We start from the raw sequence: 72,089 nt of genomic DNA on the forward strand, positions 1-72,089 counted from the left end.
TGTCACCTCATCTCACATTCTCAGTAAATATTTACTGAAGAGGTGCAGAAAGACATAACCTTTTCTTGACATGTATAATATGCTAGACAATGTGTTACCCACATTATTGCATTTATTTCTCCAAATTAGGGTAACCAATTGTCCCCATTTGCTCAGAATTAAAGGATTTCCTAGGACATGGGACTCTGTTCTAAAATCAGGAAAGTCCCAGGCAAACCGAGATAGTTGGTTACATTACTCCCAATGTGGCATTGTATTATGCATTACCACCTGATTTGGGGAGTTTAGGAATATTAAATAGCCTGGTGATACAGTCTGGTTTCATAATCTGAGTCTTAAGCTCCCAAGGTCTAGTCCAAGCTCTGAGCATTTAATATGTTTGAAACATTGTTGATGATGACACTGGAATTACAAAGACATGAGTAACATGTCTCACCATCAAGGACGTTACATGATGAAATGGCAAGTGTTACAAGATCCCACATAATATAGGTTGAAATGAGGATGCAATCATTTCCCTGTGAAATACTGGAACTACTTCAGAAAAAAATGGTATTTAGACCTGATCCGAATAAATGATGTAATAAGGAGTCTTTTGGAAGGCTCCAGATAAATCCTAAAACCTGTTGGCAATAGTATGTTGTGGAAATAAGTGAAGACCACCCCAATGAGAATAAACAGAGGCTATTTATTCAGAGCGTACAAGGAGGTCAGCCATCATCACTTGCATTTGGCAGAGACTCTAAAGCAGGTAGGAGAGCTGAAAAGCTTTGCATTTTACAAAAAGAAAGGTTACAAATGTGTTCTGATTAGAACTTTTGGCATGAGGAAACTGGAGGCAGGCCAATGGGAAGTGAGACACCTTATGTTCTTGTTTGGGGAGCATATTTAACTTTCTCTGCTTGGCCCCTTTTGTTTCACATGTAAGATAATAATTACATTTGGATTAGCTATTAGCCCATAATCTCTAACCCATGCAAGAAACTGACAATTTTTGAATAAAGTTTCTACTCTTGTAAATAAAAGCTGGCATATAATGTGGGAAATATCTAGATGTTTTTAGGCATTGAAACTAAGAAGAGAATAAAGGACACAGACAAATTATTTTTTTTTTTTACTTGGACTCTTATTTTCCTGAAGAATATATATGTTTGTGATTTTACAAATGGTAGTTCACTCTGAATCAGAATATTAAGACTGCAGAAACTAAAATAAATGAAATTGACATAATCATCCAGTTTGAAGCACATTGTGATATAAATGATAGAGTGTGTCACTCTATTGATGACAATAACCTAAAGCTAGAAAGATATCATGTTGTATATTGCACTGAGAGTATGCATTTTGAGAGATACTCCTATCAGGACAGCATCAGTGCAATTTCAAATTCATAAAAACAAAAGGTGTAGATACATGAAAGGCAGCAGCAGTATCCAAGGAATTTGTGTAGAAAGGAGATAGAGTATAGTATGAGGAGTTACAGAAGGTGAAGATTTCAGTATCATGTAAATAATACTATGTCATAAGGTGGCAATAGAGGCAAAGTATGACTCATGAACAGGTTCTATGTACAGGAGAGCATTACAAATAAGAGATGAAACCAAGTTCAGTAAAATAATAGAAGCAAATATGCAATTGCAAGCAAAAGTGTAGTCAAACAATAAAAGGACATTATTTCACAATTTTTTACGTGATGTTAACCCATTCTTCAACATATATATGGAAATCATATAGTACTTTTAACACAAAAGCATTCATGCTATTATATGTTAAGTTCTCCCCTGACACTGTAGTTATAAGAATTCCCCTGTAATAACTTGAAGACCTCAGGAAATTGGGAGTGGATGTGGATAAGACTTGAAAGCATGACAGAGTAAATAAGCTTATGAACAAAGTATGCTCAATCTTTTGTAAGAAGGTCCTCTGGGGAAATAACTTTTTGGTTAACTAGAAACATAATATGGTCATTATGTTTGTTTCCACATTAGTTTGTTTTGCTTTTAACTTTAGGGTTGAGTGACTCTTCCTTCCACTATATAGAAACATAATGCCTATTGAGCTCTTCTCCCTCCATCATGAGTTTTAAGTACCAACATTGCAGAATGGATAATATTACCCAAAGCTTGGTCATTCTACCACATGCTATTTGGACTGTTGCCAAGTTCCTTATATAGCTTTCTTTAATGAAATTCAGGAAAATTGATGATAAACTTGAGTTAGGCCTTAAAAAACAAAGAAGTTTAAAATGATAATAAAATATATACTGGCTTTGTGCTGGGGAGGGGCAAAAATGTAGTGCTATAAAGGCAAGGGGCAGCTTGGGTCAAGACAAAACTGATAGCAGAAAAGATAAATCCCTTATACCTTGAGGTTAAAAGAGTCATGGAAAAATTTAATCCACAGATAATAGAATATGGGCAGGAATACTAAAAGTACAAAACAGCATAAAAACACCATAAAATTTTAAAATACTAAAAACAGAGTTCTTATTTCAGAATAGTTATATTATATATATATATATACATATATATATATATATATATGTGTGTGTGTGTGTGTGTGTGTATGTATATATATGTGTATATGTGTGTGTGTGTGTATATATATATATATATATATATATATATATATATATAAAACAACAAGTTAAAAATATATGGAACCGGAAACAAGAAATATTCATTAATTTACTGGGGATCCAATATTTTTACTCAAAAGACTCATAAGGACTTGCACTTCTTAACCAACATTTTATACCAATTTTGGACACACTTCCATACTATTGAAATAGCTATTCCAAATAAATTTAAATAAAATTTAACAATTTACTCAAATCACACAGCTAGTAGTGGCAGAAATAAACTTAGATTTAAAATTTTTTTTTTGTTAATCCTCACTTGAGAATATTTTTTCCTTTGATCTTTAGAGAGAGTAGAAGGGAGGGATGAGAGAGAGAGAGAGAGAGAGAGAGAGAGAGAGAGAGAAACATTGATGTGAGAGACATCAATTGGTTGCCTCCCGCACACATCCCAACTGGGGCTGGGGATTGAACCTATAACGCAGGTACATGCCCTTGACCGGAAATCAAACTTGTGACCCTTCGGTGCCAGGGGAAATGCTCTAACCACTGAGAAACACAGGAACACAGGTCAGGGCTAAACTTAGAATTTGATATAATATGTGGCATATCAAAATAACTAAGAAAGACCTTGTAAAAGTATTAACAGAAATATGGCTTTCTTATTATAAACTACCATGTTTCCCGAAAATAAGACCTACTTACAGGTTTCCTTCTGAGTGAAATATAAGGCATCCCCCCAAAATAAGGCCCCAGGCTCTGTCTTAGAATGAAAATTAATTTACAGTAAACTGGTCTCTAGGGCCGCCCCGACTGGCGTCTAGCAACCAGTGATGTTACCTGGAGTCCTGACGTCACTGCTGTGTGGAGGTGGAGCGGAGGTCGGAGTGAGCGGTGAGCGCGGGGTGGGAGAGAGGAGGAGACTTTCACAGATGCGTGTAGAAGAACAGGAGGATTAGAGCGGACGGGATGCGGCGAAGGTGGTGAGTGCTGGTCTGTCTCTGGTGACACTACCTGATGCTCGCGGCCGCCTTCATGATGACTGAAGGTTCTCAGTCAGTGGCAGACCCTGCTCCAGCCCAGATCCAGGCCCCAGCAAGCCCAGTGACAGTCCCCAGGCAGGCCCCAGGGGGTAAATGTCTGATAAAGGGGTAGGGGGGATGTCTGGTGAAGGTGTTCAGTGGCACAGGGGTGGGGGGAGGGGGATCACTTAAAATGACAAAGGAGGATCAGAGGGGGCAATCAAAATGACACAGGAGGATCAAAAGGGGTTAATAAAATGGTAATCCCCCCTCTGATTCTCCTGTGCCATTTTGATTCCCCCCTCTGATCCCCACTGTGTCATTTTGAGTGATCCCCCTCCCCCCACCTTGATACCCCAATTCCTTTTTTTTTTTTACCCCTAGAAATGAGCGCAAAAAGAAAAAGCTACTCCGTGGAGTACAAGAAAGGAATCATGGAAGACTCTTGGGGCCAAAATCTTACTGCTTTCTGCAAAGAGAAGATGTTGAGTATCCAATTGGTCCGAAAATGGCGAGCAGAGTATGGTAACCTCATTGAACAAGTGGACAAGGGAAATGCTAAAAAGCGCAAGTGTGGATCAGGTCGGCAACCATTATTTTCCGAGCTGGAAGACCTGATCTGTGAATGGGTTGTTGACAGGAGAGCAAAGGCTTTGGTTGTGAATAGGGCTCAGATTCAAGAATTTGCCCTTGCAATGGCACCACAGTTTGACATAGCCCCCGAAGACTTCAAAGCATCACAATACTGGCTGGATAATTTCCTTCAGCGAAGTGAACTGTCTTTAAGAAGATCTACGACATTGTTTAGGTTGGAAGATACTCAAGTTATTAAGCGAGCACTTGCATTCAAGTCCTTTATTGATGATGCTGACTTCTCTAAATACAATCTTTCCAACATGATTGCTATGGATGAAACTGCAGTGTTTATGGGCCAATCATCTCAACAATTGAACAGCGGGGTGCCTCCTTAGTGTACATTCCCTCCACTGCTTACGAAAGTGCACGTGTTTCCTGTATTTTGGCAATTCGTCTGGATGGCACTAAAATCCCACCTTTAATCATTTCTAAGGGCAAGAAAAAAAAAGATTGAACTTATTTTAGGCGTTTTTATTCCTGAAACTGAAAAAGCCTGGGCCACACAAGCAGTTATAAGGAAGTGGGTCGATTTAATGCTGCCACTTGTTATGCGAGGGAGCCAAAGAGGTCTGCTAGTCTGGGATGCAGCCAGCACTCACCGCGCTAAAGACATGAAGACATTTCTTCACGAAAGAAAAATAGATCAGATAATGATTCCCGCAGGAATGACGGCCTATCTCCAGACTCTTGATGTTGCAATAAACAAGCCATTCAAAGACAATCTGCGCATGGAAATTAATGACTACATTGAAAATAGAATGGAGAGAAATCAGCGTGGAAACTTTGTGAAACCTAAACTGCAAGAAGTTGTGACTTGGGTGAAGAATTCATGGGAGAAAATCACTGACAGTTGCATTTCAAATGCACTGCGAGCAGGCTACCTTGACAAGAAGTACTCATTTAAAGACAGTGCTATTGCTAAACATGAGAGATTTGGTCCACTGATTCTGAAAGAAATGGAGTCACAAGAAATTCACCAGGAAATTCAGGAATTGGATTGTTATGATGATGTTCCAGAAGATAATGACATGATTGTCATTGAATAAATGAGTAAATTCTTGATACTGTAGGATTCACAGTTTGTCTGGTTTGTGTTGACCACTACCGTACTACCGTACCGTATACAGGTAATAAATTTCCTTTATTTTCATTTAACAATAAATGTGTACCGTATTCTTCTTCATGGAAAAAATAAGACATCCCCTGAAAATAAGACCTAGCGTGTCTTTGGGGGCAAAAATTAATATAAGACACTGTCTTATTTTCCGGGAAACACGGTACTAGGAAACTTAACAAATACATTAAAGAATTATTTCAGACATTAATCTACAGACAGTGCAGGATTGAAATGGTGTAATGACATGACTCCTTAGGATCTTTGAAGCTTTTTGACACTAATTCTATAAAAACATACAAAGATTTTTCACCCTTTCTTACATTCTTTGAAATCTTGATTCAGGGAAGGTTTCTAAAAGAAGCATCTGCACCCTGAAAATACATTTGTCTAATAAAGATATTAATTTATTTTTACTTGGCAAAAGTCTTAAAGTGATTTGTACCTTTCCACCTTAAATAAACCAAATTTTGTCATTGAGGTAGATTTTAAAAACTATACTCATTTTATTAAAATTTATTTTTTGACAGTTTGTCAGAAGCACATTCTTTTTGTACAGCTTTGTTTTCATTTCTGGTAAATCGTGTAAAATTGTCTTTCAAAAGTGATAAAAAGCTTCCCAATTTGTTGAACATAATGCAATTTATTAAACTTACAAGTTTCCTTGATGTGTACTATTTAAGGCATCAAATTCAAGAGCTTGTATCTTAGCAGTTTTACCCTGGGTACCTCATCTCCCCATTCATTTAATAATGCTCTTCTTGATAATGTAGTGATGCTTAACGAGTTGGAGACTATAGGTATTAGGTAGTAGAGTTCTGACACATATCTGACAGAATTATTAGCTTTTCCTATTAAATATTTCTACCTTAAAGTGATTTATAGTGCAAAAAATTAGAATCTAATAGTGAAATGCCTGAGCACCCAAGAGTTATAGCGATCAGTTACTGTATAGAACTGCAATTGAAAATCTGTTCTATTTGAAAATTCTATCAAAGGATCTTTCACTTCCTATAGGAAGAAAGGGACCTGCTTCAAGAGTTCAGCCAACTTGAGTTTATGCATATTAATCATATAGTTTCCTGCCATAATAAAACACTTTCAAATCTCTTGGAAAGATTTATCAAAATTAATCTCAATTAATAAAATTTTCTGACATATTCTTGAATTCTCCCTATGAAAATTTCTGATGATTGATTGCATGTTTAATAAACAATATACATTACAGCTGTCAGCTTCTTGCTAAAACTCGATTTCCCCTCTGGTAATTGTGTGAGGGAAGAGAAGTGTTATTGCATTTCTTGTCAGTATTTCCTTGAAAGTTGTTTTATGCAAAGACAGCCAAGCTCATGAGACTAATTCATTCATAGGCCTGCAGCCAATATAAGTGCTCAGTGTACTGCTGAGTGCCTTTGCACACTCACCTCACTGAAGATGAAAACTCTACATGGTTGTTCACCCTCAATATTCTGTGAGGCTCTTGAAATCAGGTTTTTTTGAAAACTGAGCATATGTGTTTTATCTTCTTTGAGTTGTTCTCACTGTCCCTGTGCTCTAAGGACCTATCTTTCACCTTGGGACAAGGCTCCTTTAATAGTGGAGTTATACAGAAGAGTAGAGACTTTCCTTCCTTCCAAAGACTTCCATTATTCATATTGTAAAAGGGAGAGCACAGAGCAGTGGTGGGGAACATCTGGCCTGTGGGCCACATAAATCATTTGGTCTGGCCCTACCAAGGCATTAGGGGTGAGTTAATTAAATGTTTGACCAAATATAGCAGGCTTATTTTTTTTTAAATATATTTTATTGATATTTTACAGTGGGGAAGGGAGAGGGATAGAGAGTTAGAAACATCGATGAGAGAGAAACATCGATCAGCTGCCTCCTGCACACTTCCCACTGGGGATGTGCCCGCAACCAAGGTACATGCCCTTGACCGGAATCGAACCCGGGACCCTTCAGTCCGCAGGCCGACGCTCTATCCACTGAGCCAAACCAGCTAGGGCAGGCTTATTTTTAAGTTGATAATTTTGTATGCTCCGTGAATGGTGTTATAAATAAGAAAATGGCCCTTGGCAGAAAAAAACGTTCGCTACCCCTGGCATAGAGGTATTTCTACCTTGTTTAACTATGTAGCAATAAAAATTACAATTCAAACTCAGCTCTATCATCTTAAAAAAGAGAATGAATATTAATTAGTAAATTATTTAGAAATTATTTACTCAGTACCAAATGTGTATATTTGATTATTCTAGAAACTAAAACTTCCAGTGATAGTTCAGTCAAGGATGGGATATAACTAAAGGCTCTTGAAAACAAGTGTATGTGTGTGTATGTGTTTAATATGGTATAAATTTATGTGATTTAAGTAACTTATAATGTCCTTTTATGTACTCTCAGTTGGTAAAACTTTTCCAGTCCCAACTCCTCCTGCCTTCCTGGCACTGGCTCTTTTTCTTAATATTGAATCTTGGCAAAGCAGAAAGGTTAAGATCCTTATGGCCAAACCCTGTTCTCTTCTTTGATATGTGGGGCAGTGCCTTCTACTCATCTGACTATAGCTTACCCACTTTAAAGTGGCTCATGTGGCTCAAGTATCCCTTGCCTTGACCAAAGTTTGTTGGTTCTCCCTGGCTTATTTGACCTTATCAGAGACTCTACTAACTATATAACCATAAACATCAGTTATGATACTCATACAGCATCTGTACTGATTTTGGAGTCAGGTCCTAACCTCTGCTTGAGGAATCACCTCTCACTTCATGAACCACACACAAGGCCAAGTGGCACTCAATAAAATGTCCCAAATATACAAGGATTGAAGGTGGCTTGGAAAAGATAAACTTCAGAGCTCCATTCTGGTGATGGTTGATACACAACACCTTTTCTCATTAAATTACCCTGAAATATATCTAGAGCACCAAACTGGCAACAGCATCTTAATATAAAAATCAGAGAGACATTGAAATAAGATCAAAATATAATTTCATTAACTGCATTTCCAAGGCGGATGAAGTGAGAAACAAATATTTTTTTTAATAGAAGAAGAAAGATGACACTAAAATGGAATTAACCTAATTCCAGGGTATCAGGTTACAGTGACCAGTATAATTTATCTCTGTTTCCCTGCCACAGGAAAAGCAAATCTTGGACCAATCATAGTCCTTTCCTCTCCCTCTTCTTTCGTCTGCCACCTATTCTGGGTTTAATCAAAATATTTCAATAAAAAAATTAATTAAGGTGATGTCAGCAAGGTGGAGGCCCAGGAGGTCCCAATGCTTGTCTCCCCCACAAAAAATAAACTGCAAAATGATGAAAATAGCTCTGGGGAAGTTCTGTATTATAACGGAGAAGCAGCAAAAACACTACAAAGCTAAAAACCAAGGATGGCCACATAATAAAGCATAGAAAGCATTTTACCTATATCACCCCATCCCCAGTCCAGAGCAGCTTGGCACTAAGAGAGATCCCTCAGAGTTATTTCACTCCACCTGGAAAAGAAGAGCAGTAGAACCCCAGAGAGCCTCACCACTATGGATATTTGCAGACTTTACTACTATCACCATAGTCTTCACCTAAACCTAGCTGACTGAGATGCCCAGAATCCCTGCTGCTACATTTCCTCCCAAGGCAGCAGTGGTCACTGTAGTGATCCTGCCTCAAGAGGCCCCATTGCTGCTGTGACCCTGCTCTCTGGGATCAGGATTTTACAACACCTCACCATTTATGGAACCAGAGTGCCCACTGCTCTGTGCACCACACCCAGTGATAGTTCAGGTCCCAAGGTCCCAAGTTGTGGATTTGACCTGCCATGACCAGGGCTGGGCTGCTGCTACTCTATCTATGCCCCACCTCTGAGTCCTAAACCATAATTTTGACTTCTATCACTGAAGCAGCACTGCTGCTGTTCCACATCCCATCCTTCAGGTTCTAAATTGTGGCTTTGTCCCAACATCACTGGAACTTAACTGTTGCTATTATGTAAATGTACCCTGAGGCCAGAGGCAAAACTTAGAACCACCATCCACAGGGTGTGCTACTATTGCAACCTGCCACCTAGGCCCAAGCTATTGCTGCACTCTGTTATCTCAGGGCCTGTGATAATGCTGTCACCTCACTCTCACCCTTGGGTCTGAGTCACTGAGGAGATGTCTATAGGAGATTTGCACAGGCTGGCACATCAGACACCAGTGCCACTGCCACAACAAAGTGTGCCTGTGTCCCAGAACTCAGGTGCTGTGGTAGTTTTGCATGTGCCTGAACCTAGGCCCAGCTCCACTACTGCTCTGACTGCCAGCATACCACCATCAACTGCAGGACCTCCACAGTATTGGCCACAAAAGACCCTCACAGTCTTTGCTGACATTGACCTCAGCTGATGTAGATGCATGTAGAATACACCATTGTGCTCTCCCAGAAACCAGTGATACTATACCCCACCAAGCTGGTGGCCTTGCAGCCACCTTCAAGGGTAAGCTTTGCCCAACTGAAGCCAGTCTGAGAAGGCTTAAAGAGGTGACTGCTGCACTGAAATGTGCAGATATTAATAACAAGCCATTAGAGACATGAAAAAACAAGGAAACATGACACCATCAAAAGAACACAAATAATTTTCCAGAAACAAACCCCCAAGAAATGGAGATCTGTGAGTTATCTAAAAATTATTCAAATAATTATTTTAAGGAAATTCAGCAAGACTCAAAAGAACACAAAAACTCAATGAACTCATCAAACAATACATGAATAAAACAGGAGTTCAACAAAGCAATGTAAATCATAAAAAGAACCAAATAGAAATTCTGAAGCTAAAGAATAAAATTTATTAAACAAAAAATGAAATAGAGTAGTTCATCAGTGGCCTCAATCAGCCAGAAGAAAATGTCTGTGAAATTAAAAACAGAACTCTTGATATTATCCAGTTGGAGGAGAAAAAAGAAATAAGAATAAAAAAGAATGAAGAAAGCCTTTGTAAGTCATGAGACCCCATAGAGCAAAACTATATTTGTGTTAAGGAAGTCCCAGAAGGAGAAGGGAGAGAGAAAGGAACAGAAAACTTAGCTACAAAATAATGGCTGTAAACAACCCAAATCTAGGGAGAGATATGGCTAGTCATGACTCAACCCAAAGAAGTCTTCACCAGGACACATTATAATTAAACTCTCAAAAATCAAACAGAAAAAGAATTTTGAGAGCAGCAAGAGAGAAAAGATTTATCACATACAAGGTAACACCTATTAGGCCATCAGCAGGTTTTCAGCAGAAGGCTTGCAGACAAGGAGAAAGTAGGAAGATATATTTAAACTACCAACTAAAAATAATTTTAAATAATTTAAAAATAAAGCAAAGTTGTCCTTTAGAAATGAAGGAGAAATAAAGACTTTCCCAGACAAAAACAAAAAACAAACAAACAAACAAACAAAAAAACCCTGAGGGAATTTATCACCATTAGACATGCCTTATAAGAAATTCTAAAGGGAGTTGCTCAAGCTAAAATGAAAGGATAATAATTAGTACCATGAAAACATATTAAGGTATACAATTCACTGGTAAAGGTAAACACATAGTTAAATTTAAAATAATATAATACTACAATGGTGGTGTTTAAATCACACTAAATTCTAGCATATAAATCAGAAGAAAAAAGTATTAAAAACTGTAGCTGTAACATTTTGTTAATGATTACACAACATAAAAAAGATGTAAATTACAACAACATAAAAGGCCTGTGGGAAAAGTAAATGTGTCATGCCAATAAAGTTGTTCTCAGCTTAAAATAGACTGTTATAAGATATATTATGAAAGCTTCATGGTAATCACAAAGCAAAAACGTATAATAGATACATAAATGATGAAGAGAAAAGAATCGAAGGATAAAATCATCAATTCACAAAGAAAGAGCAAGAGAGGAAGAAACGAACAAAGGAACTACAAAAAAAAAAAAGGCAATTACCAAAATGGCAATAGTAATGCCTTACCTATCAATAATTCATATAAATGTAAACAGTTTAAATTCTCCCTTTAAAAACAGACAATAACTGACTGGATTTTTTTAAAAGAGGGATGCAGTTAAATGCTGCCTATGAGAGATTCATTTAAGTTCTAAAGACACTCATAGGCTGAAAATGAAGGTATGGAAAAATATATTCCATACAAAAGGGGGAAAAAGGAGAGCAGGGGCAGATACACTTATGTCAGGCAAAATAGACTATAGGTCAAAAGCGCTAACAAAAGATAAAGATCATCCAATACAGTTATATGCCACATAGTGACATTTTGGTCAATAATGGACCACATATACAACAGTTGTCCCATAAGTCTGTAATAGATTATAAGCAAAAACTTTGTGATGTTGAAAGAAAAGGCTCAACCCAACTAAGATGTTGAATTTACTGCTATATCTGGGTAATTTAAATAGACTAGGAGACTCAGCATGCTGTCCAACTGCCCTGTGCCCACTCCTGGTTGGGCCCCAGTGTTTGTGAGGGAGCAAGAGGAGCAGGCTAGGGAGGAGGGAACCCAGGAACCCACTGTCCCATCTGCCCACACCTACCTATGCACACACACTTGTGCACACTCATTTCTCTCTGTTTTATTTTCTTTCTCTCCCAGTTCTCTCTCTCCCCCCCCCCTCCACCACTGTCCCTTTAACTATTTCTCATATGAAGCTTTATCTCTCTGGGTTTCTTTCCATTTCAGCTCTCCCTTTCTCTCGCCTTCTTTTCTTTCCCTCTCTCCCATTCTCTTTCCCTTCTCCCGATATCTACTTTCCCTCCAATGCCACCTCCCTCCACAACCCTCCCCCCATGTCCCCTCCATACTGTTTTCCACAGTGGCTGTACCAGTCTGCATTCCCAACAGAAGTGCACTAGGGTTCCCTTTTCTCCACATTCTTGCCAACACTGGCCTTTGTTGATTTGTTGATGATAGTCATTCTGACAGGTGTAAGGTGATACCTCGTTGTCATTTTAATTTGCATCTCTCAGATGACAAGTGACTGAGCATTTTTTCATATGTCTCTGGGACTTCTGTATGTCCATTTTGGAGAAGTGTCTATTTAGACCCCTTGCCAATTTTTAATTGAGGTGTTTGCCTTCCTTCTGTTAAATTCTATGAGTTCTTTATATATATATATATATAATATATCAATTGATGCAGGTTAATATGAAATTAACCCCTTATTGGAATTATCAGTGGTAAATATGTTCTCCCATGCAGTGGGCTCTCTTTTCATTTTGATAATGGTTTCCTTTGCTGTGCAGAAGCTTTTTATTTTGATGTAGTCACATTTGTTTATTTTCTCCTTAGTTTCCTTTGCCCTAGGACAATGGTCGGCAAACTCATTAGTCAACAGAGCCAAATATCAACAGTACAACGATTGAAATTTCTTTTGAGAGCCACATTTTTTAAACTTAAACTTCTTCTAATGCTACTTCTTTAAAATAGACTCGCCCAGGCCTTGGTATTTTGTGGAAGAGCCACACTCAAGGGGCCAAAGAGCCGCATGTGGCTCGCGAGCCGTAGTTTGCCGACCACGGCCCTAGGAAATGTATTGGTAAACATTGCTACAAGAGATGTCTGAGATTTTGAAGCCTATGGCTTCTTCTAAGATTGGTATGGTTTCATTACACATTTGTTTCATTGCTTTTTAGTTTATTCTTATGTATGGTATAAGTTGGTGGTCTAGTTTCATTTTTTTTTTTGCATGTACCTGTCCAATTATCCCAACACCATTTGTTGAAGAGACTGTTTTTACTCCATTGTATGTTCTTGCCTCCTTTGTCAAATATTAATTGATCATAATGGTTTGAGTCAATTTCTGGGTTTTCTGTTCCATTGATCTATATGCCTGTTCTTGTGCCTGTACCAGGCTGTTTTGATCATAGTGACTTTGTAGTATAACTTGATATCTGGTATTGTGATTCCTCCAACTTTGTTCTTCTTTCTCAGGATTGCTGAGACTATTTGGGGTCTTGTTTGGTTCCATATGCATTTTTGGAGTATCTGTTCTAGATATATGAAATATACTGTTGGTATTTTAATAGGGACTGCATTGAATCTATAGATTGTTTTGGATGGCATGGACATTTTATTTATGTTGATTCTACCAATCCATAAACATGGTATATTCTTCCACTATTTTATATCTTCCTCTACCACTTTTTTTCAACATCCTGTAGTTTTCTGAGTACATGACTTTTATCTCATTGTTAAGTTTATTCCTATGTATTTTAATTTTTTTCTTGTAATGGTAAATGGGATTGTTTTTGTTTGTTTTTCTGAGAGTTCATTATTGTTGTATAAAAATGCCATTGATTTCTGGGTGTTAATTTTGTATCTGATTACCTTGCCAAATTCATTTATCAAATGTAGTATTGTTTTGGGGGAGTCTTTAATGTTTTCTATGTATAATATCATGTCATCTATGAATAATGAAAATATTACTTTCTCCGGTCCAATTTGGATGCTTTTTTTTTCTTGTCTGATTGCTATGGTTAGGACTTCCAGTATTACATTGAATAAGAATGGTGAAAGTGGGCATCCCTGGCTTGTTCCTGTTCTTAGGGGAAATGGTTTTAGATTTTGCCATTAGAGTATGATGTTAGCTGTAGGTTTGTTATATATGGCTTTTATTATGTTGAGGTATGATCCCTCTATTCCCACTTTGCTCAGAATTTTTATAAAAAATGGGTTTTGGATTTTGTACAATGCTTTCTCTGCATCAATTAATATAATTATGTGATTTTAGTCTTCCAATCTGTTTATGTGATGTATCACATTTATTTATTTGTAAATATTGTACCAGCCTTGCATCCCTGGGAATAAATCCCAGTTGGTCATGGTGTATGATCTTCTTAATGTATTGCTGGATCCAATTTGCTAATATTTTGTTGAGGATTTTAGCATCTATATTAAATATTGGCATGTATTTTCTTTGTAGTGTTTTATCTGGATTTGGAATTAGGGTAATGCTGGCCTCATAAAAAGAGCTTGGGAGTGTTCCTTCTTCTTGGATTTTTTTGAATAATTTGAATAAAATAGGCGTAATTTCTTATTTGAATTTTTGGTAAAACTCCCCTGTGAAGCCATTTGGACAAGGGCTTTTGTTTGCAGGTAGTATTTTTTTAAAATATATTTTATTGATATTTTACAGAGAGGAAGGGAGAGGGATAGAGAGCTAGAGACATCGATGAGAGAGAAACATCGATCAGCTGCCTCCTGCACACCTCCCACTGGGGATGTGCCTGCAACCAAGGTACATGCCCTTGACCGGAATCAAACCCGGGACTCTTCAGTCCACAGGCCGACGCTCTATCCACTGAGCCAAACTGGTTTTGGCCCAGGTAGTATTTTTTATTATTGCTTCAATTTCTTCAGTAGTTATTGGCATATTCATGTTTTCTGATTCTTCCTTATTGAGTTTTGGAATATTGTATTTTTCTAGGAATACAGTAGATCCTCAGGTTACATAGGAGATCTGTTCCTATAGTGTGATATAATGAGATTTTCGCTGTAAGTCGGAACCCACCTACATAAGCACCTACGTCACTCACAGGGAGCACATACACAGCAGTAATGAAGTGAAACAGTAAAAAATAAATAAATAAATAAAAGAAAGAACAATTCCTGACCTTTACTTGTGGTAAGTAAATAACAAAATACATAAAGCACATATGTACATATGTCGAAATGATGGAACTTTTTTTTTTATAAAAATAAATGGGAGAAGGCGATGTAACCACAAAACAACGTGCATCGAGTCCAACATAACCTAAGGACTGTCTGTATGTCCATTTTGTCCATGTTGTCCTGAACTTGAATGACTTTTAACTTCACCAGGTTAGGGAAATTTTCTGTCATTGTTTCTTCAAACAGGTTCTCTATTCCTATTTGGATTCCTCTCCATCTGGTACCCTTATGATATGATTGTTGTTACATTTCTTGTTGTCTCAAAGCTCCTTTAGGCTCTCAGCCTACTTTTTAATTTTTTTTTCCATTTGATGCTCTGAATGGGTGGTTTTCTTCCTACCTTGTCTTCTAATTAACTGATTCGGTCCTCAGCTTTTTCTAGTTTACTGTTGAATCCTTCCAGGGTATTCTTTATTTCATCTATGTCATTCCTCCTTTTAAATTGATGCTTATTTAATGTTTCAAGTCTCTTTTCAAGTTGGTCTAGCTCTATTTAAATCCCTTATAATTCTCAATTTGTTCCTTATAATTCTCATTAAGTTTCTTATCATGGTCACTGAATTGTTTTAGCACCCTTATTACCATTACTTTGAATTCTTTATTTGACAAATTGCTTGCTTCCATTTCATTTATTTCCTTATCAGGCAAATTCTACTTTTCTTTCGTTTGGGGATTGTTTCTTTGTTTTCCCATTTTTGCTGTCCCTTTGTATTTATTCTATGTATTAGATCAAACTGCTATGCCTTCCAGACTTTGTGAGGTGGTGTTTTGTGGGACCCAGTTGTGCAGTCTCTTAGATCTCCTGAGCTGGGTGCTCTATGAAAGTCCCTTACTTGATGCATTTGTGTTCTCCTGCTGTAGTTGGATCTTGAATGTTATGTCCTATTCATGGATGGAGTCTCCTCTCAGGCTGGGTGAATATGTGACTCACGCCTGATCATGTTGTGCAAGCTGTTGTGGTGGTTATGACGAAAATACAACACAAGAAAACACAAAATGAAAGGAACAAAACAAAAACATACAGAAGACTCCTACAGCACCAACAAAAGCAAATACCAGAGAAGATAAAATTAGGAAAGAAAAAAGAGACCAAAAATGATAGAAAAAGAGAAGAAAAAATAAAAGGAGAAAATAAAACAAACAAAAAAAAAATCACAAACAAAAAATTAGGTGTGTGTGTGGGGGGGGGATGTGTAGATGCAGAGCTGAAATAAAGAAAATAACAATAAAGAATTAGGGAAATGGAGAACAAAGATGGTGGCATAGGTAAATGCCTGTACTCGATGCCTCCCACAACCACATCAAACTTACAACTAAAATACAGAACAACTATCATCCAGAACTGCCGGAAAGCTGGCTGAATGGAAGTACTACAACTAGAGAAGTAAAGAAGAAAGCACACTGAGACTGGTAGAAGGTGCAGAGACGCAAAAGGTGTGCTGCTTTTTTTAATCAGGAGGGAGATCGCCTATGCGGAGGCCATGGGGAGGAGCAAGGGGTCCCAACTCCACACAAGATGCCCAGCCCAGGGTTCCAGAGCTGGGGAAAGAAGTCCCTACAGGAAGTAAGAACTATGGACTGTAAAAACCAGTGCGGATTGGGGCTGAATGACACACAACTGCTAGAGACCCAGCTCTTCCTCTTAAAAGTCCAGCATGACAAACTGAATTTACAAGCTCCCACTTCCTCTGAGCTCCAGTGCCAGGTGAGGCTCTGGAGGACTCAGACACACATGGGGAGAAACTGGACTGTCTGGCATCAGGGCAGGAACTCAGGGTGGCTTTCTTCAAGATGGAGGTGCCTTGCAGCAGTCATTGTTCCTATAAGGGGACCTCCCAGTTGCAGGGCCGACTGGCAGCCATTTCTGTTTGCTCTGCCATGGTGATTCCCTGAGACCCCACCCCACACAATTTACAACCCCACCCAAGCTGTGCACAGCAACTTTTGCATATGAATGGTCGGTTCTTTCTCAGGCTAAACATCTGTCAAACAAGCTGCAGCTGGGTCAGGGAGCCCCAAATCCTATATAATGAAAGCCTAGATAGTGTCACGCCCTCATGTGTGCCCTCACATGATGTCATCACAAGATGGCCACCACAAGATGGCCATCACAAGATGGCCAGCAGGGAATGGCAGTTGTGAGTGAGATCAGGCTGGCAGGGGAGGGCAGTTGGGGGCAAACAGGCCAGCAGGGGAGGGCAGTTAGGGGCGACCAGGCCAGCGGGGGGGAGTTGGGGGCAACCAGGCCAGCAAGGAAGGGCAGCTGGGGGTCATCAGGCCGGCAGGGGAGGGCAGTTGGGGGCAATTGGGCTGGCAGGGGAGGGAAGTTGGGGGCGATCGGGCCAGCAGGGGAGCAGTTAGGCATTAATCAGGCTGGCAGGGGAGTGGTTAGGGGCTGATCAGGCAGGCAGGCAGAAGTAGTTAGGGGTAATCAGGCAGGCAGGCAAGCAGTTAGGAGCCAGCAGTCCTGGATTGTGAGAGGGTTCAGGCCAGGCTGAGGGACACCCCCCACATGCATGAATTTCATGCACCGGACCTCTAGTCTATCAATAAAAGGCCCAAGACCCAGCACCAGCACTAGCCTACATTGCTTTACAACTGGACCTCGTTTGGGCACTTCCAAACATGATACAAAGAGGAGGAATCTGCAAATCTCTATGTAGCTCCTGATCAATGGTCCCAGGCAGTAGCTGACTTTGCACCTCCCTGGGGACCCAAGAGCCAGTGTAGCCAGTGGTCACTATCAGACCATACCAGATTACAACTCTTCACATCCATAAGTGACACACTCAAGGAGCAGACTCAGTGAGCACCAAAGCCCCACTGAAGCAAATCCTTCCCCATAAGGGTGTCTCCTGCACAGCAGCTCTCCCACTGTAGTCACAGTGGGTCCCCACAGCCAATTGGCCTGGAGGTCAATTCCTCCCAGTGATACCAACAGCAATTAAGGCTCAACTACAACAAGACTGTGCTCACAGCCCACAAATGGGTGTACCAAGAGTGTCTACCTCAGGTGATTGGGGAGGCTGAGCCACTGGGCCCTAGAGGACACCTACCACACAAGGCCACTCTATCAACTCAAGGAGACTTTGCAGCTACCCAATGCATGGAAAACAAACACAGGGAAGCAACCAAAATGCAGAGACAAAGAACATGTCACAAATGAAAGAAATGGAAGAAAGCAAACTACAGGATATAGAATTCAAAACCTCAGTTATAAGGTTACTCAAGAAACTTCTAGAGCTGAAACCGGTTTGGCTCAGTGGATAGAGCGTCGGCCTGTGGACTGAAGGGTCCCGGGTTCGATTCCGGTCAAGGGCATGTACCTTGGTTGCGGGCACATCCCCAGTAGGGGGTGTGCAGGAGGCAGCTGATCGATGTTTCTCTCTCATCGATGTCTCTAACTCTCTATCCCCCTCCCTTCCTCTCTGTAAAAAATCAATAAAATATATTAAAAAAAAAAAAAGAAACTTCTAGAAACCTCTGAGGAACTTAGTGAGACTTTCAAGGATCTTAGTGAGAATGTAAAAAAAAAAAAAAGAAAAGAAAAAGAACCAGTCAGAAATTAAGCATACACTGACTGAAATAAAGAATAATATACAGAGATTTAACAGTAGACTAGAGGATCCTGAGAATCAAATCAATGATTTGAAATATGAAGAAACAAAAAACACCCAACCAGAAGAGCAAAAAGAAAAAAGAATCCAAAAATATGAAGATAGTATAAGGAGCTCTGGGACAACTTCAAGCATACCAACATCCAAATTACGGGGGTGCCAGAAGAGAGAGAGCAAGATATTGAAAACCTATTTGAAGAAATAATGACAGAAAACTGTCCCTACCTGGTGAAAGAAATAGACTTACAAGTCCAGGAAACGCAGAGAGTCCCAAACAAGAGGAATCCAAAGAGGACCACACCAAGACACATCATAATTAAAATGCCAAGGGCAAAAGACAAAGAGAAAATATTAAAAGCAGCAAGAGAAAAACAGTTAGTTACCTACAAGAGAGTGCCCGTATGACTGCCAGCTGATTTCTCAGCAGAAACTATGCAGGCCAGAAGGGAGTGGCAAGAAATATTCAAAGTGATGAATAGCAAGAACCTACAACCAAGATTACTCTACCCAGAAAAGCTATCATTTAGAATTGAAGGTCAGATAAAGAGCTTCCCACACAAGAAAAAGCTAAAGGAGTTCATCACCACCAAACTAGCATTATATGAAATGCTGAAGGTTATTCTTTAAGAAGAGGAAGAAGAAGAAAAAGATAAAGATAAAAATTTTGAAAAATATGAACAACAAAGTGACAACAAATACATATCTATCAACAAGTGAATCTAAAAATCAAATGAATAAAAAATCTGATGAACAGAATAAACTGGTGAATGGAATAGAATCAGGGGCATGGAAATGGAACAGACTGACGAGTCTCAGAGAGAAGAGGGTATGTGGGGGGGTGCGGGAAGAGATTAGACAAAGATCTTATATGCATGTATGCATTACCTATGGACACAGACAATAGAGTGGTGAGGGCCTAGGGTGGGGTGGGAACCAGGTGGAGGGGAGCTATGGGGAGAAAAAAAGAGGGACACCTGTAATAATCTCAACAATAAAGATTTAAAAATAAATAATTTTTCTCTAGAAAAAAAAGAATTAGGAAAATAGGGAAAGGAAAAATGGTTTAAAATAAAGGATGTTAAAAGAAAAGAGAAAAGAATTTAAAAGTACAATAAAGGAGAAAGCAGGTAGAGCTAAATTTAAAAAAGGAAAAAAGATGAGAAAACAGAAGAAAAAGAAGACAATGAAAAGGGAAAATAAAAATGGTCTGACTGGTGTTGCTCAGTGGTTGAGCATTCACCTATGAGCCAGGAGGTCACAGTTAGATTCCTGGTCAGGGTACATGTTCAGGTTGCGGGCTTGATCCCCAATAGGGGGCAGGCAGGAGGCAGCCAATCAATGATTCTCATCATTGATGTTTCTATCTCTCTCTTTCCCTCTCCCTTCCTCTATGAAATCAATAAAAATATTTTTAAAAATTGAGTAGTGAAAAAAAGCAAAAATAAAAACAATGAATCAGAAAAGGGAAGAGGCAAATTATATATATGTGCAAAACAAGAGACTAGAATAAAAAATCAATAAACCATATAGTTAAAGAAGATAAATTTAAGAAGGGGCAAAAAGAAAGGAAAGAGAAAAAATTAAAAAAAAAAAAAGATAACAGAAGAAAAAAGGGGGAAAAAAGAGAGAAAAAAGTGAAGTGGCATTCCTTTCAGCAGTGTTTAGTATGTCATGGAAGTTCCCTTTCACTCTGACTCTTCTGTTCTGTCTGCCACTTCTGGGCTTCCTGTGAGGTACTTAGGTGCTGAACATTGTCAGGAACTCTCCTCCTTTGGCTCTCAGCAACCTGCTTGAAGCTCCAAGCAATCCACTGATACACCATTTGTGTTTGTCTCCATAGGCCTTGACTGCCAGCAGGAAATGCCAATCTGCCCTCTAACATTTGTTTGTTAGCAGCATGGGGCCTAGGGCTGGGTCAGTAAATTTCCCCTGGTTCCTCAAGCTCCACCTCTGCCCCCTTTTGCCTGCTAGCCAGCTGTCAATCTTAGTCACTCAACAGTGTGTTTCTGAAAGGGCTTTAGGCAGGGGAGGTGCTGTTTAGTTTTCAGGGAATTTGGTGGGTGTTTTCCTGTCCCATATGTACTCCTCTGGGAGTGGCCCAAAATATTACTCTGCCTTCAGCTGAGTCACCAGTGAGGTGGGCTGGAGACCTGGAGTTTTTATCAGCTTTCCTGTGTGGGGAAAGTACCAGTACTAGTCTTGTTCCCAGGATAGTGGAGCAGATGGTCCCTCCCCCAATCCAGTTACTTATGCCCCTGTGACTTTTCAAACCTGTAGGCTTGGTCTCTCCTTTTGTTTCCTCTGGAAAGATAAAAATGCAGGGTGTGGCATGCAGGGCTCCTGAAGATGGGATAAGCAGCTAGCTCTCAGGAAAAAATGGCCATTTCATTTTGGGGCCTAAGACCAAATACTCCTGGCTACTGCTTTTCCACATCTCCCCAAAGTACTTCCTACCCCAGCCTCTCCTTAGTCACTTCAAGTCCTCATCTTCCTCCCTGCACCAAAGCCTCAGGTGAGAAGCTGCAAATGAAAACTCCTGTGCTCTGGGTTTAAAACAAACAAACAAACAACAAAAAACAAACAAACAAACAAAAAACAACAAAAAATGAGACTTCTGCTTTCTCTATGACAAGCTCTGGTCTACCGGCTTCAAACTCCACTGCAGCCAGCAGCCCTGCCACCTATCACAGCTGGTTGTTACATGGGCCACTGACCTTGGCTCTGGTGCTCAGGGCTGTGGAGCTAAATCCTTGTTCTTCTGAGGGAACAGAACCTCTTGTAGCCAGAAGCTCCCTCCTCATTCTCAGCTTGCTGACCTGCCATCCCTGGAAACTGGGTGAGCTCCTCTCTTGATGGCACCCTTCCTACCTGTCTCCAGGTGTTTTCTGTCCTTCCTTGATGTAAGTCTCCTCATCAGCTGGACATCAGTTGGTAATTCCAGGTGATTGTTCTCCAATTTAATTGTATTTCCAGTTTGGCCCTGGGACAAGGTGCACGACACGTCTGCCTATTCATTTGCCATTTTCTTGAACTCCCAATGTTAATTTCTTATTGACTGTCACATTATGGTTGCATGGCTTGTTATAATTGGGGAAAACTAGGTGAAGAGGTATCATATTTTCTGTACTATTTTGCAACTGCCTAAAATTATTTCAAAATTAAAAAAGTAACGTTCAATTTATGAGATTTCAAAAAGAAACCAAACCTGAGAATTCTGATTTCAGCCTTGCTCCTTTAGAGTAAATCATTATAATTTCTTTAAGCTTTTTTCACCTTAGACATATTATTCATCTATTTTTTCTGGTCTGTGTTCTTTCCAGATATTTTTATCTCTTAATCTTTGGGGAGGTAATATTCTGATTGACACAGGGCAAAGCATGCAATACTAGCATCAATATTCACTTCACTCCGACCCAGGCTGCCACTCTGGGAGCCTGTCTTGAAATACTAATGAGATGAATGTTGAAGGAAGAAACCTCAGCGTCCTAAAGTTCATATAAATGTAGACTACAGTAGAAAGGTTATAAGAAAAATAAAAGATAAGCCTGGAAAGAGCAGACCAAAGTGTTAAAAGTATGAATTATATAACTGTAGCTTATAAATTATTTATTTAATCATTTATTTATTATAATTTGTTTTTTCACAATTTAATAGCATATTTTTAAATTTAAAGTATAAAATAAACTTTCTAAAACATCTAAAATTTTCATTTAATCCTCAACTACTTGAAAAATATATCAACATACTATTCTTTTTAAATAAAGTGAATTTACATAATCTATACTGAAAGAATCACTTTACCTTAAGCAACCGAAAAAATTAAACTGTAAGAAAATTTCATACTAGAATGTATTATAGTAGAAAGAGTTCTAGTTTCTAGTTGGTGCCATCTGTCCCTGAAAAATTCCTGCAGGAGCTCTTCACATATTCACTTCATAGTCTATTGAAAGCATCTTTGGATTTGTACAAAAGTGTGGCCCTCCTGTAATGCAATTAGCTGAATATTTCAAGTTCCTGAGAGCCTCAAAATAAATGGAACAATGATAAGATGGCAGCCTGTAATTTAAAATTTATTTGAAAAGGAGAATTTATAGGCAAGAATCAGAGTTCTGAATAAGTAGGATAATTCCTGGTATGCCATGCATATGCTGATTTTCTTGATATCTTTCTTATGGCTAGTTGTTTTTTAATTGGAGTAGAATATATATACACAGCAAAATGTGAAATGTACAGCTAAATATAAAGTTTTTGAGATTTACCCTATGTTACATATAGTAACACTTTTAGGTTGCTTAATAAAATTTCATTGAAGATATATACCCCCTTTATTTATCCATTCCACTTATGATTAGGTTTTAACTCAATCTTCTTTTGTAAATACATTTTTATTGATTTCAGACAGAAAAGGGGAGGGAGAGAGATAGAAACATCAATAATGAGAGAGAACCATTGATCGGCTGCCTCCTGCACACTCCCTACTGGGGATCAAGCTCTCAACCCAGGCATGTGCCCCAACCAGCAATTGAACCGTGACCTCCTTGTTCATAGGTTGGTGCTCAACCACTGAGCCACACCAACCGGGCCAACTCAATCTTTTTAAGAAGCAATTATAACTGAGATAAGGCAATTTGGATATACTCAATTATTAGGTTGTCTTGGTGGATATTGGTAATCTACAACAGTTAGTGACAGAAAAATGTCTCTATGTCTCTGCTCCCAGGACCTCACCACCAATATTATGCTATAATTCAGGGGTGGGGAACCTTTTTTTCTGCCAAGGGCCATTTGGATATTTATAACATCATTCCTAGGCCATACAAAATTATCAACTTAAAAGTTAGCTGCTATATTTGGTCAAACATTTAATTAACTCAGACCTAATGCCTTAGTGGGGCCAGACCAAATGATTTTGCAGATCATATACAGCCCATGGGCCAGATGTTCCCCACCCCTATTCTGGATTAACAGACATTTGATCTTGTCCAAAGCAGCCATGTAGACATTTGATCTATGCCTAATGGTCCTTAATATTTGGTCCTCTCCAAAAAGTCCATAGAGATACTTGGTCCATAATTCTTTAAATAATACAAACATTTACCTTTGTTATGTTATTTTTATTGTAATTCATGATGAAGTGTTGGCAGAACCAAATTATCAAGGGCCTTTGATCTGAACTAAACCACTCATTGAGATTATGTACAGGACCAAATGTCCTACAAGTGCAGTCTTCTACAGATAACATAGTTATGAGAAAGTAGTTATACTATTGTTCTTTTAGGCATTTCAGTAAACATTTTGTGAGACTGACTTGAGACTATTCAGAATCCTCCAAAAGTGGCTATATATAAGAACCAGAGCTAATCATAGATCTGGGAACCAGTTTAAAAGGTACAGGACCCTAGCTTCTCAGGATGTCTTATCCAATTCCTGCAAAGGCAGAAACATAGACAATATTTATAGCCAATCCAAATATGTTGACTTCACAATTAAAATCATTCTTTACATTATTCTAATTAATAAAACACCTGGTGCTGATCAGAGATAAAGATAATGCAAGGGCACTAACAGAGCTGAGTTTATGAATACAGACTCTGAAATAATAAATAAACTAGACCCAGTAGTGTATACTATTGATTAGGGGCTTTAAATGTTCACTAGTGAGCTCTAGGGTAGATAGTGAAATATAACACATGCATAACACAAACAACATTTTAAATATTTTAAAGTGAATTGCAGATAATATTAGACATTTTCTAATCGTGATTATGAATACCCAAGTCTAACTTGCTAAAAAAGGATATAATCTCTACATTAAGGAGTTATCTCAGGGAGGCTGCTCTTCTTGAAAGACTTGGGAATGTCTCTGACTGTTTAATAGGTTAACTGTCCTAGCTTCCCAATCCTGGGCCATCTCTAAAATATTAAAGTGTGGGGTCGGAACAAGGATGGCGACTGGCAGGAAGGTAGGGAGGGAGAGAGTGTGAGAGAGTGAGGGAACCATAGAGGAGAGAGTAGACGTGTGTGGTGTGTGTGTGTATGAGCTAGGGACAGTTAGATTCTGCAGGTCCTCCAAGAGGCTGCCAAACCAGGCAGTCTTAGACGGCGGAGCCCTGTGCACAAAGCGGACACTTCTGGGCGGCCAGTGCGGGCACAGAGACCATGCCATCTTGAGAAACAGAGCTGCTTGAGACTAGGATCCTGGCCTCAGCACCACCCAGTCATGTCTCAGATGCAAACCAGGACCCTGCAGCCACTGGGGACAGAGAACTGTGACCACAGCTTCAGACCAACAGACAACAAGAATCCAGACTTCCTGGCCGCAGATTTCTGTGAGTCAACGAGCCTATCCCCCTCCCTGCAGGATTGTGGATGGCGCCATAGTAACTGATAGACCTGCCCCTCACTTGGCTGCAGTGCCCCTACGGGAATTTGAGTTTGGGAGCGCGTGCACATGGACCGCAGCTCTGCTATGAGAATTTGAGCCTGCGCACACACAGAGACTGGAATCTGCTCCCTGCCACCCAAATGGGTGACCAAACCTAAAGCCCACGCAGGGCGGCAGTGCCACCTGACTTCGATTCTGGGCAAGCGCACACGGAAGTCTGTTTTCTGCAGTGCACACGTAAGTCTGTCTTCCGCAGCACAGGCACACCACAGTGCTACTGTGCAACCCAGTCCCCCATGGTGACTGGGACCCAGATTCTCCTGGCAAGAAGCAGCACTGAGCACCACTAACTTGTCTCTGTTTCTTGCCATGTGCGCCTGGGATCCCTGACTCACAGCGCATTCACACTAAGAGCCAGTGACTCCAATTCTTGGTGCATGTGCACACGGGGATTCTGATTCTCAGCAAGAAGCTGAGAATCAAACTCAAATTCCTGAAGCAACAGAGACTCTGATACTCAAATTATCGAGGCAACAGAGACTCTGATACTTGATTCTTGGTGCAGACACAGGGAAACTCTGACTCCTGGCACATGCTAGGGGACTCATTTTCGGCACACGCAAACAGTGCAGTGCAGGTGGGGTCCATGATTCTAGGTGTGCACATGAGACCAAACTGAACACTGGTAACACTCACCCTGGTTGAGCCTGGTTCCCACCAACCCACGGCAGCCACATGTCCTAGTGTTGGAGCACTTCAGTGACACTCGGGTGGTGCGAAGCTCCCACAGCACATGGCCCAGGTCCACGCAACTCGATGTTTGAACCTTCTAGTGATAGTCAGAATAGGGAGATGACACAATCCCCAGAGGAAAGAAAATGAGGAGTCGCAAAGAAAGGAAATTAGTGAAATTGAAGCATGCAACATGACCAAAAAAGAGTTCATAGTAATAGTCGTGGAATTTATACATCGGATGGATGAAAAAATTAACAACCTATGCAAGAATCAGGAAGAAATGAAAAGTGATAGAGCTACAATCAAAAACACCATGGAAAGTTTCAACAGTAGACTAGAAGAAGCAGAGGACTGAATTAGTGAGTTAGAAGATCAGGTACAGAAACAAGCTCAATCTGAACAGCAATTGGATAAAAAAATTAAAAAGCAGGAGGAAAACCTAAGGGAGCTTTGGGACAACATGAAACAAAGTAACATATGTATAATAGGGCTGCCAGAAGAACAAGAAGAGCAGCAAGGATTAGAAAATCTATTTGAAGAAATAATGACAGAAAACTTCCCAGATATGGGAAAGAAAAAAGTTACACAAGTACAGAGAGTCCCAAGCAGAATCAACCCCAAAAGACCCACACCAAGATACATCATAATTTCAATGGCAAATATCAACGACAAAGAGAGAATCTTAAAGGCGGCAAGAGAGAGACAGAGAGTTACCTACAAAGGAACCCCCATCAGATTATCAAATGATTTCTTAACAGAAACACATCAAGCTACAAGGGAATGGAAGGAGGTATACAAAGTGTTGCAAAGCAAAGGACTGAATCCAAGAATACTGTATCCAGCAAGACTACCAATCAAAATTGAAGGGGAAATCAGGAGCTTCGCAGACAAAAAAAAGGCTAAGGGAGTTTATCACCACCAAACCAGCAATGCAAGAAATGCTAAAGGGAATGCTGTAAAAAGAAAAAAATAAACAGGTAAGAAGGAACACAGACACAAAAATAGATATGACTACAAACAAATACCTTTCAGTAATAACTTTAAACATAAATGGACTAAATGCTCCAATCAAAAGACATCGAGTGGCTGAATGGATAAAAAAACATGACCCATATATATGCTTTCTACAAGAGACCCACCTCAGAACAAGAGACTCACACAGATTGAAAGTGAAGGGATGGAAAAATATCTTTCAGGCAAATGGAAATAAAAAAAAGCTGGGGTAGCAATACTTATATCTGACAAAATAGACCTCAAAGTAAATGCCATAACAAGAGATAAGGAAGGCCACTTAATAATGCTAAAGGGATCAATACAACAAGAGGATATAACCCTGATAAACATATATGCACCCAATGCAGGAGCACCCAAATACATAACAAAACTCCTTGAAGATATCAGGAAAGAGATCGACAACAATACAATCATAGTAGGGGACTTTAATACACCACTGACATCACTGGATAAATCCTCTAGACAAAAAATCAGCAAAGACACAGCAATCCTAAATGACTCACTAGATCAGATGGACTTAACTGACATCTTCAGAACATTTCCCCGCAAAGCCACGGAATATACGTTCTTCTCAAGTGCACATGGGACATTTTCAAAAATATACCACATATTGGGTCACAAGCAAAGTCTCCCCAATTCAAGAAGATTGAAATCATACCAAGCATCTTCTCAGACCACAATGCCATAAAATTAGAAATAAACTAAAATAAAAACAATCCAAAAATCTCAAACACTTAGAAGCTGAATAGCAGGCTATTAAATTATGACTGAGTTACCAAAGAGATCAAAGAAGAAATTAAAAGCATTCTGGAAACTAATGACAACAAAAACACAACAATACAAAATCTATGGGACACAATGAAAGCAGTCCTGAGAGGGAAGTTTATAGCTCTACAAGCCTAACTCCAAAAACAAGAAAAAATGGTAGTAAATCATCTAACTCTACAACTCAAAGAATTAGAAAAAGTGCAACAAGAAAAGCCCAGAGTGAGCAGAAGGAAGGAGATAATAAAGATCAGAACAGAAATAAATGACATAGAGACCAAAAATACAATACAAAAGATCAATGAAACCAAGAGCAGGTTCTTTGAAAGGATAAACAAGATTGATGAACCTCTAGCCAGGCTCACCAAGAAACAAAGAGAGAGGACTCAAACAAAATCAGAAATGAGAGAGGCGAAATAACAACAGACCCCACAGAAATACAAAGGATTGTTAAAAAATACTATGAACAACTCTCCTCCAACAAACTAGACAACCTAGAGGAAATGGACATATTCCTAGAAAAATACAACCTTCCAAAACTCAATCAGGAAGATTCTAAAAATCTCAATAGGCCGATAACTATGGCAGAAATTGAAGCAGTCATCAAAAAGCTCCCAGCAAACAAAAGCCTGGGGCCAGATGGCGTTACAGGCGAATTTTACCAAACATTCAAGGAAGAAATAAAGCCTATCCTACTCAGACTATTCCAAAAAATTCAAGAGGAAGGAACACTTCCGAGCTCATTCTATAAAGCCAGCATCACCCTAATACCAAAACCAGATAAAGACAACACAATGAAAGGGAATTATAGACCAATATTTCTCATGAACATAGATGCCAAAATCCTCAACAAAATTCTAGCAAACCAGATCCAGCACTACATCAGAAAGATAATACACCATGACCAAGTAGGATTTATCCCAGGGACGCAAGGATGGTACAATATTCGCAAATCAATAAACGTGATACATCACATAAACAAATTGAGAGATAAAAATCACATAATCATATCAATTGATGCAGAAAAAGCATTTGACAAAATTCAACACCCCTTCTTGATCAAATACTCAGCAAGGTGGGAATAGAAGGATCATACCTCAACATAATAAAAGCCATATATGACAAACCCACAGCCAACATCATACTCAATGGGCAAAAACTAAAACCATTTCCCCTAAGAACAAGAACAAGACAGGGATGCCCAATCTCACCACTCCTGTTCAACATAGTACTGGAAGTACGAGCCATTGTAATCAGACAACAAGAAGAAATAAAAGGCATCCAAATTGGAAAAGAAGGAGTAAAACTGTCCTTATTCACAGATGACATGATATTGTACATAGAAAACCCTAAAGACTCCATCAGAAAACTAATAGACTTAATACATGAATTTGGCAATGTAGCAGGATACAAAATTAATGCGAAGAAATCTATGGCATTTCTTTATACCAATAGTGAACTTATAGAAAGAGAGACTGAAAAAGCAATCCCATTTACCATCACACCAAAAAAATTAATATCCTTAGGAATAAACTTAACTAAGGAGGTAAAAGACCTCTATGCGAAAAACTACAGGACACTGAAAAAAGATATAGAGGAAGTCATAAACAGATAGAAGAACATACTGTGTTCATGGATTGGTAGAATAAACATCATCAAAATGTCCATACTACCCAAAGCAATCTACAGTTTCAATGCAATCCCCACTAAAATACCAATGGCATATTACACAGACCTACAACAAACTTTCCAAAAATTCATCTGGAATAAAAAAAGACCCTAAATAGCTGTAGCAATCCTGAGAAAGAAGAACAAAGTAGGTGGAATCTCAATAACAGATATCAAGCTGTAGTACAAAGCCACTGTTCTTAAAACAGCCTGGTACTGGCACAAGAACAGACATATAGATCAATGTAATAGAATAGAGATCCCAGCAATCGACCCAAACCACTATGCAAAATTAATATTTGACAAAGGATGCATGAACATAAAATGGAGTCAAGACAGTCTCTTCAACAAATGGTGTTGGGAAAATTGGACAGATACATGCAAAAAAATGAAACTAGACCACCAACTTACACCATACACAAAAATAAACTCAAATGGATAAAGGACTTAAACATAAGATGGGAAACCATAAAAATACTAGAGGAATCCACAGGCAGCGAAATCTTAGACATATGTCAAAGGAACTTCTTCACCGATACTGCTCCTAGGGCAATGGAAACTAAAGAGAAAATAAACAAATGGGACTACATCAAAATAAAAAGCTTTTGCACAGCAAAAGAAACCATCAACAAAACAATAAGAAAGCCCACTGCATGGGAGAAGATATTTGCTAATGTCATCACCGATAAGGGTTTAATCTCCAACATTTACAGGTAACTCATACAACTTAACAAAAGGAAGATAAACAATCCAATCAAAAAATGGGCAAAGGACCTAAATAGACACTTTTCAAAGGAGGACAGAAGGGAGGCCAAGAGACATATGAAAACATGCTCAGTCACTAATTATCCGAGAAATGCAAATCAAAACAACACTGCAGTGTCATCTCACACCTGTCAGAATGGCTATCATCAACAAATCAACAAACGACAAGTGTTGGTGAGGATGCGGAGAAAAAGGAACCTTATTGCACTGCTGGTGGGAATGCAAACTGGTGCAGTCACTGTGGAGAACAGTATGGAGTTTCCTCAAAAAACTAAAAATAGAACTCCCATTTGACCCAGTAATCCCACTTCTAGGAATATATCCCAAGAAACTAGAAACACCAATCAGAAAGGATATATGCACCCCTATGTTCATAGCAGCACAATTTACCATAGCTAAGATTTGGAAACAGCCTAAGTGCCCATCAGCAGATGAATGGATTAAAAATGGTGGTACATCTACACAATGGAGTACTATGCTGCAGTAAAAAGGAAGGAGTTCTTACCATTTGCAGCAGCATGGATGGAACTGGAGAGCATTAAGCTAAGCGAAATAAGCCAGTTAGAGAAAGATAAATACCACATGATCTCACTCATATGTGGAATATAATGAACAACATAAACTGATGAACAGGGACAGATCCAGAGACAGAGAAGCATCGATCAGACTACCAAACCTCAGAGGGAAGGTAGGGGAGGGTGCGAGAAAGGAGGAGAGATCAACCAAAGGACTTGTATGCTTGAATATAAGCCTATCCAATGGACACGAACACCAGGGGTGTGAGGGCATGAGTGGGGGGGTCGGTTTGGGGGGTTAAAGGAGGGATGAGGACACATATGTAATACCTTAATCAATAAAGAAATTTAAAAAAATAAAGTGTGGAAGCTAGTGAGCAAATCATTATCTGTTGTTATACAGCTCATTGTTCAATTAGGGACCCTGGAAATTAACTCTGAAAACAATAGGAACATATGCTATATTCAATGGCTTTAACATAAATTTTTATTTCACTGGATCTGCAATTGGATGGGGTGAATCAAACAACTAAGAGTCAGATAATCTAGGCTGGGCTGACTCAGATCTACTCTATGTGTCTCATTGGGGACCCAGGTTGAAAGTGCACCACCTGGGGGGATCCAAGATGGCTGCCGATGGGACAGCAGGCTGCAAGATAATGTGTGAGTGAGATAGTGAAAGGAAAGTGTGTGGACATGCGGAGAGTGTCTGTATTTGTGAATGAGGGACAGCTATATTCCACAGGACAGTTGGGGACTGGTGGATCAGGCTCCCCTGGCCGGACAGCCTCTACTACTGCTGAAATCTCTCCTGGAGCAGCCAGCTCTGCAGCAGAGACTGCACCATCTTGAAGGGGAGACCAGCTGTGATCGGAAGCCCAGCCTTACCTTCAATCAGGGAGACCTTGGATACCTCCCAGGACCCTGCAACCACAATGCCCAGGAACCAGTTGCCTCAGCTGCGAACCCACAAATACCAAGACTACAACCTCACCAACTATGGGTGCCTAAAAATTCTGATCAGGGGGAGACAAAGCAGTGCCTTCTCACAGAGCAGATAGAAGGAATAGCTGAATCAAACAACATGCACCCAGAATTGGCAAATTAAACACAGCTGGCAAGGCAATCCATGGATGGAAAGGGCAGATATCGCCTAGAGAAAGTAGAGATCTGGGATCCAGGCTAGAGGGAGAGATGCACGCAGCGGGGACTATAGTCTCAGAGGAAGAGTGTGCCCCACAGAATCCGCAGCCATTGGGGTCACTGTAGCCCTCGAATGTGGAAGGGGGTCCACAGGGCTGCTGGCAGAAGAAGACTCTAGATATTAGCCCACAGCTGGGCTGGGCCCAGAAAGGCAGCCTGAAGTTCTATACCAGCTGCACAGTGCCAGGAGAAAAGATGTGAGTCGGCGTGGTTACATTGTCTTTTTTCCTTTTTACCTCCTTGCTTTTGCTTACTAAGTCCAGTACATAAGATTTTCCAATTAAAAACACTCACTGAGACTGCAGGGGAAAGTTGTTTTTGTGGAAACTGGGGATCGGAATAAGGAGAGAGGAGCAGGAAACCAGCTCTGGGCAGTCTGTTCTTCCAACCCAGTATTAAGAGTGGCAGGGAAAGAAGAATCTAAACACTGGGTAGAGAGGCAATTTAGTCCTGGATAGTAATGCAGAAACACTGCCACCCAGGGGTTGTGTCAGAAATTGACTCTTGTATAAATACAACTGAAAGCAGGCTGAGAAACAAAGTGAGCAGAGACATCCCGCCTGCTTGAAAACAAGGTTGTGGCTTATGACACAGAGGAGCAGTGGATCGCAGGGAACTTCAATACTGTGCTGACTACCTGACAGGAAACAGATGTGCCAAGCAGAACAGTAGAGGAAGTGAACGACCTTCATTACTTCACTTTTTTATTTTATATCTTTTACTTAAGAAACTACATTTTTTCCTCACTTGATTTTACTATTTTTATTGTTATATTTTAATTATTATTACTACTATTATTTTACCTTTTTAAAAGTTTTATTTTATTTTTTATTTATTTTATTTTATTTTGGGATTAGTGTTCTACATTCTATTTTTACTTTTCTTATAGCATTATTTTACTCAATCTAAATTTTTTCTTTATGCCAACACTCTCTTCCCCACTTTGCCCCTTTTTTGTCCTGTTTCTCTTAGCCTGTTCCTGCTCTAGTTTTTCTCTATCTTTTCTTTTTACTCCCAGTTAAAAATTGATCTTACTTATATATATCACTTCTTCTCCACTGCTCCAAGTCCATACATACTTCTCTCTTCTCTTTCTTCATTATCCAATTTTTTTCCTTTTTCTTTCTGTCTTATTTTTGTTGTTTGTTTGTTTGTTTGTTTTTCTTTTTTCTTTTCTTCTGTTTTTCCTCTCCTAGCTTGTTCTCTTCTTCTACTATTAGCTTAATAAATTCCAATCACCAGCTCAGACCTATCTACTCTCTATTCTCCTTTTCCAATAATAGACAAATACATAGACATGTAGATTAAAGAGGAAAAAATACACACACACACACACACACACACACACACACACACACACACAATGAGTGGCCAGATTATTATGATATCTGAATGCATAATAATCTGGCCACTCAGTATATATCCTATATAATAAAAGGCTAATATGCAAATTGTCCTCTCGACCAGGAGTTTGACCAGCAGGCCACTCAGTGTATATATTCTTTTATATATATATTTTCTTTTTTTTGTATTTTGTCTTTTATTTTTCTTCTTATACTTCCTCTATACTGAATGGTGGCTATTTCCCCATTAATTCAATTCCTTCACCTTACTGTCTGGAAATAAGCTATGCCTCCTTAGATTCATCTGGGTGTTTGTTGTTTGGGTGTTTGTTACTGCATTTCTTGGATTAGTTGTTGTTTTCTTGGGTTTTCTCCCCATATACATATATTTCTCCCCCTTCCTTTTACTCTTCTTTCTTTTCTCTCTTACATTTTTTTCCTTTTCCCAATATCATTTTTGCACTCTTTCTATACTCTAATTCTCAACTTTATTTGGGGTTAATAGTATCATGAATAAATTTGTATTTGTTGCCCTGTGCATTGTGTCTTGCAGTGTTGTATTTTGTGCCTTTAAATCAATGCAGGAGAGAGAGAGCTACATAACACACTGAGAGGAGCAATCAGGGGAAGGCAACGAAACACCCCACATACGAAAGAAAAGGAGGATTCACCTGGAAAAGGAAGTAAACAAAATGGAGACAAGCAATATTTCAGAGATAGAATTCAGAGCAATGGTAATAAGGACGCTGAAAAGGATGGAAGGCAAGTTCAACAATATGTATAAGAAACAAGAGGAAATGAAGAAGAAGCAAGAAAAAATGAAAAATGACATCGCTGCATTAAAGAACTCAATAGAAAGCATCAACAGTAGAGTAGAAGAAGCAGAGGACTGCATCAGTGAGCTAGAAGAGAAGTTAGGAAAAAATACCCAAGCAGAGCAACATCTAGGAAAAAGCAAACTTAAAAAAATAGGAGGAGAGCCTAAGGGAATTTTGCAACAACATGAAAGGAAACAACATCCACATAATAGGATACCAGAAGGAGAGGAAACTGAGCAAGGAATAGAAAACCTGTTTGAAGAAATAATGACAGAAAACATTCCTGACATTGGGAAGAAAAAACTCATACAAATACAAGAAGATCACAGAGTCCCAAACAAGATGAACCCCAAAAGACTGATACCAAGACACATTATAATTAAATTGGCAAACACCAATGACAAAGTAAGAATCTTAAAGGCTGCCAGGTAGAGACAGAAAGTTACCTACAAAGGATATCCCATAAGACTATTGACTGATTTGTCAACAGAAACACATCAAGCCAGAAGGGAATGGAAAGAAATATACAAAGTCACGCTAAGCAAGGGTCTGAATCTAAGAATACTGTACCCAGCAAGGCTATCAATCAAAGGTGATGGGGAAATCAGGAGCTTCAAAGATAAGAAAGGACTAAGGGAGTTTATTACCACCAAACCAGTAATGTAAGAAATGCTAGAGGGACTGCTGTAAAAAGAAGAAATAGGAAGGGAAGAAGGAACACAAGCATAAAGAAAAAAATGATGAAAAACAGGTACCTATCAATAATAACTTTATTTTTTTAATATATTTTATTGATTTTTTACAGAGAGGAAGGGAGAGAGATAGAGAGTCAGAAACATCGATGAGAGAGAAACATCGATCAGCTGCCTCCTGCACACCCCCTACTGGGGATGTGCCCGCAACCAAGGTACATGCTGTTGACCGGAATCAAACCCGGGACCCCTCAGTCCGCAGGCCGATGCTCTATCCACCGAGCCAAACCGGTTTCGGCAATAATAACTTTAAATGTAAATGGATTAAATGTCCCAATCAAAATACATAGGATAGCTGAGTGGATTAGAAAACATGACCCATATATCTGCTGTCTACAGGAGACCCACCTCAGAACAAAGGATTCATTCTTATATCTGACAAATTAGACCTCAAAGTGAAGGCCATAACAAGAGATAAGGAAGGCCACTTCATAATACTAAAGGGAGCAATTCAACAAGAAGATATAACTCTGGTAAACATATATGCATCCAATACAGGAACACTCAAATACATAAAAGAACTTCCGGAAGATATCAAGGGAGAGATTGACAGCAATACAGTCATAGTAGGGGACTTGAATACCCCACTAACACCACCAGATAAATCCTCTAAACAAAAAATCAACAAAAAACCATCAATCCTAAATGACTCACTAGATCAGATGGAATTAATTGACATCTTCAGAACATTTCACCCCAAAGCTACAGAATATACATTCTTCTCATGTGCACATGGGTCATTTTCAAAGATAGAACACATATTGGGTCACAGGTAAAGTCTCTTCAAATTCAAGAAGATAGAAATCATATCAAGTATTTTCTCAGATCACAAAGGCATAAAATTAGAAATCAACTACAATAAAAACAATTAAAAAAACACCTGGAGGCTAAACAGCATGATAAACAATGATTGGGTTACCAAAGAGATCAAAGAAGAAATAAAAAGCATCATGGCAACAAATGACAATGAAAATACAACAATCCAAAATCTATGGGACACAGTGAAAGCAGTCTTGAGAGGGAAGTTCATAGCTCTACAGGCCTACCTCAAAAACACAAGAAAAAATGGTAATAAATTATCTAACCCTACAGCTCAAAGAGTTAGAATGAGAACAACAAGAAAAGCCCAGCATAAGCAGAAGGTAGGAAATAATAAAGATCAGAGTGTAGATAAACAACATAGAGACCAGAAAAAAAAAATACAACAGATCAAGAAAACAAAGAGCTGGTTTTTTGAAAAGATAAACAAGGTTCATAAACCTCTAGCCAGGCTCAACAAGAAGCAAAGAGAGAGGACCCAAATAAACAAAATCAGAAATGAAAGAGTTGAAGTAACAACAAATCCAACAGAAATACAAATGATTATGAAAAAATTAGAGGCCCGGTGCACGAAATTTGTGCACAGGGGCTGTCCCTCAGCCCAGCCTGCACCCTCTCCAATCTGGGAGCCCTCAAGGGATGTCCGACTGCCAGTGCGATCAGGCCTAAACGGGCAGTCGGATATCCCTCTCTCAATCCAGGACTGCTGGCTCCCAACTGCTCGCCTGCCTGCCTTCCTGATTGCCGCTAACCACTTCTGCCTGCCAGCCTGATCACCCCCTAACCACTCCCCTGCCAGCCTGATTGATGCCTAACTGATCCCCTGCCAGCCTGTTTTCCCTAACTGCCCTCCCCTGCAGGCCTGGTCCCCCCCAACTGCTCTCCTGTGCAGGCCTGGGTCCCTCCCAACTGCCCTCCCCTGCAGGCCTGGTCCCCCCCAACTGCTCTCCTGTGCAGGCCTGGGTCCCTCCCAACTGCCTTTTTCTGAAGGCCTGGTCGCCCCCAACTTCCCTCCTCTGCCAACTTGGTCACCCCTAACTGCCCTCCCTGAAGACATGATCGCCCCCATCTGCCCTCCCTTGAGGCCTGGTCCCTCCCAACTGCCCTCTCCTGCTGGCCTGATCACCCATAACTGCCCACCCTTGCAGGCCTGGTCCCTCTCAACTGCCCTCCCTTGCTGGCCATCTTGTGGTGGCCATCTTGTGTCCACATGGGGGCAGGATCTTTGACCACATGGGGGTAGCCATCTTGTGTGTTGGAGTGATGGTCAATCTGCATATTACTCTTTTATTAGATAGGATAGAGGCCTGGTGCACGGGTGGGGGTCAGCTGGTTTGTCCTGAAGGGTGTCCCAGATCAAGGTGGGGGTTCCCTTGGGGCATGGGGAGGCCTGCATGAGGGGCCTGTGGTGGTTTGCAGGCTGGCCACACCCCCTGGCGACCCAAGTGGATGCCCTGGTATCTGGGGTTTATTTATCTTCTACAATTGAAACTTTGTAGCCTAGAGTGGAGCCAAGCCTTCTGCTCGCTCTGTGGCAGCAGCCATTTCTGTTGGGATTTATGTATCTTCTATCATTGAAACTTTGTAGCCTTGAGTGGAGGCCTAGGCTGGCAAGGGCAGGCGGAAAGCTTGGCTTCCTCCATTGCCGAGGAAACCCAAGCCTCCCTCCTGCTCTCTGTGGCCTTAGCCATCTTGGTTGGGTTTATTTGCATAGTCGCTCCTGATTGGCTTGTGGGCATGGCTTGTGGGCGTGGCTTGTGGGTATAGCAGAGTGATGGTTAATTTGCATATTACTCTTTTATTAGATAGGATACTATGAAGAACTCTATTCCAACAAAATGGACAACCTAGGCCAGTGGTTCAGCAAACTCATAAGTCAACAGAGTGGCAAACCGCCGCTCGCGAGCCGCATGTGGCTCGTGTGCTGCAGATTGCCGACCACTGACCTAGGCAAAAAGAACATATTCTTAGAAAAATATAATCTCCCAAAACTCAATAAGGAAGAATCAAAAAACTTGGATATGCCAATAACTACCGAAGAAATTGAAGAAACGATCAAAAGTCTTCCAGCAAACAGCCTGAGCCGATTTGGCTCAGTGGATAGAGAGTCGGCCTGTGGACTGAAGGGTCCAAGGTTCGATTCCAGCCAAGGCCACATGCCTGGATTTCGGGTTGGGGGCCTGCAGGAGGCAGCTGATCAATGATTCTCTCTCATCATTGATGTTTCTATCTCTCTCTCCCTCTCCCTTCCTCTCTGAAATCAATAAAGAAATATATAAAAATCTTCCAGCAAACAAAAGCCCTGGTCTGGACAGCATTACAGGAGAGTCCCACCAAGCATTCAAAGAAGAACCAAAACCTATCCTCCTTAGACTATTCCAAAAAAATTCAAGAGGAAGGCTTCCAGCATTACCCTAATCCCAAAACCAGATAAAGACACCACATAAAAAGAGACCTACAGGCCACTGTCCTTGATGAATGTAGATGCTAAAATCCTCAACAAAATTCTAGCAAATCGGATTTAGCACTACATTAGAAAGATCATACACCATGACCAAGTGGGATTTATTCCAACGATGCAATATCCACAAATAAATAAATGTGATACATCACATAAAAACCTTGAGAGACAAAAATCACATAATCATATCAATCGATGAAGAAAAAGCATTTGACAAAATCCAATACCCTTTCTTGATAAAAACTCTCAGCAAAGTGGGAATAGAAGGATCATACTTCAACGTAATAAAAGCTTTATATGACAAATCTACAGCCAGCATCATACTCAATGGGCAAAAACTAAACTCATTTTCCCTAAGAATAGGAACAAGACAGGAATGCTCACTTTCACCACTCCTGTTCAATATAGTACTGGAAGTGCTAGCCATAGCGATCAGATGAGAAGAAGAAATAAAAGGCATTCAAATTGGAAAACAAGAAGTAAAACTGTCCTTATTCGCAGATAACATGATACTGTAAATAGAAAACCACAAAGACTCCATCAAAAAACTACTAAACCTAATAAATGAATTTGGCAATGTAGTAGGATACAAAATTAACACCCAAAATCTATGGCCTTTTTATACACCAATAATGAACTCACAGAAAGAGAAATGAAGAAAAAAAAATCCCATTTACCATTGCAACAAAAATATTAAGATACCTAGGAATAAACTAAGGACATAAAAGTCCTGTACTGAGAAAACTACAGGACATTGAATAAAGAGATATAGGAAGACATAACGAATGGAAGAACATACCATGTTCATGGATTGGTAGAATCATCATCATTAAAATGTCCATACTACCCAAAGCAATCTACAGATTTATGCAATCCCCATTAAAATACCAACAGCATATTTCAAAGATCTAGAACAAACTCTGCAAAAATTCATCAGGAATAAAAAAAGACCCCGAATGGCCACAGCAATCCTGAGAAAGGAGAACAAAGTTGGAGGGAATCACAATACCAGATATCAAGCTATTTTACCAAGCCACGGTTCTCAAAACTGCCTGGTACTGGCACAAGAACAGACATATAGACCAATGGAACAGAACAGAGAACCCAGAAATCGACCCAAACCATTATACTCAATTAATATTTGACAAAGGAGGCAAGAGCATACAATGGAGTCAAGACAGGCTCTTCAATAAATAGTGCTGGGAAATTTGGTCAGATACATGTAAAAAAATGAAACTAGACCACCAACTTACACCATACACAAAAACAAACTCAAAATGGCTGAAGGACTTAAATGTAAGACTGGAAATCATAAAAATCCTACAAGACTTCATAGGCAGCAAAATAGCAGACATATGTCGTAGCAACATCTTTACATATACAGCTCCTAGGGCAATGGAGACTAAGGAGAAAATAAACAAATGGGACTACATCAATATAAAAAGCTTCTGCACAGCAAAAGAAACCATGAACAAAACAACAAGAAAGCCCACATCATGGGGGAACATATTTTCCAATGTTATTTCCGATAAGGGCCTAATCTCCAAAATTTACAGGGAACTTATACATCTTAACAAAAGGAAGATAAACAATACAATCAAAAAAATGGGCAAAGGGCTTAAATAGACACTTTTCAAACGTGAACATACAGAGGGCCAAGAGACATATGAAAACATGCTCAAAGTCACTTATCATCTGAGAGATGCAAATCAAAACAACAATGAGGTTCCATCTCACACTTGTCAGAATGGCTATCATCGACAAATCAACAAATGACAAGTGCTGGAGAGGATGCAGAGAAAAAGGAACTCTCATGCACTGCTGTTGGGAATGCAGACTGGTGCAGACACTGTGGAAGACAGTATGAAGTTTCCTCAAAAAGTTAAAAATGGAACTCCCATATGACCCAGTAATCCCACTTCTAAGACTATATCCCAAGAACCAGAAACACCAATCAGAAAGGATATATGCACTCCTATGTTCATAGCAGCACAATTTACAATAGCTAAGATTTGGAAACAGCCTAAGTGCCCATCAGCAGATGAGTGAATTAAAAAACTGTGGTACATCTACACAATGGAATACTATGCCACTATAAAAAAGAATGAACTTTTACCATTTGCAATAGCATGGATGGAACTGGAAAGCATTATGCTAAGCAAAATAAGCCAGTCAGAGAAAGATAAATATGACATGATCTCACTCATATGTGGGATATAATGATCAACATAATTTAATGAACAAGAATAGATCCAGAGACAAATGGCAGGGGAGGGGGGGGGGTTAGGGAGCAACCAAGGGACTTGTATGCATGCATATTAGCATAACCAATGGACACAGACACTGGGGCGGTGGGGGCTTGCCCTGGGTGGGAATGGCTGTGGGAGGGGGGTCAATGGGGAAAAAGGAGACATATATAAAACTTTAGACAATAATTAAAAAAAGAAATAATAAAAAAAAGAAAGAAAAGAAAAGAAAGTGCAACACCTGGCCAAAGCTCTCCTCATGCTATTGTACAAGAGGGGAGAAGAAATGTGTGAAGCCTTGTAAGGTCTAGATTTAAAACTGATTCTCAGTCACTTCACCCACATATCATAGGGTAGACAAGTCGGCAGGTCAAGCTGAAAGTCAAGGGCAGGAAGGTGCCTCTGCCCATGATGAGGTCGCTGTACAGCTGTGAAGGCAGGGAGGGCTGCAGCACTTGAGCCTGTCACTCAGCTGTCACATTCTCCCCACAAACCAAACAAACTGTTACCTCTCTCTGAATTAAATATTTATCTTTTCATTGTACCTATTAAAAAATTATTGACCAAGAGGGAAAGAGACTTTATTTTTGATACAGATTTTTTTCATTTTGTGCACAAGCCTCCTGCAAATATTAGGACCTAATGCAGATATGTTTTATAAAGTTGTATTCATTTTACAGTCAAATATTGAGCACCTACTATATACACACCAAGTGAAGCAATGCGAGAAACACAAAGATGGATCAGATGTAGATAATTTCTCAATTATCTTGAAGGTTTGGGAGTTGAGGAAGGAAGTGGGGCCGGGGTAGCAGAAATTGAGCAGGGTGGTTAAAACCATCAGTTTGGGGCTTAAGCATTCCTACATTAGAGTTTCAGCCCCACCATTTCAGGCAAGCTATTTACTCTCTCTCTGCCACAGTTTTGACCACTGACACCAAGACAAAACAAGACCTCATACCTTGTAGGCACAGAATTAAAAATATGTAAGTATGCCCTACACTTACAAGTGTTCAGTTAGTAGCTAGCATAAAACTTTAGGTTACGTTCTGATTGATGTTTCTCTGTCTCTAGATCTGTTTTTTGTTCATCATTTTATGTTGTTCATTGTATTCCACAAATGAGTGAGATCATGTGATATTTATTTTTCTCTGCCTGGCTTATTTCACTTAGCATAATGCTCTCCATCTCCATTCATGTTGTTGCAAATGGTAAGAACTCCTTTTTTTACCACAGCGTAGTATTCCATTGTGTAGATGTACCACAGTTTTTTAATCCACTCATCTGCTGATGGGCACTCAGAGAAGGTAGGGGACGGTGGGGTAAGGGGGAGAGATCAACCAAAGGACTTATATGCATGCATATAATTCTAATTAATGGACACAGACAATAGGGGGGTGGGGGCATGAATGGGGGGTGGGGAGTAATGGGGGAATAAGGACATATATGTAATACCTTAAGCAATAAAGAAATTAAAACAAACAAACAAAAAAACTTTAGGTTACTTTGACCAGATTGGACACAACCTTTCACCTTCATTTCCTCCTCCATTCTGTTGTCTCAATAGTACTGTACTAATTGCTGTCCAGCAGCTGGCTTCGGAGACAACCTTCACAATAAGAGGCTGTAAAAACCAACTACAGGGAGTTAAATCATTTTCAGGGATCTGTTCTGTCACAAAACCCATGTAAACAATTTTCAATCACTTTCCCTACAGAAACAATGAGCTTGAACAGAATAAAAAAAAACCTGGATAGAACACATGTCACCAACCTGACCCCATGCTCTATGAGACAGCACAGTCCAGCTGGTTGTAGGACCACGGAACAAGGTGGCCCACTGGTGGGTACCAGAGTTGGTTTTCTGACATGCAGTTGATTTTCTAGAATCTTATTGACAGAGGAAACACATCCTCGATATTAATTAATTATGGGCCATGACAGCTTCAAGATGATAAAGACAAATAAGCAAACACCTCAGGTAATTTTAGGCTGCATTTATATAAGCATTCTTTCCTCTCTACACTGGAGTTTGGTCCCTAGTGACCCCTAGGAGTATTAGTCACTGACTTCCCATCCTGTAAAGGCAATAGGAGGCTGGAGCAAGGGAGCCTGGAGACATTTACTTATAAGGATGTTTGCATCATCAAGAATGATGGAGGAGTTAGGATAGAAAACAGGATCCAGGTGGAAAAATCTTGGTGATTGGACAGGATGAGGAGGAGAGTGGATGATGGGAGTCCTAGATAATGTCATAGATGATTGGTATGAGGTTCAAAGGAGCAGAGGTTTTATTGTTGTTGCTCAATTAAACCTAAGATTTTTTTTCCTCCAAGATTCTATACCCAAATAATTTTAAAAATATGTGATTGAGAAATAGTTTGATAACTTGTCTTGTTCTAGAGATCTAATGTACAGCAATGGTGGTGTCCGTTAACAATACTGTTTTGTATACTTGTAATCTGCTGATATGATAGCCCTTAAATCTTCTTAACACACACACACACACACTCACAATCGTGACAGTGTAGAGGTAATGGATATGTTAACTAGCTTGACTGTGGTGATCATTTCACAATGTGTATGTATATCAAAACATCAAGGCTACATTTCACATATGCACAATTTTTATGTCAACAATATCTCGATAAAACTGTTAAAAATAAGTCTGGCCTATAGGAAAATGACTTTCAGAGAAACATCAAACAATGAATCTGAAAAGATGGACTGGACACTGGAGGGCTTCCTGTGAAGTGCATGGTCACAAATACATCCTGTGGCCAAGATTAAAAGGGGGAAGGCGGAAATGACAACAGCATCAGTTAGGCTCTCCTGCTCTAGAGAGGAGTGGAGCCTGCTCCTCAAACTAAGGGCATTTGACTTGAGGGAAATTACTCTCCAAATGTTTGTGCACGTATCTGCAAGAAATGAATAACACTTATATAGCAAGGGCTTCCCATTCTGTACTATCAGGTAAAATGTGCATCCATTTAGCATCAGAGAGTCAAAGGGTCTAGCAAGGCACACACCGATTCTTCCTAAAGTTCAAGAATGGGGCTACTGCCTGTCATTGTGACAAGTTCCACGGAAGTTACTCTCCTAGCCTGGCCCAAATGTGGACAAAAGTAAACAACAGGAAAGGGAGTTTCACTACTATGCAGGAACACGCCATCTCTCTTTCGGCTTTTTTAAGTGGACAAAGAAAGCATCCTTGTGATTTCTGCCTGGTAAACCTGTTGGTTGTAACTATTAACGTGTGCAGCAAATACTCATGAAACAAAGTTGGGCTTTGTGAGGAGCAATAAACGCTTGCCATTACTTTGTATTCTGTAACCAGTTCCTCCAAACCCATGGAGTGCCCTGAGGGCTACATTTGTAGGTGTCTTAGAGCTGATCCAGGCACATTCCATCAGACAAATACATATTACTCTGCATTATCCAGATCCTTTCCAGCCATAAAGCAGGGATGCCCTGTTCCTTGATTTCCACTGAGAGTTACTTACCATGCTTGCTTTCATTTTTAAACTTAGTAGATGGTATCAATTGATTAGTTGAACCAATGGGCTGGAATTACCAATATTAAATGACAATAGCATTTCAGGAAAAGTAACTGATTGTGCTAGAACTAGTCTTACTCATAATTGGAAAGTGTCCATTTAGAGAGTGTAAATTCAGCCCTTTCTTCATTTTCTTTCTTGCTTTCTCTTCTCTACTCTGAAGTCCCAAGTCCTGAGACTCCTAACAGCCTTCCAGAATAACGCTATGATCTCAACTAGCAACATTTTCCTTCACCTCCTCACTCTTCCAAGCTCTCACAGCATTTGTGGCTGTTTCTCACTCACTGTTATAGAGAAAACCATCCTGATGCAGGAAATGACAAGGATGCTTATTATGCATCAGAAAAAGCTTTCAAACTAAAGGTTGGAATGTGGGATAAGGGCATGGGAGGGGACATTTGTGAGATTGTACCTTTAAATCAGTGTTTCTCAAACAGCAGCAGGCATCAGGATCACCTGCAGGACTGGTTCACAACACAGATTTCTGGGCTCCTCCCCAGAGTTTCTGATCCAGTAGGTCTGAGTTGGGGCCTGAGAGTCTGTTTCTTACAAGCTCCCAGGTGATGCTGATGGGGCTGCTGGCCCAGGGAGCGCACCTTGAGAACCAATACTTTAAGCCAAACAACGAAAGTGATGGCCTGGTTTGTCTTGGCATCCAAATGCCAGCATAAGCAAGACAGGCACATTCTACCCAAACCTCTTGCTCTAAATTTGGGGTTTTATTCTGCATTCATTGTCAGAGTCACAAGCTGCTATTGGGAGAAAAGTATATGATTTAGAAGAAGATTTGTATTTGTTTTCTGTTTTGCCACTCTCTGGAAATTTCTTTGAAGTCTGTGGGCCTCACGTTTGTATTATAAAAAGTAGAATAATAAATCCTTGCTGGGGCTGAAAACACATGTGAAGATGTAAATGATCGAGTGCTCTACAGACAGTATAATTGTTCTACAGTAAGTGGTTTCTCCACGGTAGCTATTAAAAAGGAAATTGTGGAAGACCAAATTCCGTTTTCAGAAAAGTTGAGCTGCCTGTGTTCCCTGGGTTACCGACAAAGCTAGTTTCCTAAAACTCTTCTGTCATAGGTAAAAAAAGAAATCCTGTACTAAGCTTTGACATAAGACCTGTTTATGCCCTGGAGAGCCACCCACACCATGCAGATCTGTGGCATCCTACATATTCCAAGAGCAACCCTAGTCTCTGTTGTGGAAAATCCATAAGAATAACAACCTGTGGAATTTTTCTTAGCACCAATCCATTCAGAAAGCATCAGAATAGAGCTGCATGGACATGATTCATTGACTACATCCCATTCCATTGTTTACCCTTCGCCTTTCACATGACAGCTAATAATTAGAGAAAAATCTATCTCCTGTGATTACAACACACAGTGCAATGCATTCCATTTGTTAGACCCAAATCTCATCGTTAAAACCTCAATACCTGCAGCCCCAGAAATGTGCCCCTCTCAATGGACATCATGCAAGATCCAGAAACAGCTGGGAGGAGCCAGTGTAGTGTCCCCCTAACATTCTCACCTCCTGAGCTAAGGCAGGAACAGGTGTGTCTCTGCAGGGGACCATTCTAACCCTTGGAGTCATTCCTTGCTGGCAGCAGCCCTCACAGAAGGCATAGGAGCTGCACACCACAGGCTGGCCTTTTCTCAGTTCATGAGGTCACTAACACTCAGGGTTTCCCTCTCCCTAACATAAGAGAAAGTGATCACTCAGGAGCTGAATAAAGGGACGCAATTCCATAGGGGGCCGTCAACAGCTGAGGTGATGTCATGGTCCCTCCACCTGTTGACACCAAATGAGGTTATACAATTCAACTTGCACAGGGGAAGCTCAGAAAATGAGGAAGGACAGGAAGGAGAGAGCTACATGTACAGTTCCTACAGGTCCCTGCAAGTGTACTTCCTACAGCGCCGCAGCCCGCCCCCTGGATTTCCACGCCGCAGCTCTCAGGCTCATCTCTCATCAGAGTGGGCAACGCAAAGCGTCTGGGGCCAACAGCGGGTGTCCAAGACAGCAGTCCCCCGAGACAGCTCTATGGGGTCAGCGGAATTGCAGGGTTTGGGCCCCATCCTGTCTGGCTTTTTAAAAAGCCTAGCAGCATCTATTTATGGGACAATTGCAGGTCCTCTCCTAATAGATGAAGCCCCGATGCTTTCTTCGGGTATTCCTACACCCCAGCCAGGTAGGAGGTGGGGAGAAGTGTACAATGAAAGACAGAGCTACTGGGGAGGAATGCACGATAAACCATTTATTAGTTAACGAAAAAAAAGATCATAAACAAGATCCCACTTCCAGGTTGAAGTGGGAATAAAATTTTGATGGCTGTTCATCTGCATGGACGCGCATCTTCTCACCTCCTGTGCGAGGATACTTGGGGGGGGGGGCGGGGGGGGACGGGGAGGGTGAAACAGCATTTGGAAGGAACACGTGTTAACAGGCGGCGCCCCTGCGGGCGGGCGGGAGGCCTGGGCATCAGTAGCAGCAGACGGTGTGCAGGAAGTGCTGGCCGCTCTGCTCCTCGAAGTCCAGCAGCAGCTCGGCAATGTCGCTGTCCACGTCGTCCATGAGGCAGATGCACTGGCAGAGCTCGGAGAAGAGGAGGACCCCCAGGCGGCCTCGCGGTAGTTGTCCTGGATGTCCATGTTGATCACGTGCACCAGCTGCAGGGTCTCCTGCTCCCGTGAGCTCAGCTCCCGCACCACCTGGTCGTACACCCTCTCCTCGCAGGTGAGAATCAGGTCGAAGGCCTCCTTGCAGCTCGCGAACCGCTTGGGCCGCCTCTTGATGCTCCTGTTTCTCCAGAGCGTGCGCTGGACGCCGTTCCGGGTGTACAGCTCCCGGTCTTTCCGGAGGAGGTCCCTGTACGTGGCATCGTAGGTGCTGCTGTAATCGTGCAAGTTGGGCTTGTGCGATGCTGGCCCCAGGAGCTTCACGCGAGACCCTGTGCCGAAGGACCTGACCGCGAACCCCTTTTTGCTGAGGAGGTCATGGGCCTCCATGCTGCGGTTCTGGTTGCTGGAGCAGACCACCGCCACCCGCAGCTGCGCAGATGCCATGGCCGTTGGCCTTTGGTCGCACTGGCCCCGCCCCGCAGAGGAGCTCTCAGGCCGGCAAGATGGCAGCAGTGGGAGGCTCCCCTAGGGCGTGGCGTGCAAGCCATTGGAGGGAGGTAAGGCTTGGGGCCGGGTGCACAGTGTCCTGTGCACAGTGTGGGGCCGGGTGCACAGTGTCCTGTGCACAGTGGAGGGTCGTGTGCACAGTGGGGGGCCATGTGCACAGCGTCCTGAGGCCTCTTCTCACTGGACCAGATCCCCAGCCATGGACTCAGGGAGGCCTTCCCGCTTGGGCATCGGGCCCCTGCATGCACGCTGCTACTCTGGGTGTGTGAAACCTAGGCCAATATTCTTCACAGGGACTGCCCTCTGGCGCTCTGGCTTTTCTTTATTGACTCTTTCTTCTCCCTCCTGAAGTGCTCATGTATTTTAGAGTTTTCTTCTCTACTCCTGTTGCTACCACCCCGCTCTCTGTTTGCAAATTCATTTGAGAATTTCTTCTGGTTATGACAAGCTTTTAAAAAGATGTGGGAGGAATGCAAGAGTAAGGGACATGAGGTATTTATACCTTGAGTTCACTCATTAAGTTGATCATAGAAAAACAAAATGAAATAAACATCACTAAGAGGGCCACTTAAAACAGAGTTGGGAGGCCACTGAGGAAGTGAGACCCATGCACATTTCCTCTTAGATCTTGAACTAATGCTAAATTAGTGTTAAGCTGACCTGTTCCTAAACTCAGTGCAAGGCCAAAACCAAACATCCTGGATCAAGGATTGCTACATGGATATACATGGACCTTACTTCCTCCTCGTCATGGTGACCAGACCATCTGCAGTCTTCATCCAGTCAGTTTCAAAACCAGCATCCTCCATGTACAGGATGTATCTAATCAATCCCTGCTGACCTAGCCCAAGTCCTTCATTCACCTGGAGGACCAAAATGAGAACAGCCCTTTTGGTTTGGGCCTTTATAAACCCTGTCTTTCTTTGTTCCCTCTGGAGCACATTTTACCTCTTTACCTGAATCTATGTCCTAGATTGCAATCCCTCCTTTGCTCAAATAAACACTTTTTATTCTTTACCAGTGTCCCAGTGCACAAATTTGTGCACATTGAAAGGAAATTAATTAGAAGAAATATTTTAATATCTCTATTTGTCCTTTCTCTATAATATAAGTGTCAACCAATTTCACGATTGACAATGACAGACCAAAACACACGCATGCGATTGGCTCCAGCAAGAGCTTTATATGCATCGTGCATGTGAGAGTCAATGTTTATTTTTAAATTGTCAGTGTGTGTCATATGTACCGGCTGGTAGGTTGGACAGTCGGTCTGACAGATGGTCAGTCACTTAGCCTTTTATATATATATATAGATTGTAACCTAAACCTTGTTATTACTATTATTTATTTTTATTAGTTTTTTAAAGGTCAACAAATAGTTTGTGTGCATCTACTGTGTAAAGGCCACTCTTCTAGGTGCTGTGCATGCATCACTAAACAAAAGACTAAAAACAACAATGCAGCCCCTCTCTCTCAAAAAAAACAAAAACAAAAACAAACAAACAAAAAACTGGCCTCTTTCAGAGTTTATAGCCTAATGTATTTATAATTTGGAATTAAACCCAATTTTCAAATCCTTCTTTTACTTCAAAGTATAAGAGTGAAATGTGTTTATTTTCAAGAGGAATACATTCTAATTGAATCAGTATTTCTCCAAGTGCCTTCCAAGGATCACCTTCATCAGAATCCCTTAACGTGCTAATCAAAACAAACACTAATGGGCTCCAGAGAAGGCCCACTCAATTAAGCTCTATGAGGGTGGGTGCAGGAACCTTAACATTCTTACCATGAATATTTCCCAACCTTGAGAAGATCTGTCAAACTGAAAGGATTCCAGGGGTGGGCAAACTTTTTGACTCGAGGGCCACAATGGGTTCTTAAACTGGACCGGAGGGCCGGAACAAAAGCATGGATGGAGTGTTTGTGTGAACTAATATAAATTCAAAGTAAAGGAGCGGAGGGGAGAGCAAGAGAACCCTCTGCTCTTTCGGCTCCGCGGGCCGGATAGAACAGCCGAACTGGCCGGATCCGGCCCACGGGCCGTAGTTTGCCCACGGCTGGATTAGGCTCAACTAGTGAAGAATCAGGTTATTTTGTGCAAAAGAAAGTTTGAGACCTGCTGCCCAACCAAAGGGATAAACTTAAATGGTGGAGTTTCAGACACTAGCTGTAGCCCTGTTTCCTAAACTTCCCAATAAGATTCCTCAGGAGCACTTGCTAATATTGAAGATTCTTAGGTCCATTTCACACAGATTCTGATCCAGTGGGTCTGGGATGGGGTCACAGGTATTGATTAGTAGCACAATTTAGAAAATACAGAGTTTTAGGATAAAATTACAGATCAGGGACATCAGACTGATTCCACACTCAGGGAAAACTACCCAGGAGTGATATATTAGTCAGTTTATTTTTACCCAATTTAGTGAATTTTTTTCTAGCTTGGATTTGCCTTTTTGCTGCTCCATTTTCTTTCTCTGCTGGATTAGTCTTTAAATCTCAGCTATGTGAGCCCTGGGCATGAAGGAGCAAGCTTTCATCACAAGACTCTTAAATATTTATACTTATTACCCTGGCTAATTCCCCACTAAAACATTAGATCTTCAAGGGGAGAGACTACTCTTGTCAACCCACTACCCACCTAGGGCCTTTCCCAGCAGGTGTACAATACATATTTATTCAGCACTAGTCTGTTTAATAGTATTCTGAAGAATTGGAATGTGTTTGGATCTAATTTAAACCACATTTTGCAATCCTCCTCTATTCCTGCAGTCAATTTTTCTTCCTTCAGTAAATGAGGCAGTACGTGGAAGTTTCTTTGCAGAACACACTGTAACAACTATTGATTCTCCTGAATGTCTCTGTTCTCTCCACTCCAAGGACAATAGCAGAATACAGCAATGTGGGCTGATTAATGGAGATCAGAGCTGCACTTGAAAGAGATTGCACTGATTTTTCTTTTATTGTTGGCTTCAAGCTGGGTAACTTCACCATTGCTGTATTATTTTTAATATTAAATAAAAGTGCACTATGTAAAGCAAATGTATTTACTTAGAAATTTTTGACATTTGAATAAAATCAAATAACCTTTTTCATTTTTATCAGTTGGGACATTGAGGTTTAAAATTTAAAAACATAATTTGTGGACAAGGTTTAGCATTAAAATGTTAAAAATTTTAAAGGAAACACAAAAGAAATGTGGTTTGAAGATATCCTTTTTGAGAATCTCTCTGTATGTCTTTTCTGAGCAGAAAATCCTGGCTGAGCATAGTGAGCCAAGAGGCAGCTCAGATAATAAGATAGGAGCAAAGACAGCTTGGAAAATGAGGAAAGTGGAAAGAGAACAAGCTTTTAGAGACCACTAAACCCAGGAGAGAATCCAAATTATTACACAGAAAGGCTATGTGATCCTGGACAATTCACCAACCTCTTGAAAAATAGAAAAATGTCCCTAAAGGGTTTTTCTAAAAGGATTCATTAGGATAAATATGCACATGACTTGGCACTCCAAGTTTCTTCCCCCTTAATTAAGGTGATGTCAGATAAATTTTTAGAAAAGGAATAGTAAAGGATAGATATAATGAATTGTAAACTTGTCAATTGGCAAAGAAAATCTAGCTAATATGGGCTATTAGCACTGATTTCAGCTAAACAAAGTAAACAAATGCTTACCTCAGTTGAAACTAATTAATCTATTAAAGTTTTGTGTTAAATAAAAAAAAAAACAGAAGAAATGAAACTAACAAAATCACTTTCACACAAGAGATTTTTAAATATGTTCTTTGCTATTTCATTTTGAAACTTAATTTGCATCTATCATACTATTATGTCATTTTAAAAGTAGATCGACAGTGAGTAGTTACAAATTTTGAGTAGATATAAAGCAAAATTGCTTACATAGACTTTGAGGAGTCCATTAATCACTCTGTGCCTTTGGGATATAGACTTCCCTACCTTTTTTTATGCAAAACTTCATCAATATTCCCAACTACACAGTGTATTTAGATCTAGGATTGGCAACAAAATATGGCTAAATCCCAGCCTTGTGCCCCAAACCCAATTTGATAACTTGGTTTATGCTGGTAGATGGGGGCAAAAAACACTTGAGGAGTTTCACAAAACCACACAGAAAATCTGTTTCAGTCTAATAATCTATTCCTGAATTTGTTATTTGGCAAAAAAAAAAAATTGAGAACATAATTCTACCCAGTTTTCTCCATTTTTGTTTCAAAATGAGATGAGTACTTATTTGCAAAGATGAATACTTTCAGGTGCTATGGGATGCAGGCTTCTAAAAATTTAGATAAATCCAGGGTGCTCATATCTTGAAATTCAATAAATGTTTAGCTCTAGTTTTTATTTGGTAACTGAGATATATATTCTATCTTCATGTGTAAAATAGATTTTAAGCAAGATTAACTGAATGATTATGAAGATCATCTTCTGAAAAGAGGTCTTGTCCTTCTGAAAGCAGCATGTACCAATATAAAGTCAAGACATCAGTCAAGAAAACAACAACTTAGAACACCCTACTTGTCATTTAAAAGTAAATCTTCCAGTAATTGGCCACATTAGAAATTACCTAGCTTGGATCTAACACATAAGAGCGAATTTAGCCAAAACCGGTTTGGCTCAGTGGATAGAGCGTCAGCCTGTGGACTGAAGGGTCCCAGGTTCGATTCCGGTCAAGGGCATGTACCTTGGTTGCGGGCACATCCCCAGTGGGGGGTGTGCAGGAGGCGGCTTTTCGATGTTTCTCTCTCATCGATGTTTCTAACTCTCTATCCCTCTCCCTTCCTCTCTGTAAAAACTCAATAAAATATATTTTTTAAAAAAGAGCTAATTTATATGAAAGACTGACACAAACAGATGCAAAAGTATCTCTTTATTCCAAATGTGATTTTTTTTGGCATTTACAGATTTCTTGTTTTTTAAAAAATCATTATTGTTGAGAGTATTACATATGTCTCACTTTTTCTCCCAATTGCCCCTCAACCCAGTTCCAACCCTGCCTCAAGACTTCACCACCCTATTGTTTGTGTCCAAAGGTAACGCATATCCTATATAATAAGAGACTAATATGCAAATTTACCAAGTGACAGAACTACCTGTCGCTATGATGCACACTGACTAACAGGGGGCAGACGCTCAATGCAGGAGCTGCCCTCTGGTGGTCAGTGCACTCCCATAGGGGGAGCGCTGCTCAGCCAGAAGCCAGCAAGCTCAGTGGCAGTGGTAAGAGCCTCTCCCACCACCATGGCAGTGTGCTAAGGATGTCCAACTGCCGGCAGCCATCAGTCGGACATCCCCTGAGGGCTCCCGGGCTGCAAGAGGGCACAGGCTTGTCTGAAGGGACTCCCCCCCCCCCCCAGTGCACAAATTTCATGCACTGGCCCTCTAAGCATGCATATAAGATCTTTGGTTAATCTCTTCCTGCCCTCCTCCCCACTTCCCTCTGAGATTCATCAGCATGTTCCTTGTTTCTATGCCTCTGGTTCTATTTTATTCATCAGTTAATTTTGTTCATTCGATTCCCTGTTCATTTATTTTTATTTTTAGATATAATTTTGATATGTATTTATTGCCATTTTATTGTTCATATGTTTTCTTTTTTTCCTTCTCCTTTTCCTTCTCCTTCTTCTCCTTCCTCCTGCTCCTCCTCTTTCCCTCCTCCTCCTCCTCCTCCTCCTCCTCCTCCTCCTCCTCCTCCTCCTCCTCCTCCTCCTTCTTCTTCTTCTTCTTCTTCTTCTTCTCCTTCTTCTTTTCTTCTCCTCCATCTCCTTCTCCTTCTCCTTCTTCTTCCTCTTTGTAAAGAATACCCTTCAACATTTCATGTAATACCAGTTTGGTGATGATGAACTCCTTTGGCTTTCTCTTGTCTGGGAAGCTCTTTATCTGACCTTAAATTCTAAATGATAGCTTTGCTCGGTAGATTAATCTTGGTTTTAGGTCCTTGCTGTTTATCACTGTGAATATTTCTTGCCACTCTCTTTTGGCCTGCAAAGTTTCTGTTGAGAAATCAGCTAACAGTCATATGGGTGCTCCCTTTTATGTAATTAACTTCTTTTCTCTTTCTGCTTTTAAGATTCTCTCTTTGTCTTTAACTCTTGGCATTTTTAAAAAATATGTATTTTATTGATTTTTTTATAGAGAGGAAGGGAGAGGGATAGAGAGTTAGAAACATTGATGAGAGAGAAACATCAATCAGCTGCCTCCTCCACGTCCCCTACTGGGGATGTGCCCGCAACCAAGTACATGACCTTGACTGGAATTGAACCTGGGACCCTTCAGTCTGCAGGCAGGCCGACGCTCTATTCACTGAGCCAAATCGGTTAGGGCAACACTTGGCATTTTAATTATGATGTGTCTTGGTGTAGGCCTCTTTGGGTTCCTCTTGTTTGGGACTCTCTGGGTTTCCTGGATTGGAAGTCTATTTCATTCACCAGGTAGGGGACATTTTCTGTCATTATTTCTTCAAATTGGTTTTCAATATCTTGCTTTCTCTCTTCTCCTCTGGCATCCCCATAATGCAAATGTTGGTAAGCTTGAAGTTGTCCCAGAGGCACCTTACACTATATTAATATTTTTGGATACTTTTTTCTTTTTGCTGTTCTGATTGGGTGTTTTTTGATTTCTCATATTCCAAATGGTTTATTTGATTCTTGGCATCCTCTACTATATTGTTGATTCCCTGTAAATTATTCTTCATTTCAGTTAATGTATTCTTCATTTCTGACTTGTCGTTTTTCATGTCTTTGAAATTCTTACTAAGATCCTTGAAAGTCTCACTAATTCCCTTGAAGCTCTCATTAAGTTCCTTGAGAATTTTTATAACCATTGTTTTGAATTCTTTATCTCTAGTAGTTTGCTTGCTTCCATTTCATGAAGTTATTTTTCTGGAGATTTCTTCTGTTTTTACATTTGTGACATGTTCCTTTGTCTTACATTTTGGATGCTTCCCTGTGTTTGTTTCTATGTATTAATTAGAGCTGCTATGTCTCCTGGAATTGGTAGAGTGGCCTTGTGTAGTAGGTGTCCTGTAGGGTCCAGTGGCTCAGCCTCCCCAATCACCTGAGCTGGGCACTCTTGGTGCACCCCTGTGTGGGCTGTGTGCACAGTCTTGTTGTAGTTGAGCCATGATTACTGTTGGTATCACTGGGAGGAATTGACCTCCAGGCCAATTGGCTGTGAGGACCAGCTGTGACTACAGTGGAAGAGCTGCTATTCAGGAGACACCCCTATGGAGCAGGGCTTGCTTCAGTGGGGCTTTGGTGCTCAATGAGAGTGCTCCTTTAGTGTGTCACTTGTGGTTGTGTAGAGCTGTAATCTGGCATGTTCTGAAGCTGTCCACTGGGTGCACTGGCCCTGTGGCCCCCCTGAAGGTGCAAAGTCAGCCACTGCCTGTGCCCTGTATGGGGCCACCTGGCACAAGCTACAGAGTGATTTACAGATGGCTGCTCTGGGACCCCTTGCTCCTCATGGGAGGCCTACTCAGTCTAGATATCCCTCCCAATTAAAAACAATGCTATACGTGGGTGTCAGATCAGCCTGTTCTGTGCCTCCGGCCCTCCTACCAGTCTTAATGTGTTTTCTTCTTTACTTCTCTAGTTATAAGATTTTCATTCAACCATTTTTCAGATTGTTCTGCATAATGGTTCTTCCGTATTTTAGCTGTAACTCCATCTTATAAGCCCTCTTTTCTTTTTATTGAATTTATTGGGGTGACACTGTTAATAAAATTATACAATTTTTAGATGTCCAATCCTTCTTTAAATATGTTTTTATCAATTTTTAAAATTTTATTATTTTGTTGTTGTTGTTAACCCTTTTTTTGTTGTTGTTGATATTTAGAGATTGGAAGGAAGAGGGAGGGAAACAGAGAGAGAAACATCCATGTGAGAGAGACACATAAATAGGTTTCCTCCCATACTCGCCCTGAAAAGGGACAGGGATCAAGCCTGCAACTAAGGTACATGCCCTTGACTGGATTCAAACCCAGGACTGTTTAGTTCACAGGCCAACACTCTATCCACTGAGCCAAAATTGCTAGGGCATATGTTTTTATTGATTTTTAGGGAGAGGGACAGAGAGATAGAAACATCAATGATGAGAGAGAAACATCATCAATCGACTTCCCCTGCATGCTCCACATTGGGGATCAAGCACGCAACAGAGGCATGTGCCCTGACCAGGAATCAAACCAGTGACCTGTTGGTTCACGGGTCAACACTCAACTACTGAGCAACACCGGCTGAGCTCAGGTGTATAATTCTATAATGCATCATCTGTACATTGTATTGTGTGTTCACCACCCCCAGTCATATCTCTTTCAATCACCAATAATCCCCCTTTACACTCTCCTACTTTCCCCACCCCCATTTCCCATTTTCCTCTGGTAATGACAATTTGAAATTGTCACCTCATATGTGATTTATGACTTAGTAATGAAGCAGTATCCCTATCTGCCCCTTAAGTTATAAGGATAATGTTAAGCATGTACTCACTGAGAAGAGTAACAAATGAAATAAGGCAGGGAACTTTCAACTTAATCCTTCCTTGATGTTATATTCTGCTAAAGTTAAAAATAAAAATTTTTCTTGCTTGTTAATACTCTATAATGATAAGCACAGAGTTTTTAAGATTTGAAAATACTATCAGGAGCCAAGTGGCCTTTTTTGCCACTTTTTTGTATATGAATCCTCTCCTCTATAATTAAGTTGGAAAGTAAACTAATTGCTCCTATGGCAGAGGAAAATAATTAAGAATTCTAACCCTTGAACCAGAAATCTGAAAATAGGTAGGAGACTTTTAATAAACCACTGTTTCAAGGATGGAATACTTATTTTCAACTCTGAATGCCCTCTAACTCAAATTTTGTTGTATGTAATACCAAGGCAGATCTGGTTGTTGATGATTATAGTGGGGGTTGATTCCCTGGCTAGTTTGGAAAAGCTCTTCCCTCATTATGCCGCTGCCTCTAATACCTCCCTACACAGAAAATAAACAAGGAAAAAAGTTCTGAGTAAACCCATGTTGCAATCAAGTTAAAAGTATCCCAGATCCTTCACACATTAAAGCAGGTTAAGTTCCCTCCCTCCTCCAGAAAGTTTCCATATAAGTGACTCCATGTGACCTACCCCAGCTCCATCTTTGCTGTCAGAAAAAGTTCTGTAAAAAAAAAAAAAAAAAAAAAGTCCAGCCCTAGCCGGTTTGGCTCAATGGATAGAATGTCAGCCTGCGAACTGAAGGGTCCTGGTTTTGATTCCGGTCTAGGGCACATGCCTGGGTTGCAGGCTGAATCCCCAGTAGGGGGCATGCAGGAGTTAGCCAATCAATGATCCTCTCTCATCATTGATGTTTCTATCTTTCTCTCCCTCTACCTTTCTCTCTGAAATCAATAAAAATATATTTTAAAAAATCCATACAACCACTGGTCAATAAAATGATTATGAAGTAACATTATTTCTTTTTTCCTCCTTTTCTTGTTCTTATCAGTGCAGAATGAGGAATTTGTAAAAATGATGGGCATGGGCATTTAAAGTTTTGTGAGGGATTTTGTGAGGGCTTGTGAAGTAATATGCAGGATTTAAGGTTTATTGTTTTTAGACAAGTGTTCCTGAAAGCAGGTACCAGCTGTCATATCCCATTCTATGGCCTAGCAAAGTTTAAAAGGTATCTAATTAGTGGAAGTTCATTTGGAGCTATCTATGCTCATTCATGAATGACTGATGGCAGAGCCACTTGTTGCAAAACAATTTTCCATGGAACTCTTACATTTCTGCATGTCATTTGAACAGAAGCACTGAGATATTTTGCCCTGGACTCTCATTTCAAGGATGTTTGTATAAGCAAACAGCCTTGGATGACAGACATAGTGTCTCATCTCTTGGTCTGTAGCCAGATTTGTTAGTTATCTACAACTGTAAAGATAATGTCTCTCTTGGAGCAAAGATTAGGCAAGTTTGTTAGCAGTTTTATAGGAATCCTTTTTAAAGGATTCTATAAAGGTTCTTTACCTGTGGAACAGACCTATTGTGTGTGAAGCATCCCCTGTAGCCATTCCACATCAATCCAATGGGACTTGGGGAAGAAAGGGAACCAATGTAATCATAAGGATCATGCTGGTTACTGTGCTGTGGATAGTAAGTCCTTTGTCTCTGGTCCAGAACTAGTTTATCTTCTGCCAGCATTTATGCCAATGTGGCATACTAACTTGTCAGCTTATAAGTAGGGTAAAATTTCATGCTATTCACTATCATTGACACTACTGTGCCCAAATATGTTCCCTGTGGCTTGATCTTTACCCACTCTGCAATCTGTCTTTTTAATACCATTTCAAGGGTATCTAGCACTGGTGAATGCTCCAGGGTGAACATTTCTCAATCTTGCTGCTCAATCAGTCTTAAGGTTAACTGGATGTGTTGTTCTTCCTGCCAGCATATTTTCCACATTGTCCATGAAATAATGAAATTTCATCAGGATTTTTGAAAAAATTAAGGTATACTATGTCTATACATTCACCCTGATCTGTCCAGTCTTTAACACTAACCACACAGTTTGGAGAACAAATATATCTTATTAGAGGCCTGGTGCACGAAAAATTGTGCACTGGAGGGGCGTTTCCCTCAGCCTGGCCTGCCCCCTCTCACATTCTGGGAGCCCTCAGAAGTTGTCCTACTGATGTCCTAAGCCGCAGTCTGGCCTCCCTCTGTGGGAGGCGACCGGGAGGATCAGGGGAAGGCGCTGCCCCATCATCCCGCTGCTGCTGCCAAAGCCACCACCATGGCTGTGGACCCTCAGCCCTCACTTCTTAGCGCTGGCCCTGCCCCCCTGCCCACTTGTGTTGGGGGGCTATCTGGGGCCAGGCCGGATGGGGGAGGGGCTGTGGGAGGTTAAGGCACCGCAGTCACACCTGTCCAGCCTCTGCAGAGGCTCTGGACTGCGGCACCGCTGCCTCTCCCAGAGCCGCCTCTGCAGGTGGGACTGGCCCGGGTCTACTGGCGTGCTGCACACAGCACTGCCTCTGCGGAAGGGGGGGTCTGCTGCTGCTCCCAGTGCCACCTCTGCAGAAGGAGGGGCAGCGCGGTGTGGGTGGGACCAGCCTGGGCCCACCAGTGCTGCTGCCACTCCCAATGCCACCTCTGAGTGGCATGGGTGTGGCATGGGTGGGACCAGCCCAGCCCGTGGTGCTGCTGCCTCTCCTGTGCCACCAGCCCTTGGCCCTCACAGCCACCACAGCTGCCAGTCCTTGGCTCTTGCAGCTGCCAGCCCTTGGCCTTTGCAGCTGCTGCGGCTTTGTCCGGAAGGACGTCCAGGAGGACATCCGGAAGACGTCCAGTCTAATTAGCATATTACCCTTTTATTAGTATAGATCTTCTGTTAGCACTGTCTTCCTTTATAGCAATATGTATACTCAATGTACTTATGAACATGTACACACACACAAATGGAGACTTGTAACTATGTTATATTATTTAATTTTTTTACTAATATAATTTATTTTTTATATTTTTTGAAATCTTTATTGTTGAGAGTATTACAGATGTCTCACTTGCCCCCCCATTGCCCTACTCAACCCAAATCCGACCCTAACACATACCTTTACCACCCTATTGTCTGTGTTGATAGGTAAATATATGCATATAAAATCCTTGGATAATCTTTTTCCACCATCTCTCTCCTTCCCTCTGAGATTCATCAGTCTGTTCCATGTTTCCAGGACTCTGGTTCTATTTTATTCATCAGTTTATTTTGTTCATTAGATTTCTTGTTCATTTATTTCGATTTTTAGATACAACTGTTGATAGAAAAGTATTTATTGCCATTTTATTTTCATATTTTTGATGTTTTGTTTCCTTCTTCTTCCTCTTCTTAAAGAATACCCTTCAACATTTCATGTAATACTGGTTTGGTGGTAATGAACTCCTTTAGCTTTTTCCAGTCTTGGAAACTCTTTATCTGACCTTCTATTCTAAATGACAGCTTTGCTGGGTAGAGTAATCTTGGTTGTAGGTCCTTCTTTATCATTACTTTAAATATTTCATGCCACTCCCTTCTGGCCTGAAGTGTTTCTATTGAGAGGTCAGCTGATATTCTAATGGGTAGTCCTTTGTAGATAATTTTCTGTCTTTCTCTTGCTGCCTTTAAGATTGCTTATTTGTCTTTAATGTTTGCCATTTTAATTATTATGTCTCTAGGTGTGTGTCTTTTTGGTTTCATCTTGATTGGGACTCTCTGTGCCTCCTGAACTTGTATCATTTTCCTTCACCAGGTTGTGGAACTTTTCTCTCATTATTTCTTTAAACAGGTTCTCTGTTCCTTGCTCATCTTCTTTCCCTGCTGGTATTCCTATGATACAGGTATTGTTACGTTTCTTGTTGTCCCAGAGATCCCTTAAGCTATTTTCCTGTGTTTTTTTAATTCTTTTTTATATTTGCTGCTCTATTTGAGCATTTATTTCTACCTTGTATTCCAAATTGCTGATTTGACCCTCTGTTTCATCCAATCTACTTTTAATTTCTTCTAGTGTGTTCTTGATGTCAGATATGTTATTTTTCATTTCTGTGTGGTTCTGGTTCATGGTTTCTATGCTTTTTTTCATGCTATAGTTCCCACTGAGTTCCTTGTAATTTTCACTAAGCTCCTTAAGTACCTTTATAAAAATTATTTTGAACTCTTTGTGTCATAGGTTGCTTACCTCCATTTCATTTAGTTCTTTTTCTGGAGATTCCCTCTTTATTTTCATTTGTGGCTGTTTCTTTGTCTCCCCATTTTAGCCATCTCTTTGTATTTGCTTCTATATATTAGATAGTATGTTATGTCTCCCAGTCTTTCTGGGATGGCCTTATGTGGAAAATGTCTTGAGGGATCCAGTGGTGCAGTATCTTTGACCTCCTGGTCTAGATGTTCTAGGAATGCCCTTTATGTGTGTTATTTGAGCTCCCCTGTTGTAGTTGGGACTTGGTTGTAATGTCCTGTTCATGGGACGGATCTCTCCTCTGACTTGCTGACAGTGAGGTTCAACCCCAATGTCATTGTGCCAGCCCTTATACAGGTACTAAGAGAACAAAACAAGACACAACAAGACCAAATAAAAAACACCACGAAAATCAAGCTATGCAATGCGACAATATGAAAGACTTCTAAGGAAAAAGTAGTGAAAGAAAAAATAAGAATACTGAAAGACATGTGACCAAAGACTTAGAGGGAATATAAGAAAAAGGGAGAAAGAATGAAGAAAATAAAGTGGCTATATTGAAGCAAGGAGTAAGCTAAAAGAATTAGTATAGGAAGAAAAAAGAAAAGGAAACAGAAAAGAAATGAATAATAATAATGAATTTAAAACATAGAAATAATGGATATATTAAGATATAGATGGAAAGTAAAATGGAAAAAAAGGAAAAAATAAAAAATAAAAATTAATAATAACAATAAGAAGAGACAAAAGGAGAATAGAATAAAAGGAGAGAAATTAGAGATATGCAAGAAAAAAGAAGAAATAAAAAGGGGATAAACAGACAACAAAAAACAAAATCAAAAATAGCCACTCACACACACACACACACACACAAAACCACATGCACTCACACACTCAAAAACCTTTGGGTCCACTATTTGTTGAGGTCACTGGATTTTGCTCTGATGTTGTTGAATCTGGTCTCTTGGTGTGTCTATCCTGGGCTTCCTGGGAGCTTCTCTGGTGCAGGACAATGTGAGTCACTGTATTTTTAGGACCCTGGGCAACCTGATTAAGGTCTGAAAGTTTCAGGCCCCTAGTAGTCCAGTGGATGGGGCCTCCTTAGCCCAGATACTGGTTCTGCTTTGGGTCTTATGACTCCATTGTCCCTGTTCTGAGCTGTACTCTCTTCCCCCATGGAGCTGGGCTATATGATGGTATCCTGGTCTTGGCTGGGAGTGGTGCCAGTAGCTTGTAGGAGTGGGGGTGCAGGCCCTTCCTCTCCTTCTAATGCCTCAGCTATGCCTGGTTTGCTGGAACCTCTTCTCTCTCACCTGCAGGGACACAAATTTCCTGCCCAGGGCTGTTACCCCTTGCCTCAGATCACTGGGGTCGGGTCAGAGCATCTGTTTTTCTGATGGGAAAGTGGGGACCTCCCCTGCTTTCCATGTGGGCAGGGCTGATCCTCTTTCCTAGACCTATAGTCCAGCCCTCTTTCTGCTCACCAGCACAAGTTCCTTCAGGAAATAGAAGGCCTCCTAGATTCAAAGATGGATGTGCCCTTCAGATCCCTACAGTGTAGGCTGGCCCTGAGCTCAGTTATGTGGCCTTTCCCATGTAACTGAGGAGCTTCCCAGGCTGCATGATGGTGGGGTGCTAGTGCTACTCTATCCAGGGACTTCAGCCCCAGGCTTCCACTGATGCACTGACTCTGCAATTTCCACAGGCAGTGCCTTTGGGGCCTCTTCTCTCAGTCACAAGCACTTCTGTCTCACCCACAGATCTGAAGCCTCTTCAATCTCCTCAGCTCCTCAGTTCTAGTAGGTCCATGTCAGGGGAGGCTACATCCACCTCCCGGCCTTCAGGTAAGTTCTTGTCCAAGCCCTGGCAGTGGAGCCAAGCAGTTGGGCCCTAGGGTGGCAGTGACAGCACAGTAGCAGTGTCAGTGGGTGAGTACACGGCAGGGGCAAGAGTCCTACTGGGTCAGTGATGGTCACACAGAGGTGGCACAGAGTCCAGGCTGGGTTCCCATCGGGCACATGGGTTCAGGCTGGGTGCGTGCTAGGCACATAGAGGTCATGCCTGTTTTCTCTGAAGGCACCTGAGGCCTGCTTTGTGACCTCTATGGGCATGTGGGCTCCAGGGCAGGGTGCACATGGGTTCAGGTCCAGGCCATGGTGAGTTCAGGTGGTGGTGAGGCTTGGTGCCTAGCCTCTGCAGGTCCCCACAGCCTCCTCCCCAGGAAGACCTTATAAACCCTTCAAGATGGCGTGGTCTCTGAGCCAGAGCCAAGCCTGAGAAGTGGCTGTAGGGGTAGCAGGGACTCTTTGGCCAGGAGAGCCTGAACTGCCAGCTCTTGAGACTCCCGTGATTGGACTCTCTCTCTCTCTCTCTCTCTCTCTCTCTCTCTCTCTCTCACACACACACACACACACACACACACACACACGCACGCACGCACACACACACATCTGTGCACATACACACACTAGCCCTCTCACTCCCTCACTCACTGACACACACTCTCTCCCTCACTCTGGTCCTGCTGGCCACCATGTTGCAATCTGGATATTGGTTTTTGGAGAAATACTTAAAGGTGAAAGACAACCTCTATGTAATAACTTTCAGGAGAAAATGAAATAACCACCCAGCCAGTGTTGCTCAATGATTGAGTGTTGACCCATGAACCAAAAGGTCACTGGTTTGATTCCAGGTGGCCAGGGGAAGTGAGGGAGGCCCTAGCCAGCAGCCGGCAGCTGCTAGGGACCCTACCAATACACAAATGTCATGCACTGGGCCTCTAGTATAAAATAAAATATAGTGTACTCTCTTGCATAATATTTTTTAAATGAAATGACTAATTGCTTTTTTATTTCATAAATCATTATGCAGAGGGAAAGGACTTAGAAAATTGGATTCTAGTCCTGTTTATTCACTGACCTACAAGATTGCCTTGATGCGATCATTAATCTTTGCACTGAAAATTCTACTTTCACAAACAACCAAAAAATTGAATAAAATAAATATTAGCAAGGACCTACAAAAAGTCATGGATCCAAACTGAGAATTCATTTCATACTTAGATATACATATACAGCAATGACGAATTGAAACACTGCTATGTACCAGCTGCAAAGATGAATCTCACTATATAATTTTGAAAGAAATAAACAAGGCACATGATGATGCTTACAATATTATTGAAGTGATATAAACGTTAAAAACAAACACAGTTGCACTGGCTGGTGTGGCTCAGTTGGTTGAGCATCATCCTGTGTACCAGAAGGTCACCAGTTTAATTCCTGGTCAGGGCATATACCCAGGTTGCAGGTTTTATTCCAGGTCAGGATGGGTACAGGAAGCAGCCAGTCAATGTTTCTCTCTCACATCATTGTTTCTCTTGCTCCTCTCTCCCTTCCTCTCTCTAACATCAATTTTTAAAAGATGAAATAAAAGGACTCTAATTAGTAGCATGAAAATATACAACACACTGGCAAAGATAAGCATACAGTCAGATTCAGAATACTCTAATACCATAATAAGGTGGTATGTTAAATACATACTTACTCTAGTATGGAGGTTAAGGGACAAAAGTATTAAGAATAGTAACTACATTAATTTCTTAATGGACACACAATATAAAATGCAATTACGACAATAAGAACTTATAAGAGAATAAAATAGGAGTTTTGTACGCAATTGAAGTTAAATTGTTATTAGTGTAAAATAGACTGTTATGTCTATAAGATGTTTTACATAAGCCTCATGGTAACCAAAAGCAAAATATACAATATATACACATAAGAAAAAGAGAAGGGAATCAAAGCATACTACTACAGAAAATCACCAATTCACGAAGGAAGGTAGCAAAATAGGAAGAAAAGAACAAGTCTGGCTTGGAAATAGGTGTGATGCACAGAGGTAACAGTGTTAAATAGTAAAAACGTGGTGAGATTTTGCTTGCTTTTTGTTCATACATTTGACAAGTCTGAGTTTCTAATAGTGATGACATATGCAGTAAAGGAAAATGATATTTAGTAAAGGAAAAAAATGTTGATGTTTACTCCCCACCTCAGATGTGCCAGAGCCCCTAATTTCAGTACTGAGGATCTATGATAATCACAGAGCAGGAAAGGAAATAAGGAGGCCATTTGTGCTGGTAAACAATGTGAGGAGATAGCCACACATGAACATCTTAGACTGACAAGCACAGGTCATTTAAAGTTGAAGATAGTAGTGAGTTCCTTCTATTTGGGGCCTTCAGTTTGACAACTCATTTATTTCATGTGGCTTAATGAAACAAATCTAATAGCCCAGTCTATTCTGAAATGATAAATCCCATGATATAACAAGAGTTTTCTGTGGGATGCATAAAGCCTTGCTTTCTGAGTTCAGTCTTGCTAATAGTGATATTTGATAGTGGACTTTCTTCTAAAGTAAAACACACTCCCCCTATGTGTAGCACTCTCAGTGATGTTTGGTTCATGCTGTATTCTGGTATGGAGGCCAGAGGGTAAGGTCACACCTCTGAGAGGAGGGTAGGGTCTTCCCAGAAGATTCAGACATTTTAGAGGGATGCTTGAATAGGAAATGGAAACTTGGAATTTGTGCTTTAGACAGGCAACAGTAGGAAGTTCTCTCAATCTCTGTCTTATCCTCACATGTTTGGAATTGGGAAGTCTAAATAAATATGCCTGAAGATACTTCTTGAAATAATGACACCTACTATTTATTATGTGAGTGCATTTTTCCAGTGACTGTGTTGAGTGACTTTTTTTTTATATTGGACCATTTAATTCATCCAGTAACTATATAAGATAGATACTGAATTGTCTACATTTTGCAGATGACACACTAAAACGTGTGCCAGAAACACTCAGACATTGAGAGTGTCACCTTTAACCCCATTTTCTAGTATCTTCTTTAAGTCATTCAGTCACCTAGAAGTCTCTCAGCTTGTCTTGATCAGTGGGAAATAGTTACTCTGAAACTGTGATGGCTCAGGAAGCCGCTCCCTGGCCTGTAATATCTGTGATGATATTCACCTTTTAAAGTTGCTTTTATATTAATAAGTAACTTTAAGTGCACATTTCTTTGTGAAAACTCACTGGTTTAGTAAGGTGGTTAAGTAAGGTTTTTAAATTATAATTAAGATTGTGTGTATTTCTTTCCATTTATTATTTTTTATTTTATTTTATTTTATTTATTTACTTTTTTAATTGTCTAAAGTTTTACATATGGCTCCTTTCCCACCAAATGACCCTGCCACCAGCCATTCCCACCCTGTGCAAGCCCCCACCGCCCCAGTGTCTGTATCCATTGGTTATGCTAATATGCATGCATACAAGTCCTTTGCTGCTTTCTAACCCCCTCCCTCTCCTACCATTTGTCTCTGGATCTATTGTTATTCATCAAATTATATTGATCATTATATCCCACATATGAGTGACATCATGTGATATTTATCTTTCTCTTACTGGCTTATTTCGCTTAGCATTATGCAGTCCAGTTCCATCCATACTGTTGCAAATGGTAATAATTCCTTCTTTTTTATAGCGGCATAGTACTCCATTGTATAGATGTACCACAGTTTTCTAATCCACTCATCTGCTGATGGGCACTTAGGCTGTTTCCAAATCTTAGCTATGGTAAATTGTGCTGCTGTGAACATAGGGGTTCATATATCCTTTCTGATTGGTGTTTCTGGTTTCTTGGGATATAGTCCAAGAAGTGGGATCACTGGGTCAAATGGGAGTCCCATTTTTAGTTTTTTGAGGCAACTCCATACTGTCTTCCACAGTGTCTGCACCAGTCTGCATTCCCACCAGCAGTGCAGGGGGGTTCCTTTTTCTCCACATCCTCCTCAGCACTTGTCCTTTGTTGATGATAGCCATTCTGAGAGGTGTGAGATGGTATCTCATGGTAGTTTTGATTTGCATCTCTCAGATGATTAGTGACATTGAGCATGCTTTCATATGTCTCTGGGCTTTCTATATGTCCTCTTTCAAAAAGTGTTTATTTAGATCCTTTGCCAATTTTTGGTTTGGATCGTTTATCTTCCTTTTGTTAAGTTGTATGAGTTTTCTGTGAATTTTAGAGAATAAAACCTTATTGGAAATATCATTGCCAAATATGTTCTCCCATGCAGTGGGCTTTCTTGTTGTATTGTTGATGGTTTCTTTTGCTGTGCAGAAGCTTTTTATTTTGATGTAGTCCCATTTGTTTATTTTCTCCTTAGTCTCCATTGCCCTAGGAACTATGTTGGTAAAGATATTGCTACAACATATGTCTGCTATTTTGCTGCCTATGAAGTCTTGTAGGATTTTTATGGTTTCCCATCTTACATTTAAGTCCTTTAGCCATTTTGAGTTTGTTTTTGTGTATGGTGTAAGTTGATGATCTAGTTTCATTTTATTGCATGAAACTGACCAAATTTCCCAGCACCATTTATTGAAGAGACTGTCTTGACTCCATTGTATGCTCTTGCCTCCTTTGTCAAATATTAATTGAGCATAATGGCTTGGGTTGATTTCTGGGTTCTCTGTTCTGTTCCATTGGTCTATATGTCTGTTCTTGTGCCAGTACCAGGCAGTTTTGAGAACTGTGGCTTGGTAATATAGCTTGATATCTGTTAATGTGATCCCTCCAACTTTGTTCTTCTTTCTCAGGATTGCTGTGGCTATTTGGGGTTTTTTTTTATTCCAGATTAATTTTTGGAGAGTTTGTTCTAGATCTTTGAAATATGCCGTTTGTATTTTAATGGGGATTACATGAATCTGTAGATTGCTTTTGGTAATATGGACATTTTAATGATGTTGATTCTACCAATCCATGAACATGGTATGTTCTTCCATTTGTTTATGTCTTCCTCTATCTCTTTTTTCAATGTCCAGTAGTTTTCCGAGTATAGGTCTTTTATGTCCTTAGTTAAGTTTATTCCTAGGTATCTTAATTTTTTGGTGCAATGGTAAATGGGATTGTTTTTTTGTTTGTTTGTTTGTTTGTTTTGTTGTTGTTTGTTTGTTTTGTTTTTTCTTCATTTCTCTCTCTGGGAGTTCATTATTGGTGTATAAAAAGGCCATAGATTTTGGGTGTTAATTTTGTATTCTGCTATATTGCCAAATTCCTTTATTAGGTCTACTAGTTTTTTGATGGAGTCTTTGGGGTTTTCTATGTATAGTATCATGTTATCTGCGAATAAGGACAGTTTTACTTCTTCTTTTCCAATTTGAATGCCTTTTATTTCTTCTCATCTGATCGCTATGGCTAGCACTTCCAGTACTATATTGAACAGGAGTGGTGAAAGTGGGCATCCCTGTCTTGTCCCTGTTATTAGGGGAAATGAGTTTAGTTTTTGCCCCTTTGAATATGATGTTGACTGTAGGTTTGTCATATAAACCTTTTATTATGTTGAGGTATGATACCTCTATTCCCACTTTGCTGAGAATTTTTATCATGAAAGGGTGTTGGTTTTTGTCAAATGCTTTTTCTGCATTGATCTATATGATTATGTGATTTTTGTCTCTCAGTTTGTTTATGTAATGTATCACATTTATTGATTTGTGGATATTGTACCATCCTTGCATCCCCAGGATAAATCCTGCTTGGTCATGTTGTATGATCTTTCTAATGTATTGCTAAATCCTATTTGCTAGAATTTTGTTGAGGATTTTGGCATCTACATTCATCAAGGATAGTGGCCTGTAGGTCTCTTTTTATGTGGTGTCTTTATCTGGTTTTGGTATTAGGGTAATGCTGGCTTCATAGGAAGAGCTTGGAAGTGTGCCTTCCTCTTGAATTTTTTTGGAATAGTCTAAGGAGGATAGGTTTTAGTTCTTCTTTGATTGTTTGGTAGAACTCCCCTGTAAAGCCGTCCAGACCAGGGCTTTTGTTTGCTGGAAGATGTTTGATCACTGCTTCAATTTCTTTGGTAGTTATTGGCCTATTCAGGGTTTTTTCTTCTTCTTGATTGAGTTTTGGGAGCTTGTATTTTTCTAAGAATATGTCCTTTTTGCCTAGGTTGTCCATTTTGTTGGAATGGAGTTGTTCATAGTATTTTTTTCATATTCGTTTGTATTTCTGTGGGATCGGGTATTATTTCACCACTTTCATTTATGATTTTGTTTATTTGGGTCCTCTCTCTTTGCTTCTTGGTGAGCCTGGCTAGAGGTTCATCAATCTTGTTTATCCTTTCAAAGAACCAGCTCTTGGTTGATCCTTTGTATTGTTTTGTTTTGTTTTTTTGTTTTTTGTTTTTTGTTTTTTTTGGGGGTCTCTATGTCATTTATTTCCACCCTGATCTTTATTATTTCCTTCCTTCTGTTCACTCTAGGCTTTTCTTGTTGCTCTCTTTCTAGTTCTTTAAGTTGCAAGGTTAGATAATCTATTACCATTTTTTCCTGTTTTTTTTTTTTTTTTTTTTTTTTTTTTTTTTTTTTTTGAGGTAGGCCTGTAGAGCTATGAACGTCCCTCTCAGGACTGCTTTCACTGTGTCCCATAGATTTTGGATAGTTGTGTTTTCATTGCATTTGTTGCCATGATGCTTTTTATTTCTTCTTTGATCTTTTTGGTAACCCAATCATTGTTCAATAGCATACTGTTTAGCCTCCAGGTGTTTGGGGTTTTCTTAATTGTTTTTATTGTAGTTTATTTCTACTCTTATGCTATTGTGATCTGAGAAAATGCTTGATGTGATTTCTGTCTTCTTGAACTTGAAGAGACTTTGCCTGTGTCCCAATATGTGGTATATCTTTGCAAATGACCCATGTACACTTTAGAAGAATGTATATTGTGTGGCTCTGGGGTGAAATATTCTGAAGATGTTGATTAATTTCATCTGATCTAGTGAGTCATTTCGGATTGATGTTTCTTTGCTGATTTTTTACTTAGAGGATTATTCCAGTGGTGTTCATGGGGGATTAAAGTCCCCTACTATGCCCTAACCAGTTTGGTTCAGTGGATAGAGCATCGGTCTGCAGAATGAAGGGTCCCAGGATCGAATCCGGTCAAGGGCATGTACCTTGGTTGCGGGTACATCCTCAGTAGAGGGTGTGCAGGAGGCAGCTGATCGATGTTTCTCTCTCATCGATGTTTCTAAATCTCTATCCTTCTCCCTTCCTGTCTGTAAAAAAAATATATTAAAAAATTAAAAATATAAATATAAAAATAAAGTCCCCTATGATGACTGTATTGCTGTCAATCTCTCATTTGATATGCTCCAGAAGGTTCTGTTTTTGTTTGTTTGTTTTTGTTTTTATATTTTGGTGCTTCTGTATTGGGTGAATATATGTTTACCAGAATTATATCTTCTTATTGCATTGCTCCCTTTAGTATTATGAAGTGGCCTTCCTTATCTCTTGTTATGTCCTTCACTTTGAGATCTAATTTGTCAGATATAAGTATTGTTACTCCAGCTTTTTTTCATTTCCATTCGCCTGAAAAACCTTTTTCCATCCCTTCACCATCAGTCTGTGTGAGTCCTTTCTTCTGAAGTGGGTTTCCTGTAGACAGCAGATATATGGGTCATGTTTTCTTATCTACTCAGCTACCCCATATATTTTTATTGGGGCATTTAACCCATTTACATTTAAAGTTATTATTGATAGGTTCTTGTTTTTCCCCATTTTTATTCTCTATGCCTGTGTTCCTTCTTCCCTTCCTATTTCTTCTTTTTACAGCAGACCCTTTATCATTTCTTGCATTGCTGGTTTGGTGGTAATAAACTCCCTTAGTCATTTTCTGTCTGTGCAGCTCCTGATTTCACCCTCAACTTTGATTGATAGCTTTGCTGGGTAAAGTATTCTTGGATTCAGACCCTTGCTTTGTGTGACTTTGTATATTTCATTCCATTCCCTTCTGGCCTGATTTGTTTCTGTGGAAAAATCAGTTGATAGTCTGATTGGAGATCCTTTGTAGGTAACTTTCTGTCTCTCTCTGGCAGCCTTTAAGATTCTTACTTTGTCATTGGTGTTTGCCAATTTAATTATAATGTGTCTTGGTGTTGGTCTTTTTGGGTTCATCTTGTTTGGGACTCTGTGAGCTTCTTGGACTTGTGTGAATTCTTTCTTAACAATATCAGGGAAGTTTTCTGTCATTATTTCTTCAAACAGGTTTTCTATTCCTTGTTCAGTTTCCTCTCCTTCTTGCACCCCTATTATGCAGATTTTGTTTTGTTTCATGTTTTCCCAAAGTTCCTTTAGGCTCTCCTCCTGTTTTTTTAAGGTTTTTTTTTCCTAGATGCTGCGCTGCTTGGGTATTTTTTCCTACCTTGTCTTCTAGCTCATTGATGTGTTCCTCTGCTTCTTCTAGTCTACTGTTGATGCTTTCTATTCAGTTCTTTATTGTAGTGATGTCATTTTTCATTTCTTCTTGGTTCCTAAACATATTGTTGAATTTGTCTTCCAACCATTTTAGCGTTCTTATGACCATTGCTCTGAATTTTTTCTCTGAAATATTGCTTGTCTCCATTTTATTTTGTTCCTTTTCTGGTGAATCCTCCTTTTCTTTCATATGAGGGCTGTTTATTTTTTTCCCCATCATCGCTCCTCTCAGGGTGTCTGGTTATGTAGCTCTCTCTCTCCTGTATTGACTTAAAGGCACAAAATACAACACAATAAAACACAATACACAGGGCACCAAACACAAATGTATTCAAGATACTTTCTCTAGGTGATATCTGACCTTTCCATCCATGGATTGCTGCACCAGGTGTGTTTCATTTGCCAATTCTGGGTGGGTGTTTTTTGAGTTAGCTGTTCCTTCTATCTTCTCTGTGAGTAGGTACAGGGCCTGTCCGCATATTTGGTGCCACTTTATCTCCCTCTGAACAGATTTTTTAGGTGCCCGTGGTCAGGGAGGCTGGAGTCCCGGTGTCTGTGGGTTCGCAGCTGAGGCAGCTTATCCCTGGGCCTTGTAGTTGTAGGGTCCTGGAAGGTATCTGAGGTCTCTGTGGTTGAAGGTAAGGCTGGGATTCTGATCACAGCTGGTATCCCCTTCAAGATGGCATAGTCTCTGTGGCAGAGCTGGCCACTCCGAGAGAGATTTCAGCAGTAGTAGAGGCTCCCCGGCCAGGGGAGCCCAGTCCACCAGTCCCCAACAGTCCTGTGGAATATCGCTGTCCCTCTTTCACAAATACAGACACTGCCCACATGTCCATGCACTCTCCTTTTGTTCTCTCACTCATACACTATCTCTCAGCCTACTGTCCCATTGGCAGCCATCTTAGATCTTCAAAATTGTGTGTATTTCTTAAATTCCATGTCCTCTCCTTATTAGTGTCCACCTTTTGGCTAGTTACTTAACATATCTGAGTCCACAAAACAGACCATGATGTGTGATGATAACAGCACACTGGGACCTCAAAGATCTGTTTTGAGGACAAAATGTGTAAATTCAGGTAAAACTTTTAGAACTGTGTTTGGTCAAGAGATAGTCCTCAAAATATTTGCATTTTTATTATTTCTCACTGGAGTAGAAGATGGCTCTGATGGTTATCAGGCTGATGAATGAATAATAAATGGAAGGGAAAGAATTATTGGAGCCTAAGCCAGTGCACACTGAGGGAAGGCCTGGATTGGGTTTCATTGTACAACTCTTGGGAAGGCATCCAGAATCACATGAATACTGGATAACTTAAAGGGTGAGAAATTCAGAAATAGAGATTGATTGGGAACATATAGCCTGTCTCCCAGTTTTGCTCAGCCCTGGCCCTTTGACTGCACCTCACTAGCACAACATTTTCTAGTCATTTTTGTTCTCTTAACATCCAGCAGACATCTAAGATTTAGAACCATATAGAAATCAAAAGGTAATGGAAAATTCTTTTTAAAAAATCACTCAAAACTAGTTTGTAATTGTTCCTTACATCACAGTACAGCATAATACCAAATTGTCATCAGCTACTAAAGCTGAGGAGGCTATTTGTTCTTTGAAATTGAGATAGCTTTATTTGGCCTTAATAGCTGTCCTCTTTCTTTCAAATGCCTTTAACTTTTCAATCTAAATTTCTCTTATTTGAAGAAATGAACAAATACCCCAGTAGAAGATATAAGGACAAGGCCAGGCCTTCACAGAAGAGGAAACAATATATTAAAATATATGAAAAGATGTCCAGCTGCATTAGTGATCAGGGAAATGCAAATTAATGCCAAGATAAGAAGTCATTGTGCACACATTTTATTGGTGAAAGTAAGAAATCCAATAATACCAAGTGGAAAATTCTAAGTGTTGGAGAAGATGTGGATTGCCATTATTCCTTAAACATTGTGGGAGGAGGTATAAATTAGTATAAACACTTTGAAAAACAGTTGGCAGTGTCCTGTGGAGATGAATATTCATATGCCCTATAACTTGGCAATTTCTCTACTACTGATAGAAACTCCTGCACAAACTGCACAGGGAGATATACAGAAGGATTTTCACTGTAGCTTTTTTTGTAACAGTGAAAACCTAAGAAGAAATATCAAAAGGGGAATTAATAAATATAAATGAAATTCATATAATGTAATATTGCATATCAATTAAAAATGGGCAGATACTACATGCAAGGATATAAATGAATCTCAGCAATACAATTTAGAATCAGA

At 40.3% G+C, this 72,089-nt stretch overlaps 1 pseudogene across 1 annotated transcript; it reads right to left on the reverse strand.

Moving 5' to 3' along the window:
• Positions 1-46,185: 46,185 nt before the first annotated feature.
• On the reverse strand, positions 46,186-46,769 carry LOC308240457 (RNA polymerase II subunit A C-terminal domain phosphatase SSU72-like; annotated as a pseudogene). The gene has a single exon. The product of its transcript is annotated as an RNA polymerase II subunit A C-terminal domain phosphatase SSU72-like (transcript).
• Positions 46,770-72,089: the final 25,320 nt, after the last annotated feature.

Source organism: Plecotus auritus (genome assembly GCF_963455305.1).
Source record: "Plecotus auritus genome assembly, chromosome: X".
NCBI lineage: Eukaryota > Metazoa > Chordata > Mammalia > Chiroptera > Vespertilionidae > Plecotus > Plecotus auritus.